General features: G+C 41.1%; 6 protein-coding genes across 6 annotated transcripts; 5 read left to right on the forward strand and 1 right to left on the reverse strand.

Moving 5' to 3' along the window:
• The first annotated feature begins 2,960 nt into the window (after positions 1 to 2,960).
• Positions 2,961 to 10,088, forward strand: LOC139288778 (cysteine and glycine-rich protein 1-like). Its single transcript, XM_070910184.1, has 6 exons — positions 2,961 to 3,253; positions 6,663 to 6,772; positions 7,571 to 7,739; positions 7,822 to 7,951; positions 8,050 to 8,146; positions 9,602 to 10,088. Exons 2-6 carry the CDS (start codon positions 6,664 to 6,666, stop codon positions 9,676 to 9,678), a joined length of 582 nt encoding a protein of 193 aa, XP_070766285.1. The 5' UTR covers positions 2,961 to 3,253; position 6,663; the 3' UTR covers positions 9,679 to 10,088.
• Positions 10,089 to 11,306: 1,218 nt separating this feature from the next.
• On the forward strand, positions 11,307 to 13,536 carry phlda3 (pleckstrin homology-like domain, family A, member 3). The gene is made up of 2 exons (XM_070911080.1): positions 11,307 to 11,852; positions 12,942 to 13,536. The coding sequence occupies exon 1, from the start codon at positions 11,420 to 11,422 to the stop codon at positions 11,840 to 11,842; it is 423 nt and encodes a 140-aa protein (XP_070767181.1). The 5' UTR covers positions 11,307 to 11,419; the 3' UTR covers positions 11,843 to 11,852; positions 12,942 to 13,536.
• A 5,685-nt stretch (positions 13,537 to 19,221) lies between these two features.
• tnni1a (troponin I type 1a (skeletal, slow)) lies at positions 19,222 to 21,044 on the forward strand. Its single transcript, XM_070909955.1, has 5 exons — positions 19,222 to 19,278; positions 19,434 to 19,565; positions 19,753 to 19,842; positions 19,999 to 20,175; positions 20,819 to 21,044. The coding sequence occupies exons 1-5, from the start codon at positions 19,222 to 19,224 to the stop codon at positions 20,921 to 20,923; spliced, it is 561 nt and encodes a 186-aa protein (XP_070766056.1). The 3' UTR covers positions 20,924 to 21,044.
• Positions 21,045 to 24,204: 3,160 nt separating this feature from the next.
• lad1 (ladinin) lies at positions 24,205 to 31,189 on the forward strand. The gene is made up of 14 exons (XM_070910942.1): positions 24,205 to 24,300; positions 25,004 to 25,189; positions 25,747 to 26,032; positions 27,365 to 27,438; positions 28,090 to 28,261; positions 28,647 to 28,739; positions 29,050 to 29,093; positions 29,179 to 29,221; positions 29,479 to 29,522; positions 29,631 to 29,697; positions 29,799 to 29,933; positions 30,046 to 30,135; positions 30,415 to 30,540; positions 30,713 to 31,189. The coding sequence occupies exons 1-13, from the start codon at positions 24,263 to 24,265 to the stop codon at positions 30,511 to 30,513; spliced, it is 1,371 nt and encodes a 456-aa protein (XP_070767043.1). The 5' UTR covers positions 24,205 to 24,262; the 3' UTR covers positions 30,514 to 30,540; positions 30,713 to 31,189.
• Positions 31,190 to 31,546: 357 nt separating this feature from the next.
• Positions 31,547 to 40,553, forward strand: tnnt2a (troponin T type 2a (cardiac)). Its single transcript, XM_070911184.1, is given in 14 exon segments — positions 31,547 to 31,693; positions 31,822 to 31,895; positions 32,955 to 33,009; positions 34,425 to 34,487; positions 35,422 to 35,430; positions 36,317 to 36,341; positions 37,608 to 37,671; positions 37,956 to 38,072; positions 38,178 to 38,255; positions 38,368 to 38,478; positions 38,584 to 38,693; positions 38,833 to 38,923; positions 39,013 to 39,053; positions 40,307 to 40,553. Coding segments are annotated over 13 exon segments (840 nt in total). The 5' UTR covers positions 31,547 to 31,693; positions 31,822 to 31,853; the 3' UTR covers positions 40,341 to 40,553.
• Positions 40,554 to 42,009: 1,456 nt separating this feature from the next.
• On the reverse strand, positions 42,010 to 60,191 carry LOC139289193 (plakophilin-1). Its single transcript, XM_070910735.1, has 15 exons — positions 59,901 to 60,191; positions 56,421 to 56,542; positions 52,211 to 52,390; positions 51,897 to 52,090; positions 51,291 to 51,432; positions 50,789 to 50,996; positions 50,190 to 50,358; positions 49,325 to 49,442; positions 47,435 to 47,602; positions 47,156 to 47,329; positions 46,657 to 46,810; positions 46,352 to 46,538; positions 44,757 to 44,841; positions 43,951 to 44,065; positions 42,010 to 43,799 (listed from the first exon to the last, which is right to left on the reverse strand). The coding sequence occupies exons 1-14, from the start codon at positions 60,079 to 60,081 to the stop codon at positions 43,991 to 43,993; spliced, it is 2,157 nt and encodes a 718-aa protein (XP_070766836.1). The 5' UTR covers positions 60,082 to 60,191; the 3' UTR covers positions 42,010 to 43,799; positions 43,951 to 43,990.
• Between the last annotated feature and the right edge of the window lie 3,497 nt (positions 60,192 to 63,688).

The raw sequence follows: 63,688 nt of genomic DNA on the forward strand, positions 1-63,688 counted from the left end.
ATCCCAATCCTGTTTCCCAGGGAATCAGAAGCACAAGTCACACCACAGGTACAGCAGCAAAGGCACATCTCACAGTAGTCCAATGCTGCCAACAACTGGCCATATTCACAAAAGGCTTGTTTGAATTTTATTATTGACATTATTTATTATTGTTCTCATGAAACACAAAAAAGTGTGAAAAAGGACAAAAGGAGCACCAAAATGTTCACTGAATTGCTGATAACTACACACTGAAGGTGCGCTTCCTGATTTGTTACAGCTCTCTAAATTCCAAAACGTACAAAACATTGTTAACTATTAGATTAACATAAAGTATGATTGCCTTATTTACTTTTCCTTCACAAAAAACTTTAAATCAAAGTTCATTGTTTTAAGTACAAAGTAGTCCACAAACAATAATTGTCAAGGAGTTCAGATGAATTCCCATGGCACTGTAAATTGCACCAATATCAAATACTAAGAGGATCATAGATTATTTTGAATGCAGCTGCAGTTATATGTGATTCCAGATGATCTTGGATTGCATCATATGGCCATCATCTATAACTGTCATCTTTGAGAGCGACAAAGTCGAAGACAAAGACGGGTCTGATGTCATAGATGTATGTCGAGTGTCAGGCTTCTTGAAAACATTTATTGAAAATGGTAGGTTTGAGTTTTTATATATTTAAAGCTGCTGTAGCATGAAGCCTTTTCAGCAGATTCTGTGCTGTCTGATCCACTGCTTTTTTTTTTTAAACACAGAACCTCCAGGTGAGCTAAAGAGCCTCACAAAGTTCTGGACAGGATGGGAGGTGCCAGCCAGAGAGATGAAGGTGGAAATAGTGGAGGCCACTCTTCCTACAGCTTCAACGTGTTTTGAGAAGCTGAGGCTGCCGAGGCATTACACAGCATACAAAACATTTCATCAAGATCTGTGTGCTTGTATATCAACCAGTTACAGCGGGTTTGGCTGTGCCTGAAGTGGAATAATATTCACTTTAAATGTATATAGATTGAATGTGTGGGACTTGCCAATGTGTGTGTGACTGTATATAATATGTATAATAAACCCATCTTTGAAAAACCATATCATCTTTCGTGTCCATGGTTTTATTTCATGTTAAGGGATGGCTGTCTTCTGTTCTTTGTAAACATTAAATGTCTAATTCTAATAGACCTGAAATTAGTATTTAATTGATTTATCATTAATAAACTGTTTAAAAGAGTACCTCATCGACCTATTCTATCTATTTCTGTTTTGGACTGTTAGCCAGAAAAAGCAAAACATTTGAAGATGTCATGTTGTTAATTTCTTCTTCATTCCCCAGATGTAGGCGATAATTCGATGATGGAAGGAAACTCCGCTGATACTGACTTTTCACATAATATTCTTTATTTGCATCAAAGATCAGGATCAACAGGCATGCGCATCTTAACCTGGACAGCACCCGTAGCCAAATCAGTACTGCTGCCCCGAACACTGTTCAAGCTCGTCTTTTATACCTTTAGACATGCATGGGGTCCTACTATAACACACAAGTCTGTAAACTTCCGTTCCCTATCTAGGGGTCAGGAAAAGAGACCTCTCAGAATGATGTTTCACGTACCTTAACCTCTCAGAAATAACCTTTCACATACCAAGGAAGACCTCGTCTAAACAACAATACATCTTATCTTTATGGGGCCCCAACGTCTGCTAGTTGTTTACCTGGATCATTGCATACATGGCAACTTTGTATTGGATATCATTTTCAGATAAAGACTACTTTTATGATTAGTATCAAATAACACACATCAGTCACTTTGTAAATTGAGACGCAGTTGCAACCCTACATTCCAACAAACGGTGATAAATGCGTTGGTACTGTTAATGCACATGCAAGTCAGTATTAAGAGTTAGCCTTCTAGCCTTTGTACTGGTGCTCAGTACCCACAATGACCACATGATGGTAGCAGAGGTCAATCATTGTAGAGCTGAATGCTCATCATCCGCTCTGCTTTCTCTGTCGGCATTAACAAGCAGCTCCTCACTCCATTTCTATGAATGCTTTCTCATCCATGTCTGAGTGACCTTTACCAGCGAGTCCCTAAAGGTCGTGGTGATTAAGTACAAAGGCTGAAATGACTTTGATATTGCATCCTATTTACTGTGCAAGAGGGAAAACAGCTGGTTTACCATTTGACTCTTCAAACTGATCATCTGTTAAAGGTTAACCTCTACACAGAAAAAAACAGATAGTGTGATGAATTTACTGGCTCATAAGATAAAACACTGAATAGTCAACACACTGAAAATCTGAAAATATCAAGAGGAACATCAAGAGTCATTCAAGATAATTCTTGATGCAGTCAACTGGAAGGTTATCATATACACTCACTTTCACCCACTCTCACTGCTGCCCTCTGAAATCTAGGAGGATACCAAGGTCTTTATAATAATCATAAGAAATATCCTCCCAATATTTATGTCAACGATCCTATTCTCAGGTTTGAATATGACACAATGCAGTGTTATCCCTAAGCAGGCAATTTCAGGACTGGCATGATTTAAGACAGACAACTTTAACAATAGAAGACTGCCTCAACAATGTGGAGTTCACCCAGTTTAGCAGGGCAGCCGGGCTGACTGGTTGTTGGTTGTCCTGTAAACCTCTCTTATAGTCCAAGGAGCAGGTCTTTTGCATGGTTTTATGTAAAGTTCAGCCTGCAACCAAAGGAAAACAGTCCAAATAGACAGGGGAGGATGTATAAAAGACCACATTTTTATACATGAACCTACTTTTATCATCCTACCATTTAACACATAAACATAAAATTCCTAAATGAGACGTGCAGTAATATGAAACACAAGGAGAGGGAGTGGAGAAAATGTCTACTGTGCAAAGCAATACGCAGCAGTTCCCTCCCCATTCATCTCTCTCGCTCTCTCTCTCTCTAAGTCAGGAACTCCCTTGTTCCTCACCACGCAGTAAACTGCAGCAGCAACAACAGAGGCTTCTCCCTTTCAGCACATCTGGAACAGTGGAAGAGTGGAGAGGCACATACCAACAACTCAGTCCGACTCTTTTCGTATCACTGAACTAACCAGGATAACGTCATACACTTGGGTCAGTAAGAGAAGCTACCTTTCTCTTGCAGTGCAACCCCTTCACCTAACTTTGGAACAGTAGTTTCCTGAACACACCCCGGCGCTGCATTAACGCTACTCCGATCAGGGAGTCAAACTTCAACCTGTCCATCGTCACTGACTGACAGCACCTACAAACTGCAGGTAAGTACTGTTAATATACCGCAGGCTGCTTAAGCTTCCTGCTTTCTGTTTTCTTCTTACTATATCTCATTTCCTACTCTTTCTGCCAATGCATGATGGGGAAAAAACACTGCGTTGCTAGTCAGGTCAGAGGAAACTCCTTTGTTTAATGCTATCATGCTTTAGAGTTTGCAAAGAGGTAACAAAGTGTTCAGTAAACAGTAACACAATGTGGAACACTAATGCACAAGACAACCTAAAACAGTATGCAAAGATCTTCATGCTCTCTAGTGTGGGCAACAAAGTCGATATAGAATAGCACTACTGATAATAATCTAAAGCCTAAATCACACAGATGTCACATGCAGCCACATCTATTTCAAGAACGGACCTGATTTGTACAAAGTTTGCACTCCTTACGTCTCATTCACTGTGTTTTATTTGAGCATTCCTGTACAGCTGTCTGTGTCCCCACGTCTAAACTTGCAGAACCACTTTTTAAAAACATGTATCAGAATTCATCTTGAAGACGTTTGACGTTTAATTCTGGATTCACTGGGACGCCCAGGGAGGAATCGTAAACCTCGTCTTTCTCAACAACAAAAAAGTTCCCTAATTTTATAAGTGAGTTATGGCTCTAAGAACCTTTTAGTCTGTCAAGTGAGAATTACTCACCCTCTGTGGTCAGATTGACAGCTCAACCCTGTCAGTCCCCTGAGATGAATTGCCATGACAAGTCAGCGCAGCTGTCATCTGCACAAATCTAAATAAATACTGGCTAACTTGACTTAAATGTTTCATCATATTCCTCGTCTGTTTTTTCTCACCTTCTGCTTTACCTACTTTGTCCTGGAGCTGGGAGCTGGAGTCATCTTCACATCATGACACTCAGCTCATGTCCAAGCTTCTACCTTCCGTTTCTGATCCTCATTGATTGTCTGGCTTCCAAAATTGCTGTAAAACGGCATGAAAGAGTTAGAAAGTTATTTGAGACTTCTGACCTACCACTTCCAAGTCATACTTTCCAAGTTGGTCTGCTGGAAAACATGATATTTTTCTACCAATGCCTGGTACAAAAATATTTGTGACATTTCTGCTTTTCCTGGCACTCTTGTTTCTTGTTTCCAGGACTGTAGGATATACAAACTGCGAGCCTTTGCAGAAAATAATGCAGAAAATGCAAGTTGGTGTCTGTGTGGCTGTTGATATGAATTCTTTCCAGCATAACTTAAAATAATCAAGGCCTTTCACTTTCCTCTAGGTTTCACATCCTATACTTCTTCTGCTTCAGCGCTGTTTCCCTGAACCTTACTCAGTTCAGACTTCTGTGGTTATGGTTCACAGTTTGTGACTTACCTACATTGTTTCAATTCAATCTTTTGTCACATATGACCCTGAAAGCATATCTGAAACACATAGCTGACATCTGTTGGAGCGCTTAAAAGTAAAGCCAGAGACTCAATGACCGAGCAAAAACAACCAACTGATTTGACTTTTTTAAGTAGCTTTAAAATAATTAGCTTGCCTGGATAGTAGAACTTCTATATGGTATGTGATAGACAATGTGCAAAATAATTGAGAATCCTGATACATGTATAAGCCCTTATTGTATTGTATAAATGATTTATATGTAACATTAACATTTATGTAAACCGAATATACATCACCAGGGATGATATTCGCCATCCATTACAGTTACATCCCAGAAAACATCCTGCAGCACACATTCTGCAAACATATACATACTAGAATTGCCTTAAAGCTCCATTAATATTTTTTTCTTACATTCATTTTGAATCAAATGGCATGGCATTGTAAAGGAGATTGTCTTTAGTGATAAATGCACAGGTAGCTTTATATAGCTTTTCAGCCTCTTTTCGCTCATTTTCGCTCGTTTTATGGCTGCAAATCTACTGTATGGTTCAGTCTCACCAGCAGCAGCAGTTTTCAGTGAAAAGGCTGCCATAGACCCACTGTACACTACCTGCCTAGAACCACATGGCAGACAAAGTTAGCGGCTAGCTGGTGAACAAAAAAAACATCTAGCAACTGAAGAGCCAGATATTTTACTCAGGAATTAACTCCATCTTTTCTTTGCAGTCAATTATTCCCACATCTTAAGAATTCACTGTCTGGCCTTTGAATAACCCCCAGAAATAGACTGAAACAGCCAGTGCTTACAATGACGAAAATCCACAGAGCAGCAGCAGCCAGACACAAAGCGCTCCACCCATTACTTCCCTCTGAGCTATGATTTAATATCATACAATGAGCTCATATTCACATTAAGTACCATGCTGGTGTCAGGCATAAAGAAATTATGTTTAATTTTGGGGTGTAGCATTTACTTTTAAAGACAGAGGGATAGTTTGGTATGGCCAGGCTTCTGTGGGTGAGCCACAGGATCATATACTGTATATTCTGACTTGATTAAAAAACAGAAAGTGTGTCCGAGGCCAACACTTTTAAACTCTGCTCTGAAAGCTCAGCTCCATCGGACCGCTAGAAAAAGGAGCTGACCCAGGTAGAGCTGCAGCTGCTTCTTCAACATATTTCCTGCCTAACAAACGTGCAACTCAGATTAAGAGGTACAGTCTGCAGAAGTGATGCAGAATGAGACAGACAGGCAGGGAGTAGAAAGTGTGAGTCAGGGGCAGGGAGGTGGGAGGGTATACACGGTCAGGAATGTGGATGTGGATACGCGAGACTGGACTGGGAGGGTCATGCTGGGAAACACACTGGTTAGAAACAGGCAGGTTGCCAGGGTCTTTCAAATTCCACCAACTTTAAGACTCCTCGGAAAATCGCGTTTTAACATTGCTTCCACACTGGCTGTCTCTTGAGTTTTCAAGAGAGAGCAACTTTCATTTCTAGCAGATTAACGACAAAAGGAGTTCTTCTTTAATTTCCCACTGCTGGCTTGCTGGTCTTTTACAGAAGCCACAGAGAACTGGCAGGAGTGAAATTACAGTCTCTGGGCCTGGCCTGACAAAGCCAAAATTACAGGTGACCAAATATGGATATTTAAATGGGTTTTTTACAGCAAGAACTCTTGTAAATGTGTTTTGCTTGATGGTTGTGTAAAGGACTTTATTAGTTCCTTAATGGATTTGTTTTTCTATTTAAGGCCTAGTTCCACATGTAAATTACAGGCCTTTAAACCAGGTCAAGAGAGCAATTTTTAAATTGTATGCTCTGGAAGGAAATACGTATAAATTCTTCTTGCCACAGTCTCTGTCTCTCTGACTCCTTTCTACCATCTGAGATGTAGATAATCACTGTCTCTGGGTCTTCTGGACAATTAAGATATGGGGGAAAAAGGTTAAAGTATTATATATACATCACAGTTATCACAGTGCGTGTGTGTGTGTGTGTGTGTGTGTGTGTGTGTGTGTGTGTGTGTGTGTGTGTGTGTCATGCATTACTAAAGGATGCCATTAGGAGGAGGAAACAAGTGTGGCCGCTGTCAGAAGACGGTTTACTTCGCAGAAGAGGTACTCTGTGATGGGCGGAGCTTCCACAAGTCCTGCTTCCTGTGCAGTGAGTAAACTCTTTGCTGCTTCCTGTCATGGTCAGTGAGGAAACAGACACTTATCACTTGTCATTACAGTCGTACTAGTCCGAATGTGAACGGCTGCTCATTTATTCTCACAGAAATAGGTGGAATAGCATACTAAAATAAAATGCTGCTATGGTATCATGGTTGGTGAAAAACAAAAATTAAAGATGTTGTTGTATTTCACAAACTATAATACATGAAAATGTCTATCTTTTCCTCTTCTATGACAAATATCCTCTTGTATGAAATTTGAACATGTGTAAATTAGTAAGTCTTCTAAGAGACTCAGAGGCTTAAACTTGACATTTACTGTGTTAAGTTAGATTTAAAAGATTCTAGCAAGCGCCATTATAGTTGAGCTGCTATTCTTATATAGTGTCACATTATACCTTCTTTGTTTGGCAAAGAAAAGTGCACAAGCAAAACAAGATAATCTACCTACACTTACAACAGTGTAATGGTTTTCTATATTTTATAACATGAACATGCATCATAACTGTAAAGAAAACTAATACCATTCAAAGAAATAATAGTCTTTCTCTGCCTCAACTTGACAGGAGGCAGGAGTTCTGCGAGGAGTTATTTGTGTTCCTGCGTTGTAATCGAACATTCCTGTGATGGAATTTAGATGAGAACATGCTTCTTCAATAGAACTGTTCCATAAAAGGAAACAGTTAGGAGCTTATCCAAATACATGAATGTGCTCAAAACCACTTGCACAGATATGCAAAACAATAATAAACGTATGTCTGTGCATGTGAATGTGTCTGTCTGTGCAGTGGTGTGTGGGAAGAACTTGGACAGCACAACTGTTGCTGTTCATATGGATGAAATTTACTGCAAGGCGTGCTACGGCAAAAAGTATGGGCCAAAAGGCTACGGTTACGGCCAGGGAGCGGGGACCCTCAGCATGGACAAAGGAGAGTCTCTGGGTATTACACATGAAGAGTGAGTAACACACTAACACACACACACTTATTGATCTCTTTTTAAGGCACTTTAACCATTTTTCTCTCTCACTGTCTGTCAGACCTGCTCCTCATCGTCCTACCACCAACCCAAACCCATCCAAGCTGGCTCAGAAGTTTGGAGGGTCAGACAAGTGCCCTCGCTGTGGCAAGGCTGTCTACGCTGCTGAGAAAGTGATTGGAGCTGGGAGTGTAAGAAAAAACACATGCATGCATTCACACACACACAAACATGCACATGCTTGCAAAAACACACAGCCTTTTAAAATGGATCTTGTATCTATTTACAGTCATGGCATAAGACTGGATGTTTCACCTGTGCCACGTGTAGGAAGAGCCTTGAGTCAACTACACTAGCTGACAAGGATGGAGAAATTTACTGCAAAGGTAAAACTACACCTTCTTCACTTCCCGTACAAGTATGAGGTCAAATAAAATCATAGTATATTGCTATACAAGAAAGCCTGTATGTGGTACTGCACAAGCATTCTTTCAAACATTTAACCTGTTCATACAAGACTGCTGTAATGCGTTAAGGTCTGGTTGTGGTTCCATACACATCCGCTAAACTGTAGACCATACAAATACACCTTGTGTCTGACCTGTTTTCAATGCTGGTCCAGAGTGGTGAAGCCAGGCAGGATGAGCCGTGTTGATACATTCAGGCTGCATTTGTCTGAGAAGAGACATAAGTGATGCATCATGCAGAACTAACACAACATACACAGTGTGACTGTTAAAAGAGCAAGATTGGACATCCTAAACTAGGGAGGGAAATGATTGGATGCAATACTCACATTTCCAGTCTTTAATGAGAGTTAATTAACTGCTATGTTTTTAGTGGCATGTGAGTGTGACTGAGGTGTAATAAACACAAGAATACAGCAGAGGGCCCCCTAACACAGAATGATATCAAGTACTGCAAACATTTCCACTTGTCAAAACAGAAAAAGCACAGGTGGGATTAAAACATTAATGATGGCTGCATTCATTTAGGAGAGCCAGTTCCCGGGTCCAGGTATTGTGCATGCTCACTCACTGACATGTCATACTGGGACACTTCATGGTGCCATGTTATTGTTATTATTTACACCTGCGCTTTCCATTAAGTACTTGATGGAGCAGATCCGCTTGTCCTGCTAGAGTAAGTCTGTCTACTGTGAGGAATGTCTATTTCAAGAATCCTCAAAGACTCTTCTGTCCATGTGGATAAATAAATGTACTGTTCGCTGGACATTAACATAATTCTAACTTGTTTCCAAAGTGTTATCTTTCAGAGAAATGACGATGCTTAGCTAGCTAGCTAGCGTTAGCCCAATTTGTCACTTCAGCATTGATTCGGTCGCCCCGCGTTCCCAACTTTATTATTTTTTTTACCTATCATTCAGCTGCAGAGATATAGCTTCAATGACATCCTCGTGATCCTAAAGGTGTCTTCTGACTAACCAGGGAGATAAAACGTGTGCAAGAGACCCAGTATTTCCACAGACAGCACCGGGCACGGTCGCACGTAGCGTGACGTTCATGTCACGTTCAAGCGTAGCAGAGCAGAGCGGCACAACTTGTGGAAATAATGGCTTTCAACATTTTCTTTACCCCGGGCAAACATTATAGCATTCCGAACAGAAAGTAGACATCTTTAAGCTCAATGAAAATGTAACCTGCTCCTAGACAACAGGTAAGAAATAAGTTTTGATCTCCCCCCTGCTGAGGTCCCAAGTGGGGCTAATGCTTTCAGCTAGCTTGGACCGGAATTCTATGCGAGACAGCAACTGTAGTTATCTGAAGGATATGGTGTTACCATGGCGCGGAGTTTCTTGACATTACCTTTCTTTCCTACAGCCTGTTACGGCAAAAACTTTGGACCCAAGGGATTTGGATACGGACAGGGAGCCGGGGCGCTGTCGCATACTCAGTAGAGACCACGGAGATCTTCGCTGACGGGTTTCCTGAATGCTGCACTACTGTCTTCTTCCTGCAGAGGGCGGTCTGCTGTCAGTAAACATTCACAGACACATGCTTGATTTGAAAAAAAAAAGAAAAGAAAGCTGCATTATAAATTGAAAGCCTAAATAAAATGATATATTAAATTGAACAGTGGGAAAGATAACACCATTTTAGTCTCAATCTCATAAATCTTGATACATAATCCACACTAAATACTGAAACATCTGTTTAACGATACATTGTTGACTTGCACTATAACTGATTTGTATCATCCTCTTCTTATTGTGAGGCTGTTTCTCTTTCTGCAAATTAAATCTCAGTATCAGATTACCTATAGTCTATGTAATGCTGCTTGTTTATGTTGTTTATGTTTGCTTTCCTACAGCATGATAATAAATAAAATGGAAAGATAATGATTTTGGTGTCAGTTTTTCTTAACTGGTGCCAAACAAAAGCACATAAGAACTGTGTGTGTGTATAAGGAATAGGGAAGTAAAGTAGTTTGGAGGATGACGTCCTGTGTTTAAGGTTCAAGAAATGCCAAATGTTCATTGTATCCATTCCTCTCATAACATTGCAGTGACACATCACACTGCTGAGAAGTCCAGTATCTTGAAAAGTTGGGGGAATTACAGCTTCACTCCGCCCACAAAGCTCATCTGTCACATTAGAGCCATGTCACCGTCAAGGATGTGAAGAATGACAAAAAGGTTTTTTTTAAATGCCATGATTGAGCTTTCATTCATAGGAGGCTAATTACAGTACAGTGATGTGAAACCTCAGAGGAATCAGCAGGGCTTTGAAGTATGTTACGGATATCTAACCGGTTGCTCCACTTAATTTTACTTTAATCATTTCATTCAGTTGCCTTCCATTGATTTTAAACATGCCTACTATTATTTCAGGGTGTGTAAATGTTCTTTATAACCAGTATAATGTATAAAATATATAAAGTTGAATTGCTCCAGCACAAACTAAGGTCATCCGTTTCTATCTGCTCAACGAAAAGATTTCATTCTTGCACTTTGTTTCTCTCTGACACACTCAAACATAACATTTTACTTCTTTATCCACCCTTTGCCTCCCACTCACATTCCAGCTCTCAAAGAGAGACAAGAGAAAGCAGCTTGTCATAAACACTTTCAGGAACTTGAAGCTGAATGTGATATAACTAACATATGTTTTACTGTGTTTATGTACTGACAGGTGTGTGGCAGGTTTTTCTAAACAGGTGCACTGTGACCTAAGCGGGAGGTGGCTCAACCCACTTACCTATAGTTCTGTTAACACATAAAGTGCTGTAAAAACTGTCTTCGTGCACTCACTGACTCTCACACACACGCACACACACAAGCAGGGAATCTCATAAACAGCCCGGATCTTCCACTGCCGTCACCAGGAGGAGGCGGGGTGCTAGTTGAAGGGGGAGAAGGTCCACAGAGGAGCCGGGCATGTTCAAACATATCCAGGCAGACCAGCCTACCAACCTCCACGGCGTGCTGTCATTGCCTGTGATTGGGTTTATGCGCACAGTATATATGAGAGTTGTCATTACTAATGCTATAGCTCAAACCGATGTGTCTTCCTGAGGGACAATTGACACCGATACAGTAACATACGAGATGCGTATTTAATGGATTAATCTTGAGACGCGCCACTGCTGAAGACTTTCTAAGTTTCGGCTCTGTCGGAAGACTTGGGCTCGGCGTGGCCATGTCTCTCCCGGCCAAAGTGATGAGAGACGGGCTGCTGGAGAAGCGCAGCAGCGGGCTCCTCCAGCTGTGGAAGAAGAAGCGCTGCGTGCTCACCGAGGAAGGGCTGCGCCTGCACAACTGCAAAGGCGGCGGCGGTGATGCTCCGAGCTCGGCGTGGAGCTCCAAAGCCAAGGAGCTCCGCTTTGAGCGCATGGCCACGGTGGACTGTGTGGAGTACAAGCGGGGGCTGGTGTACTTCACCGTGGTTATGGCCACAGGGAAGGAGATTGACTTTCGGTGTCCGCAGGAAGGCACTGCCTGGAACGCGGAGATCGCTTTGGCACTGGTTCGCCATAAGAACCTGCAGGCCGTGCAAACAGGACGGAACAGGCACCTGTCCACAGCACACCTGGGCAGCACCGGGGAGGATGAGGAGCTCTGACCTGACAAAGGTAAGCCTGAAACAGACTGGGGCCATCAAAATGTAATAGGGCTGAGAAGGCTCTGCTATTTATTTACTAATTCAGGCTTAAGTGTGAATTTATTTTAGGTTTGGGGGAGAGTGTGGCACCACACCCTCCCATGGCTGGAATGACTCACTCCCAGTACCAACTCTGTGTCACTGAGGTTGCCAATGAAATCCAAGTCAAAGCATCACTCAGAGTAAAACTTAGAATGTCATAACTTTCTGTCCTTTTTTCCTCCTACCCAGAGGTTCTCAACTTTTTGCCATCAAAGACCCAAATCCAATCACTTCACTGATGATCTCCCCTTCCTGTGGTTGAAGGGGTGCTAATATTTGAAACAAACAGTGATTAGGTGGAATGAAAACATCCAGACTCTTGGGGGATGAGGTGGCACATGGCTAAGCTCGTGCTAAAGGTTATTTACAAGTACCACTTCAGTGTTTAGATGTTCCACTGTAGAGTCAAAGTCACGTCAGCCTTTCCTTACTATGGTCATCAGCCCGGACGGCACCACAGTCTTCCTAGGACACAAACGCACTCTCACTTGAGGACATAATTACGATGCAATTTGAGCCTCCAAAATAACATCTGCCTAGCCTCTCCCTCACTAGGCAGCCAAGTATTTTTAAACACAAACACACACACACACTCACACACACACACACACACACACACACACTCACACACAAACATATAGCCTCCTGTTATGTATTCAACTGACATTAAGACAACTGGACATTTGGGGTGACCAGAGTTAAGCACCCCATACATATTTTCAGCTTCTCCACACAATCAGTGCCATCACATGATGACAACATTATTTACTGAAACTGGTCACTGAAATCTCCAATGTTCATGAACTGAGTGTGTAAGTCTGAACTATGAGCTCACAGCCCAGGAATCCGCAGCGATGGTTCCTTAAGAGAGCTGCAGTAGTCAAGTGCCCAAATTAACTTAGTAGCCGTGGTAACAGTGTAATATAACGCACTACAAATGCACTTTGTAGAACACCATCAGCTGCCTCAGTGTCAAATATATAAAGTAACAATTGAATATCTGCTTTTCTTTCTCCAGTCTCTCTGCTTCTTGGGAGTGAACCAATCAGAGTGGAGAAAGGGTAGAGGACGCCAGATCCATCGGCTTGATTCTGTGGTGGACAGCATGATGGGATGTACAGAAATGGCCATCGGCGAATATGGATTAAAGGACTGAGAACAAGTGTCACTCACACACTCTTCGTCTCCTTCTACATGAGCTTATTCACGCTGTCATTCAAAGCCTAGGAATCTGATGTCCCGTGAGCATGGATGAAAGTGTTTTTTCTGTCATGACCTCATTGCCTGAGGTCATGGTGGCGACTGCTGCACAAGGAAAAGATGGATTTGGACAGAGACTGTCGAGCTGGGACACTGTTTACCCCTTGTGCCTTGATGTTTCAAAGAAATCTTCTATTTTGGACATAATTTCCCCGACGTTTTCTAATGTTGCTGAAACAGGAGTCACTTTGTTTCTTCAGTCTCGCTTTTGATGGAAACACATTGCCGTTTGCTTAGGCTTTGAGAACTTTTGCTATAGACTGAACAGATCTGCATGTTTTTTTTCTAAAGCTCAACATGAAGAATAAACATTTTGCTCATAGTCATTGCACATTGTATTCTATATATTTGCTGCAACCATGTACAGTATTACAGTCGTAAAAAAGATGAAATAAATTTTTGTCAGTAATCCTGAAGTGCTGACATATTTCACTTGAGTTTCTATTTTTGAACAATGCTTCCGTTCTCTGTACTGTCTCTTCCAGCTAAACAGTCAGCTGCAATTTATTTTGGGTTCAGAGCATTAATTGCTATGCTCATCTGTTTCCAGTTGTGGTGTAACCTTGCTGTTATAGCCTCTGGAAAATACACACACACACACACACACACACACACTGTGGCATTGCTTTTGTGTGTATGCTGAAGTCAGGACACCTTTTGTTCTGAGCAGTGTGGAGGACTAATGAGAAGCACAGTGAGCCTGAGGCATGTGCACACAAACATCCACCCACACATACTCACCTACAGAAGCTTACGTGCACACCCAGCATGAAATTCAGCAAGGCCTCAGCATCAGCAGGCTCTCGTTAGCGAGGCCGAGCATATATTGTTCATTCAAGCACATTTTGTGTGTGTGTGTGTGTGTGTGTGTGTGTGTGTGTGTGCAGCAGTCTTGTGTGGGAGCTGTGTGCGGCTGTGGGGCTCAGTGCAGGTCAGGAATAAAGGGTTGATTGTGTAGCGACTTCTCTTGTTACTGTGGAAAACCCCAAAGCTAGCCACACCGCATGAGTCAGCAAGGGACCAGGAGCACTGCAAGGTGCTCCTGGTCCCTTGCTGACTCATGATGCCAGTGATGGATCATTGGTCTAAACAGTGTGTGTGTGTGTGTGTGTGTGTGTGTGTGTGTGTGTGTGTGTGTGTGTGTGTGGGCAGGTGTAAATACACAGATCACTGTATGTGAAGGAGATCTGCGGAGAAGTGCCAGTGTGTGTGCTCGTTGGTGGTTATGTGCAATAAGTCCAGTCCCTTCAGAGTGTGTGCGCTCACACTACTCAGTGGAATGTCCTGTCTAAACATCATAACTTCTGTCCAGGGTATCTGGTTTTCTCAGCAGATAAACACACACTTACAGTGACCTGCAATTTCATAAGCCAAAATCCTGGAGCTCGGGCCGATCTGAATTAATGTTATCCAGAACAGTACTGACAATGTTTGCCCTATGCCGACACTGATGTTATGGCAAATAGTACAATCATCTGATTAGTTTATCAGTGCTTGTAGAAAGAGAAGAAAATAGAAAGCATGTCTGTGCATACTCCTTTGACAAGGATACTGACAAGACTACTGTTCAAAATGTTTTACGACTTGTAAAACATTTTGAAACATTTTACTTCTCAGGCTTCACCAGATGGAGCTGCTGTCTGCTGTGTGAGTGTTAAACCACTAGAGGTCTGTCTCTCTCCTGCTGAGTGAAGATAACTTCCCTGTTCACTGTTGTTTGGCTAGGTGTGTGTGTGTGTGTGTGTGTGAGGCTTCTCTGTGGTTTGCACATCAACGTTTTTGGCAAGTCTTCATGCAGTGCTGGCTCCTATTTGTTTTTTGATATGTTTTTGTGTGTATGTGCGTGTGTGTTAATACTTTTGGTTTATATTCTCCGCAATCCACCATCACATACTTAACCCCATCCCAGCTACTTACTCAAATGTGTTATACTTTCTTTTTTTTTCTTGCTTCTAGATGGTTCTTGGAATCTGTTGGACCCTGATCTGTGAGCCTCTTAATTCTCACAACATATGTTTGGCCTGTTAAAAGCATTGTATTTTAGCTTTACTCTAAATAAATAAACAAATAAAAAATAACAAACTGGCATGGGAATTATAGACAAAAAATAGGCATCTTGAGAAAGATGACCCAGCCGAGGTTAAATAAATTCAGGGGACATAAAGAAGAATTTTCTTGACAACACATGCATTAAATGAAAGATAACGCAACATTGTCGAAATTAAATCAGAGTAATTTGGTCAGTACCTAAAAATACCATTGTAAATTCTACCAGTACCCGGTGATGTATCATGTATCATGGTAGTGACCAAATTACCGCGTCGCAGTACCACAATGGTATTATGTTAGCATTAAAAACTAGCGCTACACTACAATGCAACATGTGTGTGAACAGCTATTATGACATGTGCAGGCCAGCTTAAGCAACACAAAAAAGATATATATTATTAACAGCACAGGTAAATCAACTCCAATTGCTATTTGTTTTTGAAAAGGTATCACATCATAAAACTAACATGTGGTGTAACAGAGAAAAAATTAGAAAACAGAAAACTTGATAACTGTAATTTAGTTGTGCTTACCGGTCAGTCAATTTGGAAGTAGCAACATGCCAATTCTGTGTTCTGAGTTTTGGTGGTGAGGCTACTCTTTCGTTTTAATTTTGGTTACACGATTACAAGGGCCTCCCTGCAAGCATGTGTAGCATTTTGATCTGCTCTTTTAAGGTTTATGTGTGGTAAACAAGACTAAGAGTCTACAGCCATGCCAGCGGCTCCGTGAGGCTGTACTTGGGCACAGCAATGCTTTGAGCTACGTGCTAATTTCAGCATGCTAACATGCTCATGTGACAATGTTAACATACTCATGTTTAGCTGGTATAATGTTTGCTATGTTAACCATCTTAATTTAGCGTGTTGGCGTGCTAACATTTGCTAATTAGCACTAAACTCAAATTTCATGGCAATCTGTTCAATAGTTGTGTTGGACCAACAGACCGAAGTTGCCATCCCTTGAGCCACGCCATTTAATTTAGTAGCTGTGGTAACAGCGTAATATAACTCACTACAAAGGCATTTTGTAGAACATCATCAGCTGCCTCAGTGTCGAATCTAAAGTACCAATTGAATATCTGATTTTCTTTCACCAGTCTTTCAACTTCTTGGGAGTGAACCAATCAGAGTGGAGAAAGGGTAGAGGACGCCAGATCCATCGGCTTGATTCTGTGGTGGACAGCATGATGGGATGTACAGAAACGGCTAAAGTTTAGTGTGGCTAAAAATACTGTAAAACAACATAGATGACTCCTGTCATTACACGGCACAGGCGTTGTCACTCTTTCTTTCTTCCAGAACTTCACTATCAGCCTTATTTCTCCCATTTTTATTTAGTTTCAATTACCTTCCCAGACAATCTTTGATGGGTATAAACAGAAAAAAGTCCTGCCTATAGTTCATCATCCAAGCCAAAGCTCCAGGCTCTAACTGCTGGACCCTGGTTTATAATGAATCTGCGAGAGACAAATGGACAGAGCAAGATTAGGCAGTAAGAGAGATGGGGTTGACTAATAATAGCCTCCACTAACAAAATAGAAAGAGAGAGCCAGACAATGGGAGGTGCAGTTAAATAGAGGGACACCAAAGTCGTTCTGTCCATCCTGCCCCTGTTGTCGCATCTCTCTCTCTCGTGCTTCTGACGCTGGTAAGGTCCCTTCATGGTGTGATCTGTAAAGATTTTCAGGTGTGGTGTTAGGCCTATTTCTTCCTTCTGTGCATTTATGGTACAAAAACTGAATGTTTGAACAGATTGATATGTTTGTCTGGTACCTTGTAGACTTTATCCAAGATTTCAAAGAATTCTGGATCTAATGCGATGGAAATGTAGTTGCATTCCTACAAATCTAACGTGTGAAGTGTTGATTCCATGGTTTTGAGGGGGATCAGTGTACATTATATCATGGGAATGCAGTGAACAGTGATATTACTAGAGATGAAGAGAGCTATTAAGTATTTTGATGTCATTTTGTCAATAATGTGCTGTGGCTACGCCTAAACCATAAGTGCATTAGCCAAAACACTCTACAGGATGATCAATTGAAATAATATGAAATACTCTGCTTTGTAGCCAAAGCAGCTCAGTTCAAATCCGAGGCTGACATGAACTTTCCGAAACACCTTGGGCTGTTTCTTTGAATTGCCAAGTTGGCTGCACCACAGAGGCTCATAAGCATCCATGAGTTACTGGCGGCCAATCCCTGATCCAGACTGGGCACCCCAGAGCACAATCACCCTCCACAGCTGTCTATCAGATTTCCCCTGGTCTATTTGGGGAGACAGGCCACTCTAAATTCCTCTCCCCGAGATAATCCTGAGGAGAAAGATGGGGATGAGAGACGGGAGAGATGGATGAGGGATGGCTATCAGTCTGGAATTTTCCTAATCCGTTGGAGGAGCTTGTAACCCCATCATGTTGGGAGGTCTTAAGTGGCATCATTCTCAACTAGAACCAACTCGTAAAATGGGAGAGGGACATAAAGAGAGAAAGGGTGAGATGAGGTCAGACAGAGAAGGGGTGAGTGTGTAAATCGCTTGTTGATTTGATAAACGGCAGAAGGCCATGAGACTGAGGTAGAGGAGGGGTAAGATAATGTGATGACGAAGGTGTAAACAATAGAGCTGACAATGTGAATTAAGTGACTTAAAACATAGTCTCACCTTAAGCCCTGTTAAATGTGTCACAGCTTTCATAATATTTTACATGTGGTAGACAATACTTCCCAAGAAAAACTGTCTGCAGTGAGGTCTGAGAATTATTAAGAAAAACTGGGACATTTTCCTGAAAATGAATTCATTTTTGATGCACTACATACAAAATTCCATTCACCTCCATTGTCCCAACCATTTATCTCAACTTTTACAGGTTTATCCATTAGTTTAACCTAATGGTTATAAATAACTAATTTGATTTTAGCTTTGTATTTTAACCATTTATCCATTACTAATTATTTCAAGTCTTAATCCACTTTTAGCTAACACGTTCTGGCCATTACTTTTAGCTATCTATTTCACCCATGTATCCATTACTTTCAGCTAACTATTTTAAACATATAGCCAGGACTTTTTTCTGACTATTTGAACTGTTTATCCATTACTTTTAGCTAACTGTTCCAACCATTTATCCATTAGGCTACTTTCAGCTAACTAATTCAACTTTATCCATACTTTTAGCTAACTGTTGTACTCTCAACATGTGGTGGTGTATTTCTTTTCATTTAAATTGTAGTATCTATTTTTTCCAAATTTAGTTGAGCTACTACTTTAGTTGAGTACCCCCAAGCAACTCCAAAAGTACCCTTGTGGTACAAGTACCTCTGGTTGGGGCTTAATGGCTTAGACAACCTCAATAGCTAGAATGTGTGATTTGGGCGAACAGTCCCTATAACTCTACTAAGTCATGCTTTTTGGAAAGTCCTGCAGAGTTAATGCAGGAGAGATGCTGGATTTGTTTTGTGAGCCATGAAATGTACAGCAGGGAGGAAGTAAGTGTGTAGAGTTTTGTATGATTGGCCTGCTGACAGCTTACATACATTGTAAGAGGCTCCACATTTCGAGAGAGCGCTCATAGAGAAGTGTGGCAAGATGATCTGGCCCTCCACAAGCTGATGAACAAACACTGACCAACTGTTCAGTGTGCGTTTCTAATCTCTTTTGTCTCTCCTCCAGTGAGATCTCATCAACAGGATGCCTGAGCATGTGTGAGTAATCAGGCTTTGTGTTCTTATTTTAGACCATTTACTCATTCACAGACATCCAAACAAACACAAAACTAATATTTCTGAACTTTGTTTAGGAATAATCTTTGCTCTTTTCCTTCCTTTCCTTTGAAACTTGTCCACTTTTTCTTTTGCAGGCAAGAGGTAAGACCACTTTTTTCAAATATTCCACAGAAACAATACATGAATATGTGATAATGATATTTTAAGCTGCAAGTGAAGTTCCCACATTTGAATTGTGTTTAATTTGAATTGCAATGTCCTGATTATGTTCTCCATCCAGAGGAAACCAAAGATCTCAGCTTCAAGGAAGCTGATGCTCAAGGTAAAAGAGATCAAGGGCCCAGATGTTCTGCCAATCTGTAATGTAATACATGTGTCTGACCACAGGAGAGCAGCAGGGGTCATGTTCTGAGAGGCTGCACTGTGTCCTGTATCCTACTGATATACAGGTAAAACATTTGATTCCTATTTGTGCAGAGTCTGATGGTGGCAAAGGCCAAGGAGGAATTGGAGCAGGAGGTCCTGGTTAAAGAGGAGGAGAAACAGAAGTATCTGGCAGAGAGAGCTCCTCCTCTAAACACCAGCAGCCTGAGCCTCGCGCAGCTGCAGGTAACTGGTCCTCAAATTCCCCGAATTCTCCCTCGTCATTCCCATTCTTCAACCTGGATCTTTTCAAGAACTGTGCCACATAATTCTCTGCTTCCTCCACCTCTTCATCGAAAACCAATAAACCTCTAAATATTAATTTTGAATCCAGCCAATTGTTTCAAAATGTTTTATGTGTGTATGTGTATAGGACCTCTGCAGAGAGCTCCATGTCAAGATAGATGTGGTGGATGAGGAGCGATATGACATCGAAGCCAAAGTCATGCTCAACACACGTGAGGTATACAATACTTCCTCAGCTCATTACCATGTGCTATGGGCAGAATTTTTTTATTAATATTACATCATATAAGCATATATGCAGCTGAACTGTCACCATGAGAAAATCCTGCAGTACTAATGGAAATTGCCATTTAATTCTCTGTCCCTGATCCAGATTAAAGACCTGAACATCAAGGTTTTGGACCTCAGGGGGAAATTCAAGAGGCCTAATCTTCGACGCGTTCGTGTGTCTGCTGACGCCATCCTTCGCTCGCTGCTGGGCTCCAAGCACAAAGTCTCCATGGACCTCCGGGCCAACCTCAAGTCTGTCAAGAAAGAGGACACTGAGAAGGTGTGTGCAGAAGGGAGAAAAAAAGCGATACATATACACAGAGAACGCAATCAGCAAGATGTGAACCTTCCTTGGGGCAAGCGTGCAAAGCTGCTGTGAAGTTTCAGATACACACATGATGTCAGCGCTTTAAGAGCCATGGAACACCTGAAACATGTGTTTGTATGTGTGTGTGTGTGTGTGAAGGGTGTGTTTGAGATAGCGAGCAGTAGGTCAGTGCAGGGCGGCAACCGTGTGTGTGTGTGTGTGTGTGTGTGTGTGTGTGTGTGAGAGGAGGAACGGCACACAAGACAATGATCCCATTGTACACAGAAGAGAAGCTTTTGTCACCGGTTCTGCTCACCGGTCAGTGTGTGTGTGTGTACATGTGCGGATTACCAAGTGCTGGTGTGTATCTGTGTGTGTGTGTACTTGCATGGATGCGTGTGTCTTTGAGTGTATAACAAGACGTAAACCAGTTATACCAGTACGGTTATACAGTATTCTCATTGGGGATTCCCAGGTGACAACATGGGTCTCAAAGGCTTAAAAACAACGATAATAATGATACTAAGATTTTCTAAACCTGCTCTACTTCACAGTCTCTTGTCTTTTCTCCTTCTTTCATGCCATCTCTTACACTATCTTCTGCATGTGTCTGCAGAAGAGGCCAGTAGAGGACAGTGACTGGAGGAAGAATGTGGAGGCCATGTCAGGGATGGAGGGCAGGAAGAAGATGTTCGATGCTGCCAAGGGTCCTGCCCAGTGAGCCCAGAGTGTGATGGGCTGGTGTCGTGTGGGCGACATCGCTCCTCCTGCATCTGAATCGGTTTTGTTTTCCTATGGTCTATTGCAGCTCCTGCATTTCTGGCTAACACTGTCATTCTTGCGTATGCTCCTGCCATGGAGGTGAGAAGATGCCCCCCACACTCCTGAAAGGTTTTCTCCACTTTCCTTAAGGATCTGTTTGCTGTTCGTTGATATGGTGTTAAAATGACTTTGTCTATATGCTATGTGCATTTGTAATGTTCTCATAACTGATATTGCACCCAAACCTCAGATATTTAAAAAAAAAAAAAAAGAGTCAAAACAACATGCAGATTGTATCTCTATAAGAAAAATGTGGATAATATTTTAACTTAATCAGCAGGTCAAATGTTATTAAAGCCAATAATGATAATGGCCAAATTAAACTGCATCTTTGAAATTCTTGCTTGGTGATAAACTATAAGCATGGCCTGTGGTTTTGTGAACTGTAATAAAATTATTTTTGCCCTTCATCAGCTGGATTTACATGAAATTTGACATTAAAACACATGAAATGAATCTAATTTCTCTGTGCCTTCGCTTTGTGTTTCTTTTTTTCTGTGCAAATGTGTGCTCAATGAACAATGGCTTTATTTAAATGAAAATAAACTGGGGAATCGGCACATATAAGGTGAGTAGGTCTTCTCGTTAGAGATGTCATTAAATCACAAATTTGCCTCAAGGGGCTTTACAATCAGTGCAGCACACAACAGCCTCTGTCCTCAGACACTCGATTTGAATGAGGACAAATTCCCCCCAAAAAAACTTTAATGGGGGAAAAAATATTGAAGAAACCTCAGGAAGAGCGAAGAAGGAGGGATCCCGCTCCCAGGATGCAAAAGTTGTCGTGTGTACAGAACAAATATAGTAAAATTACAGTATGGACAATCAGGATGACAAAACTATAGATAGATTGTAAACATATATTAAGAATGTGGATCCTGGAGGACGTTGAGCAGCTTCAGGTGATGAGACCTGAGCCACACAACCTCCTCTCCTGATTTATGTGGTTTCCTTTGGCAAGAGGACTAGCACGAAAACATTTTCTTTTCCAAATTTGGCTCAAACGTGTCTTTGTTCAGTCATAGTTGTAAAAACACCTCAAATAATTCACAGTTGCGCAGCCCTCAGTTTTTTGCCACACTAGTGGCAAGGCTCTAGGGATGACAATGGCCCACCACTTTTGTACAGACAGAAATATTTCAACAACTGTTGAATGGATTACCTGAGTTTTCATCTAGCACCATCATCAAGTCAAAATTTCAATTTGTCATATCAGAATCAGAATCAGAAATACTTTATTGATCCCGAGGGGGGAAATTGTACTTTGGTTTATGGCCAACGAGCTGCTAGCATGGCTGTAGACTCTTAGTCTTGTTTTATATTAGAGGAATGTGAAAGGAACATATGGACAAACATAAACTCAGATAGAGACACATCTGCACGATAGCACATTTCTGCTGATATGCTCATGTCTGCCAGCTGTCCACACCAGCATCCTGTCCACAGCTGTAAAACAGTCCTCTTTAGCTGCTGTCTGTTTTGCATGCTTATAAAGCACGCTCTGAAATGTGCTTCCGTAATGGTACTTTTATCATCGCCTTATCCAGGTGGATGCAAAGAGTCTGCAGTAGTCATGTGTCACCAAATATAGTTCCCCACTGACACAAGGTGAACACTGCAGCAACACAAAAACACAGACACACAAAATTCAGTCTTCAGTGTTTGAACGACGGAGAAGTGATGCATGCCTTGCTTCGTTGGCCAGGGAGTGACATGTAAACCAGTTCCATATGATAGCATCTTAATAGTTCAAGCTATGAGCCCTTTATCTGTAATCATAATAGTAGCCCACACTGTTTATTGTTGCCTCATGGTCTGCACACAATACAGCAGGTACAGGTGCGGTACAAGGCCAGGTGAGGTGGAGGTTGTGTGTGTGTGTGTGTGTGTGTGTGTGTCTGTGTGTGTGTGTGTATGTGTGTTGGACCGAGCCTGAGTCTGGGTCAGAGTCCGACACACTGGGAAAGGTGTGGCATCACACAGCAGAGCAAACAGTCTGACTCACACTGTAAAGAGACCAGTGCAACAAAGCATCAAAACCCAGTCTGACATGCACAAAAACCAGTGGTGGAAAGTAACTAAGAACATTTACTCAAGGACTGTACTTGAGTTCAATTTTGAGGTACTTTACTTGAGTATTTTCATTTTCTGCTACTTTATACTTCTACTCCACCACATCTCTACATCTCAGAGGCAAATATTGTACTTTTTACTCCACTACATTTATTTGATAACTTTAGTTATTACTAGTTCCTTTGTGGACCAAATAGTGCAAATAATCAACAAATAGATTATGATATGTTATCATAAGTTAGGATATGGTTCAACTTTATTGATCCCCAGGGAGAGAAATCCACAAGCAACCCAGCAGTATCATAAATCATTCAAATTAGCCCCACCTTTACCATCTGCAACATTAAAGTGATGCACACATTAATGCATCAGTAATTATAATCCAATAATATACATTATTCTGAAATGGGACATTCTCCATATAATGAGTACTATTACTTTTGGTGAGTGCATTTTGATGCTAACACTTTTGTACTCTTGCTTGAGTAAACATTTGAATGCAGGACTTTTACACTTTTACTGTTACAGTTTAACTTTTACTATCCGACCATCAGTTGACATTTCTTTAACAGGCTCATTCTCACCGATGTTGTTTGCTGTTTCATTTTATGTATTTTTCTACTTTAGTTCTCGTTTGTTGTTCTTGTGCCTGTTGATGTCCTGTCAGTTTGATGGTTTGTGGTCTTTTCTGCAGTGCTATGATCTTTCTTTCTGCTTTAATTTTATTCAGTAATTCATTGTGTCTGTGATTGTTCAGTAACTGCTGATTTACGCTAACACAATTTCCTATACATCGACTTTACATTATTACTGTTCAATTATATGTAATATATAATTATTATCCTGCGTGCTGTGTCGGCTTTAATAAATAAGATTAGTTCATCTCGCAGCAAGTTATGGCCACACAGCTATCATAACTGCCACATTTCCACCATACATGGAGATGCTCTCTCTCTCTCTCTCTCTCTCTCAGGTGGGTAGCTTACCTGTGTGGTCACGTGACGCCTCAGTGAACGCACCGGGGTAAAGGTGGACTGCTTTGTGCCGCGCTGACTGTAATTTGACTGCCGCGCTCAGGGTGCCCGTCAGTCGACTCTTCTCTGTCTCTGTGAGGGAAGTGCACCTGGGAACTTTAGAGACTGATTTTTCTTTTTTTTCGTCCAATATGTCCATCAGTCGGAAGAACTGGTCGGCTTTGTCCAGGTAAGGTCATATCCTGCAGTGAGCTCGTTTTAAAGAGAATATGACACATGTGGTTGAGAGCACCACCTGCAGCTGCTTTTTGACAGTAGATGTCTTGGACTTCATTCAGCTAGCTCTAGCACAAAAAGCAGCCCTCTATTATAATATTCATTATAATATATGAAGTCAGCAGCTGGGTGAGTATATGGTAGCCTCATGAAACAAAGTGCTATTCTGCGTTCCTTTGGTGTCATTATATTTCTTACTTGCACTTCTACCTTAGCTGTGGTGTTTGAATAATAATCATTTTAGAGACAACTGGAACATTTGTACAGTCTTACCCTTGAATAACAGAGGAAACATGCTGCACTGTAACTGGCTGCACCAACAGACTAATAAATGCTGTGTTTTCTGCACACATCATGCATAATACTAGACTGAAAGGTTTATTTAAAGTTGCTCAGACAAGCAACCAACTGTGACTCTACTCATAAACAGTTGATGAACAAGTAAAGCAGGTTCTGTGTAACCGTTATTATAACCGCAATCTCTCCTTTTCAAGCAGTTAACTGGATTTATTTCTGCAGGCTGAACTGAGGGACTGCATAAAGGACCAGTATAAGATAAATAAGGACTTGTGGGGCATAATAGGTTCCCTTCTTAATTTTTGCCTTATCTCTGTTTCATTTTCTGTTTTTACATCCACGTTCTACTCCGTCCTCAGCCTGGCGCGCCAGTGGACGAGGGAGGACGAGGAGGAGGTGGAAAGGGAGAAGAGGAGGAGGGTGAAGAGCTCAAGCAGCACAGCCGATCCCGATGCTGACTTTAGCCCAACACCCAGAGACACACCCACCAATGACAGCACCTTGGGGACGGACTCCACAAGTGAGATGTCCCAGGGCCTCAGCAGGTTATTCTCACGATTTAGTGAATTATTTATTGATTCGTACTTGCCAAAGCTTGATTTATAGACTGCCTGAACATGACTCTGTTGCTGTAGGTGTTTCCTCTGGTCTTCTTCTCTCTGCTTGTTTACGCACAGCTCCTTTTACTACTATCACTCTCTTCTTCTGTCTCTCTGTATCAATCTCTCCATCTCTCTTTTTCTCTTTGTTTCTTGTATGTAAGATGGCTATAGGGCTGCTAGTTTCTTCTCTGATGGTTCACCTTTTTTGTGGATGGATTTCAGCAGCAGGGAGAGGTGATTCTTACACTTTTGCCCCATGGGAGTGTGTTATCTGTACACTTTTCAAACGCATGAAAAAACCTGATGCCATCCATGCAAAGTATGAAAACAGCACCAGATGATTACCTGGAGCAGAAGCAGTCTTCAAAGAGAGAGAAGAACTATAGAGCCTTTCATTAGAGAAACCTGATCAGACACAGGACTGACAGGTCCTTTCGCCTCTAGACTATCCTTCATACATATCTGTCATTCACATGTGTGTACATACTATTTATTTTCAGTATGGAGCAGATGCAGCTGGACTTCGTGGAGATGCTGCGTGTCCGTGATGAAAAGCGGAGGATGAGGCATGTGGAGACGCTGAGGCGACAGAAGGAGGTAGGGGAGGATGAAGCGGAGGCCTGCAGAGGAGGAGGGGCCCGGGTGGAGCTGCTGGGGGACTTGGATGAGGACCAGGGTGGTGTGTTGCCCTCTGTAAAAGCCACATCCAAACCACAGCCACCCCTAAAAACAGCCTCTTACAGTCCAACCACCAGCAGCAGCAGCACTAACACCACAAACGGACAAGTAAGATGGAGACACTTGTTACCTTTCAGCAGAAAGAAATATTTGGTCGTTTGAGTTTTAAACCGACTGGAGTTGCCATGTGACATCACGACTGAGAGTCTACAGCCATGCTAGCTGCTAAATACAAAATGCCAGCATGCTAACATGCTCACAATGACACTGCTAACATGCTGATGTTAAGCAGGTGTAATGTTTGACATGTTTGCCGTCTTAGTTTAGCATGTTAGCATGCTCGCATTAGCTAATTAGCACAAAACATTAAGTGCAGCTGAGGCTGATGGGAATGTCATTAGTTTTGCAGGTCATGAACCAAAGAATTGAATTATTTGAGCTTTTTGACCTGATGATAGCGCTAGATGAAAAGCCATAGGATCACCAACCATGAACGTCTGCACCAACTTTTGTGCTAATCAATTCAATAGATGTTGATATTTCACAGGATAAGTGAAGACTTTGACATGCTGGTGGCGCTAAAGGATAAGTTAAGGAATCACCAAAGTCGTCTTGGGACCATGAATGTCTGTACAAAACGTTGTTAAGATATTTCAGTCTGGACCAAAGTGGTGGACTGACCATCCAACAGCAGCTAGCATGGCTAAAAATGACAGAAAAAAATGACAAAGTAGGTTATGAACTGTCTTCACTAACAGACAAATCCTTTGACAAGAAAAAAAACACTAGACAGACCTTCACTAACATCCAAACTATTAATGCCTCACTCAGGTCATAACACGGTGCTACCAGTAGTGCCACCCTGCAGTGTGGTTAATCACAGTTAACTGTTACCCCACACGCAGGGTGAGTCATGTTAATCATTTTCTAGGTTCTACAACAACTTTTCTTCCCCTCCAGGGAAGTTATTAAGGTTTCGTGTTCTGTAAGAAGGAAATACTCAGTGTACATTTCTAACAATATTTAGGTGAACAAAGCCAGACACCGAGTGAGAGTGGATGATGCTCACACACATGCTCACACATGTCATACGTATTTGCTAGTTTTAAACAACTTTAGTTACTTGAGTATAGAAGCATCAGAACAGAAGGAAGGAGAAGGAAGGAAAATGAGGAAAATACTGGATCATCTCCTATCGTTTTACTGGACTCGTCCCATGAAGTGACCATGCAAATCATGTATAAAACTTTGATAAGATGTACTTAAGGTCATAATTTGAACCTTATCTTTTATTACACTCGCAGGCAGCTCTAATTCAGTGTATCTGCAAATAAGGCCATAACTGCACAGTGTTATGTAATGCAAGGTGTGTCTCAGGTGGCTCTGTACAAAAGCTTGTGTGCTCACACTGACTGTCTCTCCTTTTTGTTTTTTTGTTAGCACAAAAACGGAGAGTCGTTGGGCAAAGACCCCGATCCCATTTCATCGTCCAACCCGGCTCGCAAGTTTGTCAGGTTAATGAGTGCATTTTTTGTCTATTGTTCTTATGTAAGGGTTTCGTCAGGAAGGATCAAATACAGATCAAACATTTTTCTAAGATAAGATAAAGGTTGTTTGTTCCACACAAGGAAATGAAAGTGCAGCTGAAGAGAAGAACAGTGTAGTAGAGCAGGGAAACAGCAACCAAAAGCAAGATATTCCCCAAGTAAAAGTGATTTTACTGGCTTAGTTTATTGTTTAAATAATCCACCATATGAAGACAACCATATGTGCTCACAAACCAGTCTTCAATAGACACATTTATTTAGATATGTGTACATTTATCGGAATATTATTATAGTATATACAATGCAATCTCACATAGACAGAAATGTGGTTATTTGATGATGTTGCCAGCTCGTTGTTTTAAAAGATCAAAATGTTTTTATATGTTCAAGAGGGTTTTGACATGGTAGACATGCTTCATCTAAGTAACTTTATTATCCCTTTGCGGGTAGACACAGATTGTAGAAATTAATATTTCAAAAGGGAGACTGGTGAAAAGGGTGCAATAAAGACTTTAATACTCTGCAGCTTTACTGTGAGTTTGGTCTTGGATCACTGGTTGCTTTCTCATGCACATCTTCAACTGACCTTTCAGTTCACTTGTGTCTCTGGTGTTGCAGTTCGGTCTCCATCTCACTCGACAAAAGCCCCTCTGGCAGCGTGTGCTCAAATCCCATGAGCCCTCGCTCCCCGACATCCCCCATGTCACCTCGGGAACACTGGCCATCGCCCTGCCAGAGTCCCCGTCCTACGGGAGCCCAAAGCCCCGTTCAGAATGGACACACACAGGAGGTATTTTAACACACACACACACACACACACGCACACACACACACACACACACACACACACACGCACACTGTTAGATTACATCTTTTACGACATAACTATCTGTGCTTTGTGTTTTGCTTGACACAATGAGTATAGCTGCAAAGTGCTTGGTGAGTGCTAACGCCACTGCTCATCAATACAATAATGCAACAGCGCCCTCTGGTGTTAAAAGAGTAAAAGTTACAGCCTTTGTTCCAATAAAAACATCATCGGCTCCAGAGTTGCTCCACCTGCGGCTTGTACAAAGTACCATCTTGAAGGATGGAAGAGATGCTCACTGGAGCTCATTACAACTGACTCTAATCTTATGTAGCAGAACATTTCAAGTGATTTTACTTTACCTCAGACCGGCGTGAATGGCTCTCCCTCCAACAGCAACTTTGAACAGACTTCCAAACCTGCGTTCGTCAGACAGAGCTCCAGGACTATATCTTTCAGGGTAAACACATCCAGCTCACACACACACACACACACACACACACACACACACACACATATACATACATGTATGCACACAATCTCCCCAGTGAATGCCAATGTAAACTTTTGCCTATTTGACTGTAAAAACACGATTTAATCTCGCACCAGCTCTTAGACTATCAGTTCATGGTAATTTGCTTGTGCCACTTACCAGCTTTCACGGCTGACTGGTTGCTTTGTTAACACCCTAACACATCACATTAGCTGCCGATGTTTGGACGACTGTAAGGTCTGCCAACGCACATTCACATATGCCTGGTTTTCCGCAGATGATGAGGAAGAAAGAAGAGGAGAGCGCGCCGCTGCAGAGGAGGTAAGGAAACATCCTGGTCTTTATTTTGAGCCTCTTTGTATCTGTCTACTTCAGTTTGATCACTGACTGCTTTATTCTGTTGCAGTGCAAGTATGAGGATGGCCTCCAAGAAGTTTGAATCCAACCCAGTAAGATAACAATTTACTTTCACCTGATGTAAAATGATAATAATGATAACACTGTCATCAGGTTTGTTCATATAGTGCTATATAGATTGATTCTTGGCTTTATGGTATCTATGGTAATTTCTTAGTGAAACACTCCGCACCTTGCACAGGAAGGTATTTCAATATCCGCTGAGTAAAAACATCACACATATATTGCATCATAATATTATTAAGATTTGCAGTCTGTGTAATGTGAAGTATCCTTGGGTTTGTACCAGGACCAAAATGAAGATGAAGACAGAGCGTCATCTTTCCAGAGAAAGTGAGTTTGTATTTATTTGTACCTCTTCTAAAAGTTTGAATTATTGTTATGAGTCAAAGTTAAGTGTATGCACTTGGACCTGTGCATTCTGTTTTCTGTTTGGTCCAGCTCCAGGACGAGGATTTCATCCAGGTCCATCCAGGAGAAGATGGAGAGACTGGCTCAGGCTGCGCAGGTCAGCAAAACATAATGACTCTTCTCATGCAGCATGTTGATGTCACCACAAAATACAGAGTAACTTGACTTCTCTTGACTCTGCTTCCTATGTATGCTTAGAAGTCTGACGTGATGCGATCTCCGGACGTGACCCAGAGGACCCTGTTCCTGCTGGACGAGGTGTCCAGGAAGAGAGGCCTCTTTGAGAGGGAGCAGCCGGCAGCGATCCCCACCAGCCCGGGAGTTTCCAGACAGGTACGTTCAGTGCTCACAATCCACTTTTTGTTCTGTGTCAGATGCCAATCAGTGTGTGCACTAATCTCATAAGCATGTGCCGTTTCTTATTTCACATCTCTGTCTGTCACAGGAATTTAGGAGCTTCACATCAGGAATGTCCGACCGGATCAACCGCTGGCTCAACAAGCCCAACCACTCTGGGTCTTCACACAGTCCCCCTGTAAGGCCAGTTGCATGTTTCATGCCTGCTACAACTGCGTCATGTGAGAAGTTATACAAGTGCAGCATGTGGCAGCTAGAGGGCAGTAGTACTCTGTCAGTGCTGTTCATACTGTATGTGCCTCAGTGTCCTGAGCAGGATATACTGTATATGTTGTATATGTACAAGTCTGACACATATCCGAATATAAATAGAGCATATAAGTTTCTCTTTTCTGTCTCTGTTGTATTGAGGGTTGATTACCTTGTAGAAATATGTGTGATGATTATGTATTTGTAGGATTTGAGACATGTGGACATCACCAGTAAGAAGAGCCTGTTTGAGTCCAGAGGGGAGGACAGTGTCCCGAAAACCAGCCCTGGAAAAATCTCCAAGTGAAGGACGCCCATTCATAATGCCCAGCAGGTGAGATAACTGTCCCACGCTGCATGTAGTAACATACAGTAATACTTATTTGTCTGGTCATTGCTATGGAAACAGTTGTAACAACATCTAAATTACGAAGATCTGAGGCAGCCAACAACGTCAACGTAACATACTTCAATCATTTCTTGCCTTTCTGTGCATTTATTTGTAGGACTTAGAGGACGGCGAGAGGAGACAAGGAGAACTGCAAGATTAACGGACGCCATGACTGACTGATTCTTTCTTCAAGCTTTTTATGTTGTTTTTTTTCTTCACTGCCCGAGCACACAGGAGAAACAGATATGCGAAACAGAGAAAAAAAAGTGAGTTGGGTTTTAGCTCTAGAGGACTGAAAAGGAGGTTACTGCTTTTAAAGTTAGGAGGCTTCAATCATACACGTTTGCATTGCTTCTTGAAATATGAATCTGTCTTATTTCCAACAATGAAACACTCTTCAGCTATTCACCTGAACTTACTGAACAGGTGAAGGTCTTAAGGCTAATGATAGCAATTTTATTGAATTACACTAGTGGGAGTTCTGGAGTGGTAATTGTTTTTTTTGTTTTTTTTTACTAATCTGCCAGAATATGTGTTTTGTTCTGTGCCACTGTGGGCAAGATGCTGCCTGTCTATAGAATAAAATGTTTTATTACCACAAATATGTGTCATAAATTTATTTTAATTGCTCACTTACACAACACGGAAACAGTGTCTAGTCTTAAATGCATATATACTCCACAACATCACTTATCTCAGCAGAGGGAGGATGTAGATAAGAGTTGCATGCCTGTGTTTTGTCAGTGGCAGGCTGCCATACAAGGGTGAGAAGAAATGGTGTGTATACTACAGCTTGTGCGTGTGTGTGTGTGAATCATTATCTGTGAGCAACTGTGAGCTTTTTCTGGATCTTTGCAACCCACACTCGTGCACACGGCGGCCTTTTTTGGGAATGATGATAATGGAGAGTACATGCTATCTAAGAAGTTATTAATAACACAACAAGGGGTCCTAAAGCCTCTTCCACTCTACGCAGTCTGTCCTGTTACCCTTTGAGTCCTCACCTTCCTTGTTAGAGAAAGTAAGGACCTCTCCTCTGCTGCACATTGTGTCTCTCCATCAGCTCTCTTTCTCCATCACTGCATCTGATCCTCAGGTAAGTTTCACTGATTATAACGTTACGTGTGGGTGCAAACAGAATGCAGTATTTATGCCATACAATGTGAAAAATGTGAAGGGGAACATGATTTCTAGGCGAATCTATGGCCTCTGTTTAACGTTCAGATTCACTGCTGCACACCTGAACGCTCCCTGCCATGTCTGACAACGAGGAAGTGGTGGAGGAGTATGAGGAGTAAGCTTCTTTTCATTTCTATGTGTCATACAAAAGCTCTTGCCAAACGTACATGATTCGTATGTTTCTGCTTGAATAGACTGTACATGTGTCCTGTGTAAATGTAGAAATACACCCCTGTTATATAAGTGGACATAGAGAGACATGTAGTTTCTTGACATGTATTGTAATGACAGCTGTATGTTACTTTAATGTGATGACAGACTGCTTTTGTCTCAGAATAATAACGTACATACGTGTTTGATTTTCGCAGGGAGGTGGAAGGTAAGAACGCTCATCATGACTCACCACATACTGTACAGTACTGAAGGATGTGATATACTGTTAAAACTCAGGCCGTGTTGTTTTGACACGTTTTCTCTAAGTAATCCATTGAGGCTGATGTATAACCTGATACTATATACTACATACAGTATATATGGAATTCAAAGGAATGTAGTTGTGTGTCTTGTGAACGAAGATGTCAAAATGATATATGTTGAGGTCTACATTTTTTTGGTAATATATGAAGCTTATAGGAATGCATCATAAAGTATGTTTGTACCAAAAGACTTCCTTGTTGAGTGGGTAGCCTTTCCTGAAAAACTACAGGATGTAAAAGCTATTTGTTCAGGCCCTTGATGGTGATTTCCTCTTCCTGTGTTCCTTTTTCTTGTAATTAGTTGAAGCATTAGAGCAAAAGTAGTTGTAGTTTGCATTTCTCATCATGTGATTTGTATATTCCCTCTCTTGTGTGTTTTCCCGTCTGCGTGACTCAGAAGAGGAGGCTGCTGAAGGTATGGCCCTTGTGTGGACTTAGCGGCGCAGCTTTAGCACGGACGTTTATAAATTAAGTTCTGGGTGAACAATCTTTGTTCGGGAGGTGGGGTGATGAATGTGGTTAAAATAACTGTGACTAACACTCATGAATGATTACATTAGAATCATTCAAGCTGGAGTTCATCATGCTTTGAAAGAGTTCTTTCTTTTTATTTCTTTATCTCTGTGTGTTGCTGGCTGCTTTGCTGGCTGGCTTTACTAAACAGCTCTGTGCTTTTGCTCAGCAGGGGAGCAGGGGGTAGAGGAGGAGGAGGTGGAGGAGGTGGAGGAGCAGGAGGAGGAGGAGGAGGCAGAGGAAGGTACTGCTTGTGCTTTGAGCTGAAAGCATCTTTTTTAAGATACTCCATAGACGGTTGATGTTGGCTGTTTTTGTGGACATGGTGTCATTTTCTGTAACAACTTGATCTGACATGACATGAAGTGTGATGGCGCTCATTAAGCACATGAACAATATCTTGGCATAAACATTATGATACAAAATTGAATTTGTAAATAAATAAATTCTAGCAGACTGTTTCTAATATCTCAAGATCCATACAAGTACTGTATTACTGAGAAATAATACTTGAGCTGAAACTATCCACTTAACATTTGCTAGAAAGGAGGAAGGGGAAAATGACTTGATAAATATATATAATAAAATATAAATGAATGCTGAAATAACTTTTTTTTACTATTATTACTACTATTTATTATGGATTTCTACATTTCTTCATATATTTATTTATTTCTGTGTCTGCATGTTAATAGAGGTAGATGGCACCAACATCACTCTAAAGCAAGAAATACAGAAAGAAATACGCTCTTATTTAGTCACAATTAATTACCAACATGTATGTATCTGTCAATTGATCTATTTAATGATGCATCTCTGCATTTCTTTCACGACTGATTTATATGTCTGTTTTTTTATTTAGTTTTTGGATATTTATGTATTTGTTTCAGCATTTATTTATGTATGTATTCATTTATTCATGACAAATGGTAGTCATTTTTTGTCCTCCATGAACTGCACCTGATCCGACTTTTCTGGATTGGCAGTGTAAACTATCAAAAGCCCAAAGTCCACAAAGTCGGTCTGTTTTTGCTGTCAGTGACGGCGGTATCTCAGAGAGTGTTACCAGATGAGATCACATATTTGGGTCTTTGCCACTCTGCTCTCTCTCCTCTAAACTTCCCAAATATTGACTTCATGAACTTGAAATGCGTTCCTTATCACCCGACTTGACAAGTCAGAGTTGTGAAGGTATGGCGTGTCAGCACATCTATCTAACCCCAAATATACACACACACACACACACACACACACACACACACACACACACACACACACCAGCTCTTGAGTGCTGTCTACTTTAAATACCAGAGGTGAGTAGCTCATTCTGGACTGATCACTTGTCATCTCTCTGCTAGGCTTTCCATTGTGTTTGAACAAACTATTGTCTATTCTACTCTGGAGCACAATCCAACAACCAAACAAACATAATGTGGATACATCTCCAAATAGTGTGAATAAGAGAAAAAAAACATGTAATTAGGTATATAAGCTGTTCTCTCGTCTCATTCCTTTCTTCATGAACTTGTGAAAAATGACAGATCATTGATGAGGGGGAGCCATAGTTCGAATAAGGCAATGAGTCAACATCACACCCTGTGAGTGTCAAGATTTCCCACTGATATGTTACTATTTGCTTTGCAACTTTCTTCCCTGCAGAGGCCGAGCAGGAAGAGGACAAACCTGCTGCAGAGGAGGGGGAGGAGGCCAACGAAGGACAAGGTGAGGGGTTCAAAAGTGAAGTGTTGCTGTTGTGCAGGCGGTTACCCAGTAGGACAACATCCACGTGTAGTGTCGGGTATGTGTTGACGACAAAATGATGATGATTCATTAATTCTGTCCGTAACCATCCGTCAGAGTCAGACAGGAAAATGATGTGCTATCTCAGTCACTCTTCACTTTGGTATGTGACAGTCTGCAGCGACTTGATAACTTCAAACCTTCTCTCTGTTTCTCTCTTAGTCACACCAGACAGCCACTGAGTGAGAGTTATCCTCCTGCCTCCCACCCCTCCCAGCCCTATGGCTCTTGCTTATTAGTCAGAATTAGATATCTGCTGTTATACTTAATCAGCTATGCTTAGGCGTTTCTCTATCTCGTTGCCAATCATGTGAAACGGGAGGGATGTTAGTCAGATTCAGTCTCATCTTTCCATCTCGTCTATGCCTTCAAATCAGTGAACGCCCTATGAGGCTCCTGTAAACTGTCACCTGATGTGTCACACACTGGACGGGTGGCTAGTTGACTTGCTAATATGGTCTCCTGTCAGATCATCTGACTAGCTGTAGGGATGGCGTTCACTGGTCCACCACTTTAGTCCAGACTGAATTGTCTCAACAATGATCACATGGATTGCCATGACATTTTGTGCAGACATTCATGATGCCCAGAGGATGAATCCTAAAGACTTTGGTAATCCTTTGACTTTTCCTCTAGCCACACCAGCAGGTCAAATTATTTACATGAAATATCTCAACATCTTCTTGTAGGACTGGCATAACATTTTGAACAGACATTCATGGTTCCCATAACAATGTATCCTGATTACCTGCCTTTTTATTTTATTTGGCACCACCATTTGCAAAACGAATGACAATCCCATTAGATCTGATGGTGCTAATTAGCAAATGTTAGCATGCTAACACACTAAACTAAGATGGTGAACGTGATAAACCTTATACTTGCTACATCAGCATGTTAACATTGTCATTGTGAGCACGTTAGCATTGCTGACGTTAGTATAAGTCTCAAAGCACCACTGTTCATAAGTATAGCCTCAGACAGCCGCTAGCATGGCTGTAATGACAGTCTAGTCTTGTCTCTAGTTGTGTTGGACTCCTCCCCATAGTGTACTTTTTGTTTTTATGGCCTTTGTTTAAAATTTTTGGTTGAGTGTCATTCAGAGGTCACTGATACCATACCTTCTTTGGTCTGGTGAGAGACTTCTTATCATCAAGACAAGCTCTCGAGAGCGCTATTTATGATATGCGACACACACACACACACACACACACACACACACACACACACACACACAGATCAGCAAACAGTACCTGACTTTCTCAGTGCTCTGTTTTGGTCTTTCTCTTCTTTTCATGTACTCTAAGCTATCATTTTGTCTGTCAGCACTCCTAAAACACTACTATTTACTCTCCCCTAACGCACACTTATTTGACACACAAGGTCACAAACCTCTCAAGTATATTGTTTTGGTTTCAGATGGAGAAGGGGAAGCGGAGGAGGGAGAAGGTAACACTGTTTATTTAAAGTCCATCAAAATGAATGTTAGCACGCCTTTCACATTGTGAATCTGTTTGTCTTGGACGTACTCAACCTTAACCTGAATCATATCAGAATTAGGCTCGGATGAACTTTCTGAACAAAATATCCAGTTGTTATGAGCATGTACACAGGCTCCATTGTCATAACTTGCTGGCGTTTCCTAGTAGGATTATGAAATGTTTTGTTTTTGGTCTTGGTGAGAGTGTGTGTGAGGTCTGGACGAGCTCATTGGTGTCTTCTGTCTCCATTTTTATTTTCTTTCTCAACAGAGGAGGAGGCCAAACCAAAATTCAAGTGCGTAACACTCACTGACGTGCACAAACACACATACCTTTAAATTAAAAGAATAGTTTGACATATTGGGAAATACACTTATTGGCTTTCTTGCAGTGAAATGCAGTTAAATGAGAAGACTTCCTCAGACTAGCCGCAGAGGGAAACAGCTAGCCTGGCTCCGTCCAAAGGAAACAAAATCCTTCTACAAGCACCTCTAAAGCTCACTAAAGCTCACTTTATATCTTGTTTGTTTAATCTGTGCAAAGTTACAGTGCCAGGCCAAGAAATAGTCTGGTACATACATTGATGTTTTTACACTTTCGCTTTTGTGTGGATTAAACGAATGACATAACATGTTGACTGAGCTTTAGAGGTGCTGGTAGGCTGGTTTTGTCAAAAATCATAATCCTTCTCATAACTCAGTCAAATGTGAACACACAAACATGATTCACATATTTTTAGATTCAGTGTGATCAATGTCCGTCCATCCATAAATCTGCTTAGAAATCATAGGGAGGAAAAAAACACTCCTTATACTTGTTCTTATTAGCAAATAGCTAATTCGGCATACTTTTAATGGTTTCCAAAATGTAAACAAAAACAGGCTAAAAGACATCATAACTTACAGAATCTGTAGCATACTTCCCATTTATATCCCCCAAAGCATTATGGGAAGCATTATGGTTATGGTTTTTTCACATTGCTCTATAGATATTTTTTGACATAGCTGAGGTTCAGGATGTCCCATTGATTTCATCTCTTAACTGAACCCAAAACCTAAAAAATAACCTAAATCTAAACCTAACCTCACACTTGCTCTAAAGTCTTATGCCTAAACCTAAACCCCATGTAACTGTAACCCTAGCCCTAAGTCTAACCCCTACATGTTAGTGTATAATCAATGTATTGGTCATCAGTGTTTAGATAATGCCATTACATGAAGTGAATGCAGAATAGGAACTGGTTAAGACTTGAAATCTAAAGTCTAAGACTTTGGACTTGGATGTCAAAATGAAAGACTTCTGATTTGCAAAACAATGACTTGTTCCTGTCTGTGTCTATATTACTATGGTTAGTTACAGTTCATTCTGTGACATTGTGGAGTAAAATTGAATAAAAGCTATTCCAAAGCAAAGAGTACAACAAAATATAGATATAAAGAAGCTGCTTCTAAGCATTCACGACATGTTTGCTGATAGAGTTTTATCCTCATTTGACATCCACAGTGACAGCGACAATGTTTTTCTTTTTTGTTCACTCACTGTGTTTTTTTTTAATCTCCAGGCCCTTCATCATGCCCAACCTCATCCCTCCTAAGATACCAGATGGAGAGAAGGTGGATTTCGATGTGAGTGACAGACTGAGGGACGCCTGTTTACTTACAGTACATACTGTGCATAGGTTTCTGCCGAATGCCATACTGTGTCATTTTAAACAATCTTTGACAACAAATCTTTTCAGTGAACTTACACTGAAGCCCCCATTGTTTTTACCCTGTATAGTCATTTTTAACCTTTAATTTGAGACCAACAACAAATGTGTATCGTGTCTTTCTGTAACATGGAAACCAATGAAACATAGACCCATATTGAACCATTCAGTACAAGAAGCACTGAACCCCTGTTTCTGTAGGATATACATCGTAAAAGGATGGAGAAGGACCTGATGGAGCTTCAGACTTTGATCGAGGTTCACTTTGAGAGCAGAAAGAAGGAAGAAGATGAGCTCGTTAATCTCAAGGAGAGGATTGTGAGAGCCCTACACTATAGCCAATCAAATGTAAACGTATTGACGCACACGTAACATTAAAGATGTGCTTTAAGATCTGTTAAGACCTGATGATCTGTTGTGCAGGAGAAGCGCCGTTCGGAGCGAGCGGAGCAGCAACGGATCCGCAGTGACAGAGAGAAAGAGCGACAGAAGCGTCTTGAGGTATAGTCGGAGTTCAAGCTGCTGTAATGTAATTTATACTTCCTGCATCTACTGACGGAGCCTCCACCTCCCAATTTCGCTCCTCTTTCTCTCTGAATCCATGTTTCTTTAGGAGGAGAGATCTCGTAAGGAGGAGGAGGAGGCCAAGAGGAGAGCAGAGGATGACGCTAAGAAGAAGAAAACCCTCACCAGCCTCCACTTTGGAGGCTACATGCAGAAGTTGGTGAGCAGATGGAGGGTTCATAGTGGGGTTTTCTTCCAAGAGGTTAAAGTAGTTAAAATGTGAAGGATGTAGACCAGAGCCATGTTTTATTTCACTTTCCCACAGACAGAAAAACGGAGTGGTAAGAGGCAGACTGAGAGAGAGAAGAAGAAGAAGATCCTGAATGAAAGACACAAATCTCTGGACATCGAGAGCTTGAGCCAGGAAGGACTCAAGTAGGTCATTTTACTACAAGAAAGATAAAAAGAAATGTTAGGGATATTCTTTAAGAAACGTGAGGCGATGAAAATAATCCCTCAACATAACAAAAACAGCAACCATAGTGTCCCATTTTTCCTTATCTGTGTCTCACAGAGAGAAAGCTAAAGAGCTGTGGGAGTGGATGTACCAGCTGGAGGCTGAGAAGTTTGAATTGCAGTACCAGTTCACCCGACAGAAATATGAGGTGTGTGTGCTTCAGTATACTACACCTATCGTTGAAGTAAGGCACAGGATCTAACAGTGCAAGTAACATTTACATGTTTTCTGTTACAGATTAACGTGCTGAGGAACCGTGTCAGCGACCATCAGAAAACGTGAGGAACGAACTCTGAAACTCATTTCTTTCTCTCTCTGATGCGAAACACACATTTAGATAAAAAGAAAAGACAGGAAGAGATAAAAGAGATGAAGATGAAGAATTGTCTCAATAGATGGAGCAGAGGTTCAGATTCAACCCCTGAAACACTGATCCTACACTTACCATGATGTCATTTGATGTTCTGTTAGACCCGTCCTGCCTGGCAAATGCCCATGTTTTACAAATTTGTAGTCTCCAAGCCAAAGCCGAGGGGTTCTTTTTTTCCGACCTTGGAAAGCTCCCTCTAGTGCCACAGATGACATGATACAACTGTTCCCTTTCGGTCAGTACACTCGTTACAACACGAGAATGTGAATTGTGCCCTCGGCTGACCACCCTGAAGGCCTGTCAGGGCCAATGAGACAATGAGATGAGACCCCGCGCAGCCTTTTCTTCTCAATTACTTACTTCACCTTGCTTATCTCGACTCTTGAGGGACCCTTGCTAGCAATTTAACGGTCCGGCCCAGGGTGTTGATCTCAAGGCTTGCTCCAGTGCAATGCTAGTTTAGCTTGCTTGCTAGCAGCATTCCCTTTGCCATTTAGCCTAGCTAATGGATACCTATATTGCTAACAAAACCACTATTTTCACCTGTTTAGCTTGCTAACAGCTTGCATGTTTTTAGCGTGCTAGTCTCGCTTAGCCAGACCTATCTCCACACTTTGTTTTAGTGCTGTGCCAGCTCTGGAGAAACCCATTATAATTTTGGTATGGGGAAAAAACTGCTCTGGCTTGTTTGTATTTTTTTTTTAAACAAATCACAATCACCTTGGGCGGCACGAAGCCCAGGATGCAGCTACGGTGCAAAACGGTAACACGCAGATAGTGGAAGGGGAGGCAGACTTATCCCAACAGCCTACATCCTGTGAGCCAGACTATTAGCATGCTAACTCCCCCCTCTCTGGGAACATTGGTTTTATGCATTTCATGGGTTAACTCAGCCCCGAGGCTCTGTTACTCTAACTGGGTGAGCTGGCTGTGTGGCTGGGTGTGGCAAGCAGGTTAGCTGTCACAACTGTCACAGACACACTGAAAGACTTGCTTGAGTGTCTCTGAGTATGAGTATGTCTCTCACCGTGTGCTGATCGGATGGTAGAGAATTCTGCAACCCCATAATGTCGGCTACATGTGCATTCTCTGAGCTTTTTGTGGACAAACAACTTGTATCTGAGTCTTTTGCCTGTTGTGACTCACCCTTGTTTTCAACAGATCCAAGAGGACCAAGAGAGGCCTGAGGAAATAGACGCTGACCTGCTGAGTGAGCAGTGTGTAACCATAAGCCCCATCCTGCAGCTACCGCCTCAAACAAAGCCATGGGGCTTCCTGCCACACCCCAGACCCACCTGTTTTCCTAAATCACCTACAGTACCAATTATATCCAGATCTCCAGCTAAAGCTCACTGTTTTGTTTTCCTTTGAATTAGATCCTCTGTGTTTAAGGGTGTAAATAAAACCATCTCAGATCAATCGCTGGCTTCTTTTCAGATCTTTGTGCATGGGTGCATGTGTTCGTTTACTGGCACTCAAAAGTCTACAGAGAGTAAAATGACTCTGCTGTACACTCAAGATATGAATGCAGAAAGCCTGAAGCAAAGACAGGAGACATCATTCTACTCACAGACATGCTCTGACATGACTAAGACTGTCATGATGCTCCTTGGGCTAACGCCCAGACCTCCACCCAACACACACACCTGCACATACACACACATACACAAAGAAAGGGGATGAATCATTAATCATTTACCTGTAATGTAGGTGGGAAAATCCTTCTCATGAAAGAAGTTCCTCCTTCAACTGCTTTCTGTCTTCTCTTTGAGGAGTTTCAAAAACTCATCTCAAAGTGAATTTACATGACAACACATGGTTTTGATCAGACTTGCAGATGCAGAACTAAATACCAATTAAGTCATTGGTGCGGATCTGATGTGACCCCAGATATGTTGGAAAGGTTACAACTTGTAATGAAACTAGCATTCCATTCAGTGGCGGCGTGATTTAGAAATGGGTGGCTAGATTTTACAAAACTTAACTCAATTTATTAAAAACACACACACACACACACACACACACACACACACACACACACACACAAACCTACTTGCTGTGGTCTAAGGGTGGAGTTGCTGTGTCTCTGTGATGTCTGCACCATTTTTCAGCACTCCACCACTCAAGTTTAAAATCTACTACATCCTAAAATAATCTAAATCAAACTAAACACATAATATTTCTGGTTCAAAACCATTTATTTCCACGAAAGAACACAAACATGTTAGCCACCTCTTTGAAAACAGAAAGGGGCTCTGAGGATCTCTTTGTCCTTGCAATGTGGTTTATAATTGGTCAACATATCATGGAGTGATAACCGAGCCAGTTTTCTTTTCTTCACTACTTTCCGTTACCTGTCAAGACAGCACCGGGGGCAAACGTTAAACAGAACAGATACAGCAGTTGACAGTGACTTGATGGAGTTGCGTTCACAGACAGGATCGACAGAAAGATATGAGTGTCTTTCCTCATAGTTTTTCACTGACAAAGGATCAAAGGATGAAAAAATAAATAACCAGTCAACTTTAGCGAAAAGGAACGACAAAGGATATCCAAATCTAAATAATGCAGAACACAGTAAATCAAACCTGCTTCTGTCAGACCCTCACACTCTTAGTCAGAGAACAGCGCGCATACGAACACACACACACGCACACGCACACGCACACACACACACACCACAAAAACTTGCTTGGAGCTTAATTAGTTCAAGAGATTTTCAAAAATGATGAACAGAGAATCCAGTATCTTGCAACATGGCTCGTATTGTGTAAGCATTAAATATGCACATAGTATGTACCTTTTGTTGGCACGTCGAATTACTTTAAAGCTGGTTCTTTAAGAAAAGACCACCACTTACAATGTTGTCTTCATATCTGTTCTTTATTCTATGTACAGACAAGGGAAAGCTCCTAATTATAAGCAACCAAAAATACATTCTCAGCAATACTGACATCAATCTTCCCCCGAGGCGAATGAACCTCAGCATGACCAAATGTCTCAAGCATAAAAAACAGTCCACTGCAGTGTATTGTCAGAGCCATGGAGAATCCCCACAGTTGCCAACAGTCTCATCTCTTCGCAAGAATGCTTTAGCGACTTTTCATGCTGGGTCCTCAAAAAGCATTTTGAGTTTTAAGGAGATTTAAAACCAGTAAGTAGTCAGTAAACAAGACTGTAGTTTGGCTATGAGAGCAGATACCCTGTAATGAGCCCTTAAAACTTTATATGTAAGGTAGCAAAAATGATGTATAAATGTTTTAGATGAAGAACAGCATGTGTCTTAAAATAAAAACAACATTTAAACATTATATATTTGAATGTGCAGCTCCTCTCGCCTGAGGTGGTGAACACAGATCATAATTCATTAGACTTATGATCGATGGCACAACCCCTTCATTATCAAATTTCTATACATAATTAATGAATGGGCACCAGCTTTGCAATAGTGTTAAATGTTGTGTACTATATTCCAATCCTTCTCTGACTTCAATTCCTCAGTTTATGCAAGAAAACAAACAATAATGAAAACAAGCAAAGAAATAAAAACAAAAACAAAATATAACATACAATTTGTAAGTTTCAACAAGAAAGTTTATGACAAAGCAACAGAAAATATCAAGTGCTGCACTTGCTATATTTCGATATTTTGGGAAATAACCCTAACTCTTATCCTAACCGTCATGTGGCCAAAGGCAACATTTATTATTTCCAATACTTAACATGTTTGTATAAACCGCACAAAAACCAAGGCATAAAAATGACACGTTATGGTTTTACAACTCCAATAAACCCTGAAAAACCACAAAGTGTCGTTTTAACACTTCTGTTTTTGTAGCGATTAAACAAACGAGATTAAGTATTAATCAGTGAGCTTTAGAGGTGCTGATAGGTGGACTTTGTTAACTTTAGACAGAGCCAGGCTAGCTGCTTCTGCCTGTTCCCAGTCTTTGTGCTAAGCTAAGCTAACAGACTGCTGGTTGTAGCCTGATACTCACTTTACGGACATGAGAGTGGTATCGATCTTCTCATCAACTCTCGGCAAGAAAGCAAACGAGCGTATTTCCCAAAATACCCAAAAAATACTCTTTAACTATTTAGGCACTCTTGTTGAAAGCTGTTTCTGTTCATTTTTTATAAAAACAAAATTAGCAACAGTATCACAAACACACACAGTCTTTTTTTTCTTTTTTTCAGCTTTTCATATATTTGGCTGCTCAGCCCTCAAAGCTACAATAGATAGTTTATCTTTCAGCCAACGTAGTGTGTTCAGACACACTTGACAACAATGCCATTGGTGAATCTAAATAATCACTGCATGCCTTGAGTGACTTTCACTGCATATGACATTGTCCATCCACATTGTCTGGTGACTCTCAGGCTGTAAGAACTGGGTTTGAGCACATGCACACATAACCTACCAGAAACACACTCACCCGCTTATATACACACAGACAGAAACATCTCATAAAATAAAAACACCGCAGGATTATTCATGAAATTAAAAGCTCTCATTTGTCTAAAGTATGTACAACATATGATTGACTCTTAATTGATTGGCTCTTTCAACAAGGATATTATGTGAAGAATGTAATCCTACTCTCCTCGTTGCAAGGGTGTGGCCACAGCAGTGTCTAAACATGCTGGTTTCCATCTGCAAGTGCACACACGAGCACATGCAGGAAAAGAGACAGACAGAGAAAAAAAGGTTTGAATCCTTGTGATACAAATTCTGCTCACTTTGCCCCCACTGAGCCTTTAAATCTGAATACATGCAGATACAAGCATTTAGAAGCAAATTGTACCTCTCAGGCTATGCAGCGCTGCTCCACCTGCTCATCGCACTCACTCGATAACCTGCACCGACTTGTACGCCGCCGTGGTGTTGTCATTGACAAAATACAATTTGTCCATCCCCAGCTGTGGATCAAAATGTTTAGAAGAAATCAGTTAAGGGTGTTGCACAGATGGACACACGCGCGCTCACACACACACACACACACACACACACACACACACACACACACACACACACACACACACACACACAACACGCCCTTGCTCTAATTGCGAGAGGAAATGCACTGTGTCAGCAACTTAGAGGAGCCTCAGGCGAAACATGGCAGTGTGAGTGTTTTCCCTCTCTCGCCAGCTCTACTTCTCTGTCACTTCTTTTATGGCATGTACAGAACAAGCATTGATATTGTTCATATCATCAGCACACTTGCTCGTACTCATACACACATTTCGAGAAAATCTTTCATATATTCTGACCATCTTCCACCTTGTCCACCTCTGACTCCTACTCTCTTGACCTTATCTTCATTTTGCTTCCATTTTACATGTATTACTCCTTCCATAATAGACAGTGAGCACTGAAAACCAGTCCGCCAGGATTCCAATATGACTGTTTCTGTATTCACTGAACTCTTGGGTGGGGCAGGAGGGAAGGGAAAGTGACTGTGTGAGCCAGAGGAGTAATAATAAACACCCACCCATTTCAGCAGTGCGAGCATGTGCTAAGTTTTAACCCGATACAATAGGTTTGTGTTGTGTCTGCCAACACACAGTCAGTCAGTCTTTTTTTGCCTTTCAGTTCTTTCTGATTTACCTTTTTCACTGCACCTTGCAAATTCTTGTCGTTCCATATACTGTAGAGGAGCAGGGAAGCTGCTTTCTTGCCTTTGGGGAAAGACCTGGGACAGACGGGGGAGAGGTCATTAAAGAAGAGCATGGGCGAGCATAAACAAGAGCAGGCAGAAAAAAAAAAATAAGGCAAACCACCCACAAACAAGAAAGGATTGTAAGGAAATGAAGCAACTTAGGCACTGAAGATATCATCATATAACAAGCTGCCATAGCAACTGCAGTGGTGATGATAGATTAAATTTTCCTTGACATATACTCACTGTTAGAGAGGGACATTTTTTTGCACATAATTGTATGTTGTTTAAAACGCCTTTGGAAGGGCCACCCAAATTATAAAATAAAAACACATTTTCCTCAGTGGTAGAGATAGTTTTGCTTTTATTCACCTAAGTTTTGAGACCTCGATGTCTGGGATTTCTGTTCTCACATCAATACAGTTAGCCTGACATCGCCAGACCAATTCACGAATGCAAATTAGTCTGGAACCTCTCAGTTCATTTTCGATTTCAACGGGCGCAGACCAAAATGCCTCTGGATTGGATAGACCTACAACCGATCAGAGCAATGAAAGTGTGATGTAGCGCTGAGCGACGGAGAAATGTAAACAGACTACAGTGGGCAGGGCAGAGCTGTGATGGTGCAGCGTCTGTTAGCGATTGCTGTTTTTTGCCATCAGAATTTGAAAATACAAGATGTTATTAAAAAACAGGGAAGGCCAAAACCGTTTTTGATTGATTTGTTGATCTGGGATTGACTTTGACAAAAAGTCCCGAAAGTCTCAAAAGTGTACCAACCTACTTTCAAGAATCGAACGGGATTTACCCGTTTTTAGGAGATGGGGAAAAAAACAAGCCCATTAGAATAAGACGCATCGGCATCAAAGCAGAATCGGGAGCTGACTCCTTCAAAGATGTTGAGGGCTCTGAAAAAGTTAAGCGCCAATCCGTCAACTCCAAGTCAGACCAGAATGACCGCACGGTGAAGTGTTACAGAGATAAGCTTGTTCTAAAGTGGTGTTAAACGGTTAAACTCCTGCTTCTTAAATGTGACATATTTAGACTTTGAGAATAACGTGGGCCCGAATGTCAACTGTCTTATTGGCATCCATTCTGTGGGCTACCAGCGGCGCTCCTCTGTACAGTCATCATATCAAACCTGCCACATGTTAGATAAAGTGTTGTGATTGGCCTGAACGGGAGGGCGACCTGACGCATCTGCGAGAGCAAATAAAACATAAGATTTGTTTGGTTTCCAGGCTATCAATAAAAAATCATCTCTTTCCAGATACAGTTTCCTTATTACTCTGGATAATCCACAGAACAGGTTTTCATCAGGATTTTGGTATCTTAAATGTTTTTTTTGTCAGTGTTGTGTGTACCACAAACAGAATTTCATTCATAGTCATAGTCAGATCTCAAAACATGGCAGATCTAAATGATCTGCATGGCTAAATGCCACTAGAGGTAGGTGATTTTATGATATTAGTCAGTTCAAAGTTCTTTACACACAGTAAGTCAGACAAATGCATTTAAGTTTGAGGAATAAATACAAACTCACCCATTCTCGCTGAGGTCAGCCAGTGATGACACCAGTACATTATCAATGACCTTCTTGCTGACCTCAGTGTCCGCCATCATCAGACTCCGGGCGGTGCTGCAAGCTGTTGATATAGTTTCGTCAGAGTTTCCCATCTCCCGGGGGGTAGAGGAGAGGAGGCTGGTGAGCTCAGGCAGAACCTGCTTTGCTACAGAGAAGACATAAGAAACATACAGTCAAACAGTTTTATGTGGACTAACTCAACATGTATCTGTGTTGCCTGCAAAAACAAACATCTCTTGTCAACATTTCATGCATTTCCTTACCCATGGTGTTCTGCAAACTGCTGGTCCGAGACATGTTACCCAGCAGGGATATGGCAGTCTTCTGCAGGCTGCGGTTAGGAGACTTTATAAGAGAGGGCAAGTGCAGCAGAGCCCCCAACTTTTGAACCAGAATCTGGCTCATGGCACTGGACCCCTGGAAGAGAAGCAAACACAACACAGAAAACAAATTAGCTGTATCTCCCACTTCACTGTAGCAGTCCGTATTTATACCATAGTTGCATTGTGATACCGAATCCAGCTGACTTTGAAATGATCTGACATTTTCATGACTCACTTTCCCTTCTTCTAACTTCTTCTTTCTTTCTCTAATAACCTCTGTATCCTGGGAGACAAAAACTCCACCCTTTCTCACAAAGCCAGCCAATTCTTCTTGTGAATTGTGCTTTTGTCTTTTCTTAAATAAATCAGAGATAATCCTGAATGTCCATTAATACCACACACAAATGCTAAGCCTAATAATTATCGTCTTTGTACTCACCAGTCCCTTGCTGGCAGTGAGGTTCTGCAGGGCGCCACAGCAGGCTTCCAGGGTGGCATCTTTCTGGGACGAGCCCAGCAGGGACAGGTAGGTTTGCATGGCTTTGGGGTGGCTCAGCCACTTCACACCCGATGGGGTGCTGTCCACTGGCATTCGATCAATGTCAAATGAAAACTGAGGAGCAAGGACGGGAGAGAGAGTTAAAGGGGGGGCATAGATTAAAGACTCATCATGATTTAACCAACAAATAAGGGTGGATGTGTGGTGGTTGATGCCCACCTCCTTTTGAGCCTTGTTGTTCTTGGGGCTGAAGCATCCAATCGTTTGGTTTTTCTTACTCCCAAGTTGCCCCGCTGTCTGAGGCTGGAACTTGCTGAAGCACTCAGGGGACTCGGCCTCCAGCTGGTAGGTCAAGTTATGGAGGATGCATGCACAGTTCTCCACAGACTACACAAGAGGAGAGGAGCGGTTATTAACTGTTAATCTTCTCATCACCATTTCCACTAATAGTACATTAAAGGACTTATTCTCATATTTTTGTCCAGTATGACTATTGGTCATAACTCCATAACACAGCAGATCTACTTTCTGAGTTGCCTGACATACTGTATCTATGCATATTAGCCAGAGTAATACAATATGATGATATGATTCATGTTTGCAAGTTTCCCAATTGCAGAACTAAAATACAAGGACGACCCCACTTGTGATTAATTGTCCTACATCTGGATTTTAAGGGAACTACTCTTTGGGTTTTAAATCTCTACAATGGAGGCAGTGAGTAAAATGTGATCTAGACCAGTGGACAAAAATACATGAATAATTCCCAGGTTGACAAACACTGGAATTTCAGTTCACAAAGGTAACTTATTTAATTTTCTTTCATTTTCATAATTCCCATTGTTTAAGCAAACATCCATCTAGGTCTTAAGTGAGTGTCAGCTCGTATGTTCATTCAAAAGGAAATGGAGGAATTGAAGCAACAGTAACATTCACAGGCTGACCCAAACAAACAAGTTAAAGTAAATTCATTCATGTTTCGTTGATGAGGCTTGATTAACAGTAAAACGATCCTTATTAAAAAAGCTGCCCTCTTTCATAACCACACGGATTCCAGTCAGTTTACAACAAGAAGAAAACTTCACAGAGCTGACTCAAAATATATTTCTCCCTCTGTCGCTCACTCAGACAACACACAACACCTCTTATCGTACTACACTAGTTCATTAAAAGAAGCCTGTGTAAACACAGTGCGAGAACAGACGTGGAATTAAGCACACATCCACACCCAAAACTTCCACAAATGAGCGGGTAGACGCAACTTAAAACATACACATGCTGACTCCGCCTGCAGTATCTATTATACGTGTGTGTTTATGGATGCGTGTGCGAGCCTGTCAGTGCGCATGCATTCAAAGGTGTGTGTTTGTGTGTGTGTGTGTGTGTGTGTACTTGTATTGTACGTGCCCTAAAAGATGTATTCAGTATCCACACTGAACACACTCTGTGCGAGACTCATGAGACGCATGTTCTACAGGAACTATGAGTGAACTAGAACACGTCACCAGACATGAATGCAGCCATAGCTGTTCTCGTCTGTTCACACAGCCACAATTCGTTTGCGTGTGTTAAAGGAACAACAATGCCGTGAGCCAAAAAAAAACAATGCATGGCCTGATAATAAAGTATTAACTTTCAATGTTAAACTTAGAGTCTATTTAAGCACTGTAGTGAGAGAAATCAATACTGCAATTAATGCCAATTCGTCTTCATAGCCCTTGACAGTAGGGTTGCAACCATTGATTATTTCTTCGATTAATTGATTATTCGTGCTACAAAATATCTCACAATTTCCTTAAACTGAAAAGTCCAAAACCCAAGGATAGTCAGTTTACAATGATATAAAACAGAAAATCAGTAAATCCTCACAATTACGAAGGTGGAACCAGGAAATGAATGTCATTTTTGCTAAAAAGAAATTACTTAAACAATTAATCGATTATCAGAATAGTTGATAATTAATTATCTGTTGATTGACTAATCGATAAATTGTTTCATCTCTACTTGGCAGCATCAATTTTACTCATAGTCAAGATGGTGGTGGTGTAGAGGGGAGTGGAGGAGTTCAAAGAGACAAGAACATAAAATCATAGAGATGAGAAGGTTCACCTTGTCATCAGGGTTTTCCTCTGCCACGCAGGACTGGATGTAACTCATGAGTGAGTCGATGAGGCCACGGCACTCTCTCATTGCCTGTCTCTCCTTCTGTTGTGCGCAGCTCAGGTTCCTACACACATGTCAATCATTCATTTAAATCCACATGGAAACACTTGCATGTCTAGAGGATTGTGAGAGCCTCAACATGTAACTCGCACTATCACACCCTGTTAGCAAACCTGATCGTGGTGATTAGGCACCGACGTTTCCAAAGCACGATTTGGCAGTGCCAGTATTAAATATCCATTTACATTCAATATCTGCCAACTAAGACACACAGTCCTCTTGTCTGATTGATCTCAATAAGGATGTAATCCTTGTGTACAGGTGCTGGATCAAAACAAAGGACAGAAATAAGACAAAAGAGCTGCTCAATAAATATTTTCATTATCAATTAATGTAATCATTTTTTTGATTAATTGTTTAATCTATAAAATGTCAGATGTCGAATGTCTTGTTGTGTCTGACCACAGTCCAAAGATACCCAAAGATATTCAATTTACAATGACATAAAACAGAGAAAGAGCAGAAAATCCTCACACTGGAGAAGCTGAAACCTGAGAATGTTTGGCATTTTTGCTTAAAAAATGACTTAATTAATAATCAATAATCTTCTGGCAATCAACTAATTGATTATTCGACTAATCATTGACATCAGAAAGCCTCAACAAAGAAGTCTGTGACATCAAAATGTTGCTCTATTTAACTTACAGAGAACTATCAGGACTAACTGCCTTTTGTCTGACCTCTGCCTTCAAAACATGAGAATCAACCGTGTAAAATCACAGATGCACTGACCTAAATAAAATGTTCTCACCTCAGGCACCCCGTGGCGCTGTAGAAGACATCGGGGTGTATGTTGTTGTTGGCGCTGTTGTCTGACCAGCAGGTGAATGGCACCACCACATTCTCAGTCAGGGCCGGCAGTGCTGTAGCTATAAGTTCTCCCTTCAGCTCATCGGAGGAGGACAGGTTCCACAGCAGGCCTACATATTGAGGAAAGTTACAAAATCATTTTTCACTGTTCTCACAAGCCTTGTGTGATATTCTCAGTATTAAACCTGTATTATTATTATTATTATTATTATTATTTGAGTAAATGCAGGAATTGTATGCATAATGGACAGGTGAAGACTGTGTATTTCTACATTAGTATATGGCGTAATATACTATAATATACTAATATATATATTCAATTCATTGATGAACTACTAAATCTGGGAAATCTGTGTATCTAATAAGGATAAGTATCTTATTCAATCTATTTATTCTGTTTATTATCTATTCTACTTAAAACAATAAAAATAAGCGCTCATGTAAAGCATGTTTTTGCCCATAGTGGTAAGGATATGCTTTTTTACTACACCACCCTTCTACCCAAAATTTTGTGGTCCTGTCCCAATAAAAATGTCCTACCAGTGATTTGTTTCTGGGTCTCAGTAGAATCTGTCTCCTTTAGTAGCTGCAGGGCCTTAGCTATACCACCACAGTGCTGGACCTCCAGCTTGTTGTCCTGGTCCTTGAACACCAGGTTCCTCAGAGCCCCAGCAGCAGCCTGGCTCACCCCAGGGTTGGGGCTCCGCAGCAGGGACACCAGAGAGGCGATGCCTCCGAGTTGAAAAACCTGTGAAATACGGAGAGAACGGGTGTTGAAAATGTGAGACTTGGATTGACAACACTGTAAGTTACAAGCTGAACTAGCATCCGATGAAGTGCGATGATAAATGGCCTGCCCTCCCTTTCCCTCAAGGCTTACACAAAGGTCTTCAGAGAGCGCTCCACCAATTGTATCACCTCTACGACACAATCCTCACACAAATGTGGTTTGAAAATGAACAACATGTGTGCAGGTTTGTAGGGTGGTCTGTACATGTTAAGAAGAAACATTTACAGTATATTAGTGTGCGTGTGCTCGGACCTCCTGCTTGGCGCGCTCCTCTTTGAAGGTGGTGTGGTGGATGAAGCTGGCTCCACACAGCTGGTAATTCTCTTCAGGGTGAGACAGGAACTCTACAGCCTCCTTTAGGGTCAGGTCTGATGTGCTCATTGTACTGTTCACCCTGCAGCGACAGGGACAGGAACAGAAGATACGTTTGGAAACAAGATACTAAATCAGTCTGATGCCATTGGTTCAGTAAACAGCATGGATTTATTTCAATGTAGGGAATAGTTTTCAACGCATTTAAAAGATTACAGGCTTATTGCTCTTTTGTAACATTATACTTGGCCAAAATCCCAGATAAATCAATGGCTCAGGGTGAATATCTCTAAACTAAAATACTCTTGGCTGCCAGCAAGAAAGCATCACATGGTGATGGCTACAGCCAAAACCTCCAACTATGGAGAGAAATTTACCTTTACCTTAAGACTGCGATATGATCAATACGTAAAATACTAGAAAAACTACATAAATGTGCCTATATGATGTTACCCATTATATATGTCACCCTTGTCCTGTACAAGTATAATGTTGCCCATGTCAACCCCGTCTTATAGCCTGAAAATGAAAGCCAGGTGAACTCACGCTGACTGCTGCTCTGACTTGGACATTTTGATGGTACCCATCTTGCCCTCAGTGTGAGACTGGACAGAGGACGGCCGGACGATGCGTGTCTGGCTGTTGGTCATCTGAGTGCCGTCGGTCACAGAATAGTTGCTCTGTCTATTTACTCGAGTCTGGAGGGATTGCTGGCTCTGGACGGCCTGCCCTTTGGCTCTCTGAAAAAAAGCAATTTAGAATGCTTATACAGTTTGGTACAGTGGAGGACTTGCAGTTTTTATGTTTTTTGTTTGAAGAATTGGTTCCCTAAAAAACCACATGGAAAGATAAATGATCACCATGACAGTTGCAGGAGCAGCAGAAAATGCAGGAGCCAAGGCAGGGTCACTGCGACTGGGTTTCAGCCCATTGGGACTGTGGGGCCAGGTGGAAGTGTTGATTTGCCGTTCCCACATGCTTGAGGTGCTGACATGTCTTCCTCCGGCGGCTTTAGCGGAGAGAGTGCGACTCCTATTCATCTAAAAAGAAAAAAAATGTATGGCTCACATAAAACATTCAATTCTAAATTTTGGGCCAATAAAGCACTTTATTCATATAATTAGATACACACATGACACATTATAAGAAGTCCGCACTACCCAGTCATGAAAAACTGTAGCTTAGCTGGCAGTGACAAAATGACCCGCTAAATCACTGCAAGCTTCTCTGTAGCAACAATCCAAGGTCACAAACAAAAAAAAGAGAAAGAGAAAGTGGGTAACCAACTTTCCACAAGAACAGCTCTCAAAGAAATCCCCTGTAAACCAAGACAGAGGAATGTGACTTGACACAAAGTCTGCATACCTCCTCTTTCCTCCTTTTCATCAGTTTATGTTGAAGGCAACAAGGTGCACCAAAAACAAAAAATCACACAAACCACAGTAACATGATATCCGTCATTGGAGTCGTTATACTACAGTTGAGCAGTTTCTCACAGAGGATCCTTGTGTGTGCAGGTTGGACACAGCCCCTGTTAGAGCTGTCTTCACAATCCTGATGTCACCAAACAGTTTGAGTCTCATGTAATATGTAACCATTTATTTTCACTTTGGTTTTGTTGGCTTTGTCTGTGTGTGTGTGTACACAACACACTATTCAAGCTTTGCCAAGTTCTCAGGACAGAAACGTGTCATAGCCTGAGCAAAATGACAGAACATGTCTTGCCAATGCTTTAACGATTAGTAATTCTCAAAATTAAATCTTTGTCTCCTATTGGCTTATTTGAAAAAGTACAATCTGGCAGAGAGGAACATTCCAATCTGTCTTTAAACACACTGAACGTTAGTAAGGAGGGAAGTACGGTTATAAATCATCATCAACAAATCGCAGTTTAAGAATTCACAGCAATTTTCTCACAATTAATCAGTGCAGTTGTTGAGCTTTTGATTTGGTGAATTTATCAGGAGGGGATGTTGGCTAATGAGGAAGCAGGTGACACACACACCTACATACACACTATAGGTTCTGTGTACATACTCTCCTTCCTGTTTCAAACAAGACTGGTTGCTCAGTTACCCACCGTACGTCAGCCCTGCTACATAGCAGCAAAAGCATGATGGAGGACAGATCTGTCAACAACACGTTTGATAAGAACTGACAGTGTGTTTACTCTTAAAGCGCTGCATGTTCCCTTCATTTGAGTAAACAGCCTGACTGAGCCACCGGGGCTCCTTGCATCGGAGAGACAGATGCAAATTCAGCAGAGAGAAATGCAAGCAGCACAGACAAACGGCGGCATGCTTCCCTGTATTATTAGGGAACAGAACTTATGTAAAAAATACTAAAATATTACTTTATTTATTGTTATTGCTGTTATTTAGATAGGAAACATAAATGAGAGCAGGATATACCTGTGTACTGCAAAAAGCAAAAGCACCACCACTAATGTCGCAATCATATTTGAGATGGATGATTATTGAAGTGATGGATGCAATAGGAAGAAGGCACACTGACATCATCAAGGCATCAACCAATGGGACTTTGTTGTCTAAATAAAGAAACGCAAAGTAAAGTGTGATCAAGTATTAAGCAATGTCAGCAAAGCAAAACTGCAGCACTGCAAAATATGACTGGATCGCATGCCGTTTGGTTTGTATTTCATGTGGCTCTGCTGCTCTATTGGTCAGATAAACTGTCAAATTCTGCCTAGAACACTGAACTTCAATGGTGTGATTGAAGCTGCTTTCACAGTCTATGAAGTGCTCCCAAACAGAAACTCTCATAGTTAACTTGATGAAGTGGCTTCTGATGGAGTTAAGCATTATGATAATATATACCACCAGACCACGGTCGACAGAAATGTGTCAACCATCAAAAATGTCTATTTTTCATTCCAAGTTAGAAATATTTCTGGCTTATTTACAGGATTTTGGCATCAATGTGATGAAGTACATTAATTGTTCATGTATTGAATTGACAGCCATTATTTCATCTAGTTTCTCAGTTGGATTTCCACTAAATTTACTGCGATACGGTAAAATGTACTGAAACACATGATATCAATATTGAAATATTAAGTGTAAGTTACCCTCAAAAGAATCCGAACATTACAAACATACAGTCAATAAATATGAGACATGCTTACTGTGATTCTGGATGCAAATCCTATCTATTTTACTTTACCATAATAGTTCTAAGTCACATTTTAACATGTTAATAGTTTTGGGTTGCTGATTGTTGTTGCTGTTGTTTGTTATCACACATGTTCCTTTACTTAGAAAGAAAATGTCTACAGTTAATGCTTTCATTCAATACAGCAGTGCAAATACATGCTTTACTGTATGACAGAAGTAATTCAAAGCGCTATACACAAGACAAGAAAGTAGATCTAAGACAGCATTTGTGGTTACTCGCTCTGCAAGGCATCTTCTACGAGGCAAAGCAAGTATTAATTTTGCATTTGGACAAGGTGACAGTTAACTCAACCACAGAATATGACGAAAACAGAACACAATGTGACAATGATGTATTTCATGATGTGATGATTATGGGCCTTCATCAGCGATGACACATGGCCACGCTCCCTAGACATGCCTCAACCCACTGTCAGTAGGTCCGGTCAGGCCAACCCGGAGCAAATACATATTCACACACACATGCACATACACACACACTCAAAACCACAGCAATGAAGTCAACATTACTCCTCGGTGGAATTTGGATTAGTAGAGCATTGCAAATTAGTTGAACTCACTTGGACTCTGAGTGACAACACTGAAATTGAGAATGACATTCAAAAACAATGTTTCCAAAATCAGGAAATCACACACGCCCGGCTGTTACAACAGTATTCATGTTACACACACACACACACACACACACACACACACACACACACACACACACACACACACACACAGCACTTCCTTAAATGTGTTTAATTAAATTGAAAGGTGATGACAGACAAATATAACCATCTAACTGGTCAATCAATCAGTGTGGACACAGAAATAAAAAGCTGACTTTCTAACCAGCAAAGCCGTGTAGCTGCACCATGTGTGATCAGGGCATTCCTGAAAAAGAGAGCACTGCTCTCAGTGAGATTCCCCCTGAATAAATAAAGTACAGGTGTGATATAATATTTCATAAAACAATGTCACGAATCACCTGTGACTGGGACAGCTCTCCCATTTGACATCAACACCGACTTAAAGACCTACTGATACTCTCCGGGATCATCATAAACACAAACTTCTTTGCTAGTTTCGAAACATTAACAGTCAGTTGGGGTGTAATTTTGGCATGCGTGGGAGCTTATATTTTCTTAAAGGAACACTTTGACATTTTAGGATTGTTTTTTTTTTGCCAAGAGTTGGATTAGAAGATTGACACCTCTCTAATGTCCGTCCATTCAATATGAAGCTGGAGCCAGCACACAGTTAGCTTAGCCTAGTGTAGTTTAGCATAAAAACTTGAGACAGGGTGGGTATCTCTCTGGCCCTGTCCAACGGTAACAAAATCTGCAACAAAATCAGCACCTCTGGGTTATGTGCTAGACTATTTCTTGGCTTCCTGGAGTCTCTGCGTGAAGACACTGCGCCCGGCCAAGAAATAGTCCTGCACATAACTCCTTGTAAAACCACAACATTAAACTTTTACAATTTTGTTTTTGTATGGATTAAATAAACAAGATATAACATGTTCATTTGTGAGCTTTAGAGGTGCTGATAGGCAGATTTTGTTACCTCTGCACAGAGCCCAGCTAGCTGTTATCTCAGCAAATTGTTCCTTGAAATTGTTCTTTACTTCTATGCAATTAATAGTATTCATTACTTTTTTGATGTCAAAGTTATGTTATCTGCATGCGGTTCTTAGATTCATTTAAGAAGCCTAATCTGTATAACCACACAACAGTCACTTTTTTTAATGGACAAAAATGAATGCAGGTGTATGCATATTTACAACCTATTCACTGTGATAGATTACTGCATTACTGTGAAATGGAAAAGGGTTTGTGCTCTGCGATCTGTGCAACAACAATTGGGGCTGTGACATGAGAGAAACAGTTACCGCTTTGTTGTAGCCTGTTGAAACAGATGAGTTGTTGCGGCTAAAGGTGCCATTTGCTTTGAATGGAGAAAACTTGAACGCTCCAAACTCGGCATACGATGTCAAAGTCTGGGGACTCAGGCCTGTCAAAGAGAGAAGACGTGTGAGAACTGAAATACAACAAGAGACACACAGAGGAAGAATGCAAGATCAGACAGAACAAATCAAGATGCTTCTAGGGGCAGTATGACAAAAAACAAAGACATCAAAAACACACCCATACAGATTAATGTTGTCATGACGATAATCAAAGGAATGTAAGACCTTGAACGAGCATCTAACATGCTGTAAAGACAGCATGTGGGTGTTGTTGAAACCTCTGTGTCACTATGTGGGCTTCAGGTTTCCTACATACTGATAATCAGTTCCACAATGTGCATTTTACTTTCTATTCATTATTATAAGAGGTACTTTATTGTTTATGTAAAATATATGTCTACAGATTTATAGTGGACAAAGATAGCCTTCCATATTTGATTAACTGATTTTCAATTGGACAACTAAAAGAGGGATTTGAAGACTTTACAAATGAATAAAGTAATGCACCAAGACATAAATAACATTTAAAAAGGATCTAAAAATGTATTAAGCAATATTAGATTAATTTCAAATATTTAACACCTAAATTAAAAGATTTAAAAAATAAATAAATAAATAAAAATAAATAAATAAATAGCCAAATCACAGATACATTTAATAGGTATTTAAAAGGCAAATTAAAAGGTGGACTTTTTTCAATTTGCAAAGTGATTAACCATTTGGTTCTCTATTTTCCATTTGCCTACTCTATTTATATTCTAATCATTTATACTTTACATTTGGCGGCCTTGTTTTGGCAAAATGTTGGTAAATCTGCTGAGCCCCCACACATTTCTTCACTTATTTATCAATATACTGTTTAATTTACTGACGGATTGATTTAATACTTTGTAAAGTATTTTATTTTTATTAATTATTTGTTATTTTATTAAGTTTATGTATAATCTCTGATTAAATAGAAATGACTGAAATGGTTAATAATTTGAGTTTTGTTGTAAATAACATCATTCACTTAAACTTATTTTATCAATCCCTCTTTAGTTGTACAATTCATTATCAAGTAATTAATAGCTGTTAATCTTTTTGCTTTTTAACTATTTTATTTTCAAAAATAGCTTAGAAGACCTTCACACACACACACACACACACTTTACATGTATAAAGATCAATATGAATGACTGCCGATCCTTTAGTCAGACACAAAGACAGACATGACATAACGTCACAGTTTGCAGACTTCACTGCAGACAGGGAAATCCAGCCTCTATACATAGCCAGCTTGTTTTAGCACCTTTACCTGTCTGTCTTCTTGGATGATTCATGGGAATGTGAGGCTCACAGCCATATTGTGCCAAATGCAGGGCTCTAACTTGGCCATTATAGGATTATGGTTGTCAAAACAACACCAGATTCATCAGTGCTAACATACATTTTTTCTCTTAGAATACTCTCAGTACTATCTAGCCAAGCAGATTGTTTCGATTTTAAGTGCTGATGTTTTCTGACATTTGCCTCTGAAACTTCTGCTGCCACTGAAACACAATGTACCAGTTTACTCAAGATAATTCACAGATCTCGCTGTGGAGTCGATGTCCGGACAGCTGAATCATTTTATTAATTTGTGCTGAACATAGAAACAGAAAGAACAGATCATGAGCGCAGTCTGATTAATTTGGATGAACGAATTATTCTGATGAGCAATCTCTTCTTGCTGAGCGCAATATGTTTTTCCTCTACCTGTAATTCTTTGAGCACTACGAACAATAATCAACTCCACTGTGTTGGGGCAGCAGCAGATGTGTCGGGGGCCAATATCTCAAAACCTCATAAAACCAAAGCTATCTGCAAGGCTTGATGGCAATCAGGATAAGTGAGAATACATGCTTCTTTGTAATTTGGTTGACCAGCTTCTTTCAACATGACAGAGCAGAAGTGGTCTGAGGGTCCAACTAATATCAGATATTATCATCTTTGTCCCTCCAACACTGTAAAGTAAAACAGCCTCTACTGGACTCATGAACACTGATAAACTTTTGGCCCCAATATTAAAGTTAATAGCGGCCTGATAGCCTCTGGGTTGTATGCAACGCTAACCTTGTGGTTGTATTTCTTATTATTCAGTGTTTGTCTGCTGTTGTGTGTTTTGTAGACATTTGCCCTGAGCAAAAGGTATTTCAGAAGCTTAGTTTTCTTTTTAGACCACTGAGTAATGACTATACAACAAAAGACAGAATGAAAACCAATTTAAATTTTCATTGTAAAGAGTTCATTTTGAAGCTCTTCATTGCGTGGAACAGAGATGATAAAGCATTAATTCTTGAGGCACAGCCGTTAAAGTTTTAAGTTAAGTTTATCTTACCTGGTTTGGCTGTAGCCTCTCATACGGGCTACATCTTTTACTACAAATTACAATTATTTGTTGAAGGCCAGTTTTAAACAGGCCAGAGGTGTCCTTATCATGTGCGCCACACATTTCACAATCACTTGAAGTGTCAAACAGTAAAATAGCATACAGATAGCGTAGCCTACTTTTATTACTAACAAATTGAAGTGATATATTCCTCTGTGTCCATGCAACAACCACTCACTGCATCTCAGCTCAACTGGAAGACCTGCACACATTTCTCAAGATAAAAATATTTTGTTTCTCAACTTTGGCGGATCTTTATAATGCCTCTTGCAGTAGTGCCAAAACACCAGAGTTGTTTTGAAAGACTAAATTGTCATTTTCTAAATGTGTGTGGGCTTTTGGGCTTACAACTGGCATTCCTTCACTCCACAAAGAGAAACCATCTGTGGCACGCTCATGATACGCAGGATGGGTCTCTCACGGTGGAGTTTCTCAGGGCTCACACAAAAATCACTTTCATGTTCAACAGCAGCCAAGGAAGGATCCCATTTCACAGCTCTGACAAACGTCTATTTGGCATTACCTATCATCGATTAACACACCTCTGATACCTGATACTGTCACCTTAAAGGAGGTACAAAAAAAACAAAAAACACATTACATAACTCCCCACCAGTTACTCTGTTTCCCCCCCAAAGTCGCCATTCTGTAACATTAAACTAGCTCAGACTGGAAACGGCAGAAATGTTTAACCCAACTTTTAGCCGACAAAGACACCCTATTGGAGAAGCCAGGCTAACCCACATTAGTTGGCCAAAAACGCACAACAGTGTCACAACATGTTCAGCATGTTAGGAGGATGCAAGTGCTGCTTCTTGGGCATGTGAGCGACGCATTATTCCCAGCACAAAAGCAAAAGCTCGAATAACAACTATCAAGAGTAAAAGTAATAAGTTAGGATGCGGAAAGACTACAAAAAGAGTTTACAACCTATTTGGTTTGTGAGGTACTGTTCTTAACATTATGGGGTTGTATAAAGAGACTTTTCATACTTGTTGGTGAGGACTGCGAGCCGTTCTTCCCGTGTTTGGACTTGCTCCTCTTGATGCTGTGCACCTGATCCAGCACGCGCTGCGGTCCCGAGCGCGGCTTCTTGTCGGAGGGCAGCGCGAGCGACGTGTCGTCCGCTGCCCCGACTGTCATCGCGGATCGCAGCGGTTCCGGTGCCATCATCTTTCGGTGTCCTTCCCGTGAACGGCTCGATTAAACCAGTTTCCCAAAAAAAAGATTAGAAACAAAGAAAGTGCTGGCGCGGGGGGAGAAGTGCGGCTCGACTCAGCGCAACCAACGCAGCGGACGTGCCAAGTATGTAGGTCGGCTAGATGTTCCCAGAGCAGGGGCGGTGAGCTCCACCTTCCGGACCGCGCCTAGTCGAGGTGGGACCGAGGAGGGTTTACTTCAGGTGTGGAGGGAAGGGAGGGGCCGCGGCAGACATAGGCTACATTAAAGTGTACAACTGTGGTGCAAGAGAGGATTAGAGTTGAAGGAAGAGAATATACCGAGTAAAAACATTATTGTCTTCCCCGCAGTCCTCAGCAGGAGTCTTGTCTTTTTCTCTCTGTCCCCTCCTACCTGCTGCTGTAGACGACACAATAAAGACAGACAATGTAGACACATGGCAATAGCTGGAGCTGCAAGAAATTATAGCCTACATTTACAAAGTTCATTTCTAGTGGTGGTGAACGTAACTCACCTTTAGGCTACTCAAGTACTCTAGCCTATATATATATATATTTGTACTTTACTGTTTCTACTTTGTGCTACTTTATACTGAGACTCCACTACATTCCAATGGGAAATAGTGTACTTTTTATTCCACTGCAGTAAAATGTTACTCACAATAATGCATCGGTAATAATAACCCATTAATATGATATATAATAGTATACCACTCACAGGGGACATTTTCCTGCAGGATCTTTACATGAAACATAGTATTTCTAGATTGCAGTATTGCTACTTTTACGCATGTAAAAGATGTGAATACGTCTTCCACCATTGTCACTTGAGTGTGTTCATTTTCTGTTACTTTATGGCCCACTTCTAATCCATTTACAGAGGGAAATATTGTATGTTTTACTCCTCTACTTTTATCTGACAGCTGCACTACCCTCCAGATTAATGCTTTACGTAGAAAACAGCAGATATTTTGGAAACCAGGATGGAATCCGCTTCCCACTTCATATGTTCTGAGTCATTACAGTATGATCTAACCAGATATGGACTCACTAGCACACTAGCTGTGCTTGTCATTTTCCTTAATGAACAGCCAGGCTTCCTTAAGTCCCTCTCAGCCATCTGGAAGAGGGACCGTCCCCACTGAGACCCAGCCAGATCTTCCAGAACTGCCCCTGCTGTCTGTTGTGATTCATTCCATAAGTCAGCTGGGTACAATGAAAGAATTAACTTAAAACGGACCCCAATAGGAGTCCAAACAACAGCAACGTAAGTAACATATTACCTGAAATGTGCAGAATATCAACAGTTTTGGAAAAAGCTAATATTTTGATCAACATATGTGTAAAATAGCCCTCTGAGGTGGATAAGGCTGGACTGCTTTTCACTTTACTGGTTTGCATCCAGGCAAATTGTTGAGGATAGAGGTGAGACAGGTCAGGGCATGAGCAAGCATAAGTCAGTTTGAGGAGAGAGTAAAGAAACCGGGAAGAATCAGGAAGGACAGGGATGGATGAGGTGAAGGAAAGACAGGGACATCAGAGAGGGGAAAAAAGAGATAATACGAGCACATGCTCTCTGCATAATTGGATTGTTTTTGGCTAAGTTTCTGCAGGTGACATTTTCCCACCACACCCTTCGCTTCAACACTGCCAAGGTAACAAACGAATGTGGTGTGTGTAATGGACCTGTGATGTGTGTATGTGTTTCTGACAATGTAAGTCAATGTGGCCGCAGATAAACTCAGGCCCATTGGAATATCCCTACCAGGATTTTTATCTGAGAGAGGGAGGAACAAAATTCAAATCATTTGTTTAGTCCCCCGATAGTGTAAATGCATACAAGGAAGGGAGATTGTAGGCTCAAGACAAGGCGGTATTGTTCGATAAGAGTTGATGGCTGAAGATCAGAATGAAAACAAATCACATGTATTTGTAAGACACATTTATCAGTTTTTAAAGTGACTACCACACGAAACTAAACCTCTATCAGTGTTAGTTCATGACTAATTTACTGATTTAACATGAGATACAGCCATTAGCATCCTGTTAACTTTGGTAGCTATATTCTTGTACTGCTGCGATGTTGGCAGTGTTATATGGTAGGTACCACACCCAGCCTGAGGGCGGTGTGTGTGTCACTGTTCACCATTTGCCGTTTTGGCAGAATGGCATTGGTAAATCAAGCCTTCACAGACAGATTACGTTTGACAGATAACATCCGTCTGTGAAGGCTTGATTTACCAATCTGGCTAATGTCTGCCAACAGAAGAGCCAAAAGACTGAGAGTGAACAGTTGAACAGGTTGTTTCCTAACCTTGACAAAGTTACAGTAAGGTGTGCTGAAAACGCCTCAAATCCCAAGCAAAAGGTCACAGAGAGGGTATTGTCACAACCAGCTTAGAGCTTGGATATAGACCATATGGACAGTTGCACAGATTGTGTGAAGTCACACCTCAATAAATGTACCTTTATCACTCACACTTTGCTATGTATGCCTTGGAAAGTTGCCAGCACATATACAATGTGCAATATATTACATATGAATTTGAAAGTTTGCGTTTTTAGAATGATTTACAGGCGTACACACCCAGGTGTTTAAGGAGTTGGGTGACTGGATATTAAGTTGAAGTCAGAACATATATTTGATGATCGGGACTGACAAGATAAAGAAAAGCTGTTGATAAATGTCAACCTTTACCCTACAGAAGCAGCGCCGTATTGTGTTGTGTATGTAAAGTATGTAGCAGTAGGGATTAGCAGTAGGGACTGACACAGAAGTATCTGTGGTTAAGCGTATCCCTATTATTTGTACGTGAACAGTCATTTAACTTTTCATATCAGTGACTTTTTCCCACAAGGAGATTAAATACCTTGAATTGTGTACATATCGTATAAATAAAGCATTCTGTAGCAAAACACCAAGCAGACAATATGAATAACCTATAGTAGTAATAATAATAGTAACACAAATCTGTGTACTTTTGTTTGACCCTTGTGTATCTGATCCATCTGGTATATTGGAGGAATCATGACATTAATAGCAGTTTGACTTGAGTACACACAAAAGATCTGTGCAAATACATGGGTGTTACATAAACATAAACCAATGAGGTTATGCAACTGTCAAGGGAGACCCGTATGTGAGTGACGAGTAGAGGACGCACTGATTGGGTGAGAGCATTATATATGGAGAGAAGGTAAATCCTTGGCATGACTGTGGATATGTCACACCTGGCTCTGAACTCATCTATCCACTTTAACAATAAATTGTTAGACTGTAAAATTGAGGTGACAGCACCATCTAGCAGGTCAAATAAGAACTGCAACCTATGTGGCATGAAACTTTGTATGACAGAGTGAAAGCAATTAATCTGGGATAACAAACAGGGGAAAGCTGACCACTGGAGTCCCAATTCTGAAAACTGAAGTGGGCAAATGCCTTAGATACAGAAATAGTTCTTTTTAACAGCAGACATTTTCATAGTACAGAAACTACAGGTGAAGAGTCTGAAATGAATGACTGCAATTCAGCCATTTATTTTCTCGTTTACACCTGTGCCTTTCCTACTGGGAAATGTCAAAATGTCTACTCTGGGAAAGGC

Source organism: Enoplosus armatus, chromosome 8 (assembly GCF_043641665.1).
Source record: "Enoplosus armatus isolate fEnoArm2 chromosome 8, fEnoArm2.hap1, whole genome shotgun sequence".
NCBI lineage: Eukaryota > Metazoa > Chordata > Actinopteri > Centrarchiformes > Enoplosidae > Enoplosus > Enoplosus armatus.

Excerpts from the sequence above, each read along its gene's own strand:
- LOC139288778 (XM_070910184.1), top strand. The coding sequence starts at position 6,664 with ATGCCATTAGGAGGAGGAAACAAGTGTGGCCGCTGTCAGAAGACGGTT. Across the intron at positions 7,740-7,821 it reads CTGGGTATTACACATGAAGA|ACCTGCTCCTCATCGTCCTA; the intron begins GTGAGTAACACA and ends ACTGTCTGTCAG. Across the intron at positions 7,952-8,049 it reads AAGTGATTGGAGCTGGGAGT|TCATGGCATAAGACTGGATG; the intron begins GTAAGAAAAAAC and ends ATCTATTTACAG.
- phlda3 (XM_070911080.1), top strand. The coding sequence starts at position 11,420 with ATGTCTCTCCCGGCCAAAGTGATGAGAGACGGGCTGCTGGAGAAGCGC.
- tnni1a (XM_070909955.1), top strand. The coding sequence starts at position 19,222 with ATGTTCTCCATCCAGAGGAAACCAAAGATCTCAGCTTCAAGGAAGCTG. Across the intron at positions 19,566-19,752 it reads TGAGCCTCGCGCAGCTGCAG|GACCTCTGCAGAGAGCTCCA; the intron begins GTAACTGGTCCT and ends GTATGTGTATAG. Across the intron at positions 20,176-20,818 it reads AGAAAGAGGACACTGAGAAG|AAGAGGCCAGTAGAGGACAG; the intron begins GTGTGTGCAGAA and ends ATGTGTCTGCAG.
- lad1 (XM_070910942.1), top strand. The coding sequence starts at position 24,263 with ATGTCCATCAGTCGGAAGAACTGGTCGGCTTTGTCCAG. Across the intron at positions 28,262-28,646 it reads AGAATGGACACACACAGGAG|ACCGGCGTGAATGGCTCTCC; the intron begins GTATTTTAACAC and ends ACTTTACCTCAG. Across the intron at positions 28,740-29,049 it reads CCAGGACTATATCTTTCAGG|ATGATGAGGAAGAAAGAAGA; the intron begins GTAAACACATCC and ends GGTTTTCCGCAG.
- LOC139289193 (XM_070910735.1), bottom strand. The coding sequence starts at position 60,081 with ATGATGGCACCGGAACCGCTGCGATCCGCGATGACAGTCGGGGCAGCG. Across the intron at positions 47,330-47,434 it reads ACAACAAGGCTCAAAAGGAG|TTTTCATTTGACATTGATCG; the intron begins GTGGGCATCAAC and ends CTTGCTCCTCAG. Across the intron at positions 46,811-47,155 it reads TCACTGCCAGCAAGGGACTG|GGGTCCAGTGCCATGAGCCA; the intron begins GTGAGTACAAAG and ends CTTCTCTTCCAG.